Below are 72,089 nucleotides of genomic sequence, written 5' to 3'. Positions count from 1 at the left end.
AGACAATCAACTCCATCACATGACCTGAATCCAAGTGACTGGGTAGTGATAAAAGAACATACTCGAGAATCTTGCCTAGCACCAAGGGGGGGGAGCCACATCAGGTGATACTGGTTACCACCACAGCTGTAAAGTGCAGGGGAATTCCAAATTGGATCCATGCAAGGCACACCTAAAAGGGTGACAGAACCTGATGAAGTTGGAGCTGAAGGTTGAGCCGCTGAGGGGTCTCAAGAAGGTGATCCCGAAGTAGCTGATGAGGAACAACCGAGCACATGTCTGGATGAATGGATTCCAGTAGTCGACATACCTGCAGAATTTATAAGAACCAGAAGTCAAACCTATCTAGATAGACAGAGTGATAGTGAGGATGAGTCCGGAATAGAAGAACGTACTCAGAATACAGAAATTCAAGCCAATAGTAATTCTGAGGAGGACCAGATAAGGAGAGATCAATTTACTCAGACATTTGAAACTCCAGCCAAAACTCCTGAGTCTGAGGAGGGACAGATAGGTATTAGGGCGAGAGTTCAGGCTGAAGATAATCAAGAAATTCAAAGACCTGAGCAGGACCAGATATTTGTAGAAAAACGTGTTCAGGTAGAAGAAGGCGAACAAAGTCAAAGTCAAAGTCAAACTCAGCACGTACCTGAACAAGGCCAAAAATATCAAGTCAAGCTGGATGATCCACAGAGCAACCAAAAAGGAGAAGTCCACGTTTGAAAAGACTAAATAACAAGTTCAAGGGACCTGAGTGGACCTACGTCATACTCGAAGATTTTCAAAATCTAGAACTGAGTAATGACGAACTGATTGTTGATCAGACTGACGAAGAAGTGAGACCAACTTGAGAAAATTCACAGGTTAAAGTCTGTGGAAAAGTCACAAAGAGGGGATAAGTGTCAGAAGTCGTACCTGTGATTTCCAGATTCCGTGGGGGCAACCGCTAAACTTCACTGAAGAGATTTTCCCAATTCCCAAACACCCCTAGCCTCGGAGGACTCCAAGCCCAGGAATGAGGGGGAAAGGGGAAGTGGATAACAAACAGAGAGACTGCCACACAAAGGTCTTCTTCTAGTCTTCGTCTTTTTCTTTAGAAGTAACCTGAAACATTTATCACAGGATTAATACATTCTCTAACACCACTAGCTAAACTTTCAATACTTTTCTTTGCCCACTCTTCAATATACCTGAATATGTGTGGAATGTGCCTCTCTCTGAAAATGACTGTGTTCTACGTTGAAGTGAAAAGTCTTTGAATGGAAGCTGAAGAACGAAGCCATTTGGAGAGGATTGAGGATCCGATGAAATGGCGGTAAATAAGAGTATCCTACATATGCATATATAATAATACCCCTATATACTTGTAGCTTTGTAGTAGACTCAACTTCTGATTACGCAGAACAGGAATTTACTCTTGACGAGGACAGTCTTTCACAAGAATAAACCCATGCTGGACCAGACTGAGACGACTGGACTGCTGTCTTCTCAAATAGTTCGTAATTGCACGCTTTAGAAGGTCTTGCGACAGCTCGTAAAAACAAAGGAAGATTATACAGCTTACCCGCACTCCCGATGAAGATTCAAATAGCGGGACACCTACGAGTTCAGCTGTCAACTTGGACCAAGGGGAGGCAACAGACCAACGTGAATTCTTCCTCAGCTTCCAAGGCTCGAGTTCAAACTGGACAGGGCTGCTGAGGGAACTTAAGAGGTATTACGAGTCCTGCCTCAAAGGGTTCATAAATCAGAAACAGACTGATTACGGGAGAAAACAGAACGCTCCGAGAACCCCAAACCGGAATTAAAACGAAGGTTTGCGGGAAACTCGGGAGCACAGGAAAATACGTCTAACTGCCGAGATTTCACAGTTGAAGTGCGCAGTGGAATGTCCGCGAGCACACAAAATGGCAGATCATTAAATAAACTAGAATGCTGACCGCCTCAAAGATCGGGACCGTCAGTGGATTGAACAGCGATCTCTCTCTGTAACCAGAAACGGGCCAATCTCTCCCTCCAACTTCCACGAAAAGACAGTCGCTCAGAAACCTGACGGGGCTTGCCCAAAGCGGCAGTGGAGGTGATCAGACCTGAAAATGAAAGGGACCTGACAGTACCCCCCACCAAAGCCCCCTCTCTGGGCTTCTGTGGATAAGTCTTGTGGAATTCTGATACCAATCTTGGTGCATGAACATTACTGCTAGGCTCCCAAGACCTGTCCTCAGGACTCAAACCCTTCCAATCTACAAGATAGAATAGTTTTCTCTTTTTCCATTTTGAGTCCAATATTCTTTTGACCTCAAACTCTTCCGTGGATTGGACATGAATTGGAGCTGGTGGAAGTTCCTGTCTAAGATTTGGAGGATTCCGTTTAATCAGAGAGACATGAAAAGTAGGATGGATTTTCAAAGATTGTGGAAGAGCTACTCTGACACTGACTGGGTTCACCATCCGAATTACTGGATATGGACCCACAAATCTTGGCTGGAACTTACGATTTCCTTTCAACCTCATGTGACGTGTGGAAATCCAAACTTGGTCTCCAGGCTCAAAAATTGGACTCTCTCTACGTTTCCTGTCTGCCTGCTTTTTATAATCCAACTTTGCCTTAGTGAGATTTGAAGAAGCTAACTGATATGCCTTTTGCAGATTTTGAACCACTTCTTCTGCAGCTGGAACTTCTAACTCTTCTTTTCCCACTAGCATATTTGGGTGACGACCTGAATTTAGAAAGAATGGTGAGAAACCAGTGGCTGAATGAACTGAATTATTATAAGCAAACTCCGCAGTACTTAATAAAGAAGGCCACTCTCCTTCTTGATCCATCAAATACATGCGAAGATACTGCTCCAGATCCTGATTCACTCTCTCAGTCTGTCCATCCATCTCTGGATGGAAACTGGTGGGCAAACGAGAGTCTACACCAAGTCCCTTTAAGAATGATTTCCAAAATCGAGACACAAATTGTGGACCTCGATCGGAAATGATCACCTTAGGAATTCCATGCAATCTTACAATGTGCTGAATAAATAGTGTAGCTAATTGGGAAGCATTTGGTAAAGTCTTTAATGGAATGAAATGACTCATCTTAGTAAACTGATCTACCACCACCCAAATCACTGAATAACCCTGACTAGATGGCAACTCTACAATGAAATCCATGGAAAGGGTGTGCCAAGGAGAAGGGGCCACAGGCAAGGGCATGAGAAGACCTTGCGGGGACTGTCTTGCACTTTTGCCCTTAACACACTGTTCACAAGTGGCGACGTGCTGCCTCACCTGAGCGTCCATGCCAGACCAAAAAAAGGTTCTTTTAATCAACTCCAATGTCTTGATCGCTCCCTTGTGTCCAGCCAATTGGTTATCATGAAACTGATGAATAATCTCCACCCGAAGATCTTCACTAGGAACAAACATCTTCCCTTGTAAGAATGGTTTACCATCTATGACTTCTCGATCTGGGCCTTCCATTTTCCAATCCTTGAACTCTTCTCCAGCAAATTCTTCTCTGATTCTGTTACCCAAATCATCCTCAACGACAGTGGCAACAATCTTCTCTTGCGAAATGATATGACCTTCCTTCTTGACTTCAGATTCTCCGCTCAAACCTAAGCGCGAAAGCGCATCTGCCTTTCCATTGGCCGACCCAGGTTTATAAGTCAGTACAAAATCATAGTCTGCAAAGAAGAGTGACCACCTCAATTGCCGAGGAGAAAGAGTTCTGGCTGATTTAAGAAATTGCAAATTACGATGATCCGTGAAAACTGTGATCACATGTCTTGCTCCAAACAAATAGTGTCTCCAAATCTTGAAAGCCTCCTTAACAGCTAAGAGCTCCTTGTCTGCAATGGAATAGTTTACTTCTGCTGGTGACAGTTTCCGAGAATGATAAGCCACCGGATGTAGCTGTCCTGTATTTTTCTGACGTTGGGAAAGGATTCCCCCAATAGCCAAACTCGACGCATCTGCTTTAATGAAAAATGGTTCTCTCAAATCTGGATGCTGCAACACTGGAGCTGAAGTAAAAGCTTCCTTTAACAACTGGAAGGCCTCTTCTGTTTCTTTTCCCCAGACAAATCGCACATCTTTCTTGAGCAACCGAGTGATTGGGCTCACCTTCTCAGAAAAATTCTGGATAAATCGCCTATAAAAATTAGCGAATCCCAAAAAACTTTGTATCTCTTTGACTGATCTTGGGGCTGGCCAAGACTTAATTGCCTGTAACTTTGAATTGTCCATTGAAACTCCTTCCGGGGAGAGGATGAAACCCAAAAATTCCACCCTAGAAGAATGGAAAACACATTTCTCCAATTTCACAAAAAGTTGATGCTCCAACAAACGCTCCAAAATGGCCCGCACATGAATCACATGTTCCTCAAGGCTGTTGGAAAAAATGAGTATGTCGTCGATGTACACAACTGCAAATCGATCTAAAAATTCTCGAAGTACATCGTTTACAAAATGCTGAAAGGCAGCTGGGGCATTACACAATCCAAACGGCATCACTTGGTATTCAAATAACCCCAGCCGCGTCCGAAAAGCCGTCTTCCATTCCTCCCCTTCAGCCATATGCACCAGATGGTATGCCCCTCTTAGATCCAATTTGCTATAGATGCAAGCATCCTTGACTTGATCTAAAAGTTCAGATATGAGGGGTAGCGGGTAGCGATTCTTCTTAGTGACCTGATTAATTGCTCGATAGTCTATGCACGTCCTCAAGGATTCGTCTTTCTTAGGGATAAAAAATAGAGGAGAGGACACCGGAGACTGGGATGGCCGAATGAATCCGCTGGCAAGATTTTGATCTATATACTGCTTCAAATGGAGATTCTCTGGTTCGGATAAGGCATAAATGCGACTACAAGGTAAAGAAGCCCCTGGCTCTAATTCGATCCTACAATCATACTCCAGATGAGGAGGAAGTTTCTGTGCTTCTTTTTCATTGAACACTTCCTTCAAATCTTGATACCCTTCTGGAATGTCGGGAACTTCCACTGTACATATCATCTGAGTTTGATTGGCCAAACTTGAAGACATGGTAGTTCTCTGAGTCATTGGCAAAGATTGAAAACAATGTTCTTGACAGAAAGTTGAATTCATCTCCACAGTACGACTTGCCCAATCAATTTTGGGGTTGTGCTCGGTGAGCCAGGGCAAACCTAAGATCAGTTGAAACTGTGGAGCATCTATGAGATTAAAATTTATATAACTCCGATGTTCTCCTGGACCCAGCACCTGAATGACTTCAGTATCAAAGACTATTGGGCCAGAGGATAAATTGGTGCCATCCACCGCTCGCACCGGCTCAGGTCTTAATTTTCTCTTAAACTGAATTCCCAAAGTTTTGGCAAACTGGAGGTCACAAAAGTTCCCAGTAGCACCTGAGTCCACCATGACTGAGACTTCATCAATTCTGGAATCTCCGAAGGAGATTTTACAAGAGAGAATCAAATGCGGAGCAGCAGATTGTAGGGTATTGGCCAAAAGTTGAGGATTGGGAGTTGTCTCTTCGTTCGCTTCCACCAGAGCAACTCCGTCTACTGGTGAAGCTTGCCTTTTACCCATGGATTGGTCTTCGGTTTCTTTGGACATTCCTTCACAAAATGACCTGAGAGGCCACAATACATACAAAGCTTTCCCAAACGCCTCTTTTCTCTCTCTTCTTGAGTGAGTGGACCACGAACCGTTCCGATCTGCATGGGTTCTTCACTAGGATTTCCCTCTTGATTCTTCACTGGTTCTGACCTAACTCGATCAAATCGTGGTGGAAGTACCCTAGTATCTCTCCGTTGCTCACTTCGTCTTTCCGATTGCCGCTGATCAATTTGAAGTACTAAATCAATGAGCTCTGAAACATCAGTTGGCCTTTTTGGAATTTGGGCTAAACCATCTTTTAACTCATCTGTCAGTCCTCTGTAAAAAAATGCTGCCCTTTTTGCCTCTGGCCAACTGGTTTCTACAATCAATTTATTGAACTGCGCCAGATATGCCACTAGTTCCTTATTTCCCTGTTTCAAATCCAATAACTCATTATCAGTAGTCTGAGATATAGTTCTTCGATCGAAGATGCGTAAAAATTCCACCTTGAAATCCTCAAACTTATACAATACTGGATCATTTGATGCAACCAAAGGCAAGGACCACGCTGCAGCATCGCCACTCAGGTATGACAGCACGAACGCCACTTTGGACTGATCCTCCTTGAACAAGATGGGCTTACAAAGAAAATGCAAAGAACACTGTGTGAGAAAGATTTGTGCTTTATGGGGATCTCCCTGAAATCTTTCGGGGGGGGCCAAAGGAATTGTAGGGGACATGGCATGTACAACTTGAGTAGTCAATGCTGAGGAGGAAGAGGGTGAAGGGGCAAAGGTTGGGGACTTAATTCCCCCAAAGTTGGGACTAGGGCTCACAGTAAGTTCATCAAGTCTCTGGCGCAAATTATGAGCTTCTTGATTGGACTTCCTAACTTCCTCCCTAGTCTCACTCAACTGCTTTTGTAACCCCTCTAAAATGGAAGCTAAAGTCTTGACATCTAAGCCCTCAGCCATCTTGCCCAGACGGAAGGCAATTACGGCACTTCAATCTGTCAGAAGTCGTACCTGTAATTTCCAGATTCCATGGGGGCAACCGCTAAACTTCACTGAAGAGATTTTCCCAATTCCCAAACACCCCTAGCCTCGGAGGACTCCAAGCCCAGGAATGAGGGGGAAAGTGGAAGTGGATAACAAACAGAGAGACTGCCACACAAAGGTCTTCTTCTAGTCTTCGTCTTTTTCTTTAGAAGTAACCTGAAACATTTATCACAGGATTAATACATTCTCTAACACCACTAGCTAAACTTTCAATACTTTTCTTTGCCCACTCTTCAATATACCTGAATATGTGTGGAATGTGCCTCTCTCTGAAAATGACTGCGTTCTACGTTGAAGTGAAAAGTCTTTGAATGGAAGCTGAAGAACGAAGCCATTTGGAGAGGATTGAGGATCCGATGAAATGGCGGTAAATAAGAGTATCCTACATATGCATATATAATAATACCCCTATATACTTGTAGCTTTGTAGTAGACTCAACTTCTGATTACGCAGAACAGGAATTTACTCTTGACGAGGACAGTCTTTCACAAGAATAAACCCATGCTGGACCAGACTGAGATGACTGGACTGCTGTCTTCTCAAATAGTTCGTAATTGCACGCTTTAGAAGGTCTTGCGACAGCTCGTAAAAGCAAAGGAAAATTAGACAGCTTACCCGCACTCCCGATGAAGATTCAAATAGCGGGACACCTACGAGTTCAGCTGTCAACTTGGACCAAGGGGAGGCAACGGACCAACGTGAATTCTTCCTCAGCTTCCAAGGCTCGAGTTCAAACTGGACAGGGCTGCTGAGGGAACTTAAGAGGTATTACGAGTCTTGCCTCAAAGGGTTCATAAATCAGAAACAGACTGATTACGGGAGAAAACAGAACGCTCCGAGAACCCCAAACCGGAATTAAAACGAAGGTTTGCGGGAAACTCAGGAGCACAGGAAAATACGTCTAACTGCTGAGATTTCACAGTTGAAGTGCGCAGTGGAATGTCCGCGAGCACACGAAATGGCGGATCAGTAAATAAACTAGAACGCTGACCGCCTCAAAGATCGGGACCGTCAGTGGATTGAACAGCGATCTCTCTCTGTAACCAGAAACGGGCCAATCTCTCCCTCCAACTTCCACGAAAAGACAGTTGCTCAGAAACCTGACGGGGCTTGCCCAAAGCGGCAGTGGAGGTGATCGGACCTGAAAATGAAAGGGACCTGACAGTTAAGTCTCCTTAGTCGGAAATGGCTGATTATAATGTTAACGGAAGACCGAAAAGAAATTGTCTAAAAACATGTTGTAGGATCTGCACATGTAGTATAGTGATAGTAGTCATAGTATCGTTTGGATTGACATTAGCTATACCTTACTTAATGAGCAAAGAAATGCAAAATAACACTAAAATACCTGAGCAAGTAGATTCACCTAAGAAAATAAATACACATACACATGAGAAAGCAGTTAGTCTTAAGCAACCTGGAGTAGGTTTAGAAGCACCAGATGAGGGAGATTTACAATTTAGAAGAGCTAAAAATAGAACTAACTTAAATGTATTTGCCAATTTCTTAGTACACTATGTAGAAGCCATGGAGATCAGTGATTGTTATGTGTGCATGAAGTTACCCACATCAGTAGCTGAAGGGGTCACCTACCACCATTTACCCCTGACCTATGGTATTTCATGTAGCATTTTAGCTAGTTTGTTTTATAGAACTGGAAAGTTACAGTATTATTATTCCAATTTTGATGTAGAATTTTCAGAAGTTCCTTTATGTAGAAATTTAAATCATATTCCTAGTACTAGTGATTCCACACACTTCATGGATGATTATTTTCTAACAGTAGGATCAATAGACATAGCTGAAGCACACAAAGAAAAGCTAACATGTACATTAAATGAGAAAGAAAAGATTTTTCTAGATTTAGTAGAGAAAAGGAAACAGTATTTCCATAGAAAAGCCTATGATCAGAAATGCAAGATTCCTAAAAGGGCTGAAACTAAAGAGTTTACCCCTAATGGCAAGACTCAAGCTGCTATGTTGCTGGATTTCGAAAAGAAAGGGAAACTCTGTCTCCATAGAGAGAAAACAGATTATAATAACAATATATTCATTGGTTCCAGTGAGTGTGAACATAATTTCAAAGTAATTGGGGTTTGAGGTTTCAAAGATGGAACTGAACCAGTTTATCCTGGAATCTATTACATTTGTGGGAACAAGGCCTATATTCAATTGCCTGATCATTGGTATGGGAGTTGCTATTTTGGAATAGTATTCCCAAAGGTATACCATGTAAAGAAAACCACAGGAAGTGATGAAGAAACTAATGGACTAACACGTAGTAAAAGAGCAACATTTGCTGAAATTGTAGGTGATATATTTAGTGCAATAATACCTTCAGTGGAAGTGGTTCTTAACCCCTTCGCTGGGGCGGAAATTCCGCCGCAGCGCTAGGGGGGGGGGGGGGCACACGGCGCTCCAATGCTCGTCACAGAACCGCTCCGTCACGAGCCTCGGGTGCGCTGTGCTGATGACGGAGCGGTTCCATCGCGGCCCGCCCGCTCAACAGAACGTCCAGTGCAGGCGCGGAATCCGCGCCATGCAGGTGCGCCGAGCGGGCCGTGAAAAGAATTTGCAAATTATCAACAGTGGTGGATCGTTTATCGACTGACACTGCTAGTGGATTTTTGATGATCAATACCGAATTAGTATGAGTGTAGAAGGGGTAGGCCCTTAAAACTCAGGACCTGAGTCCGTAGGTCAGTACAAAAAAGTCGGTCTGAGTTGCAAGTATATCATGCAATTCTGTAAATTCTAGTTAAACACACGATCACCATTAATTTTGGAACAGTTTAGACAAAATAATAACATATTTTTCATTTCATTCTTATTGGCATTTATTCATGCAAAGTCAAGGTACGATCCAATTGCAGCCAAAGGTTATTTGAAATATACACATGTAATTGTAAAGTCATTACATTCGGTATTCGAATTAGGTGCTCTCAGTGAAAAAAAAAAAAAAAAAAAAAAGGGGGGGGGTAAGTGAGTAAGTGATGGGGACAGGGTAAAGGTGTTGTGACATAATTGTTACATCAGGTTTAAAAATAGTAAAACCTCTACAAACAAATTAATGAGCAAAGGTTCCCAAAGTTACATCACACATAGACAACGAGAATTAATCTCATATTTGAATCCTATGGTGTGTGGAAAGGAAGCGTAGTTCTACGTTTCGACCCCGGTTACGCTAAAGGGTGGTTCGCAGCCTCATGTTGGGGTCTTCATCAGGAAGAAATAGAGAGCCTAAGGGGTAATGTAAATATAAATATTCAGTATATGGACGGTGAAATGGCGTGATAATATAAAATGGGGGATGTGGAAGGTTACCTACATCATGAGACGGTCATCACTTGTTCCGTCTGAGAAGGGGCTCACATCAAGCTCCAAAGAATACTGGAAAAGAATAAGTGTGCCATCAGGGCCCTGAAACATATTGAATTCAAAATGCCCGGGAGTGGAAGGAAAGGGACTTACTTTTTTATGTGCTGGTAATCACTCAGCCATAGCGCGCAGGCAGTTCAATCCTCTCAATGGGGGTCCGGAAGGAATGCTTACTGTAAAAGAAGGGTGGATGCTTCATTTAAACTACATTATTAAATGTCTGGACGCACTGAAGAAAGTTACTATGTCAGATTGCGTCTAGGAGGCGACCGGGTGGGCTGTCTCTACAGCGGGGCGGCTGCCAGAGGGTTCGGTACGTATTTACCTATTAATAGGGAACTCCCAGCCGTGATACTGCTCCGTCGGCGTCCTGCATCCGAGTGTGCTCGCGGTGCAGGCGCTCGATGCCTGTGAGTACAGAAAGGGCTCGGCTCGCGGGTCCAATCGGATCCGAGGCATGACTCATGCGCTCCTAGACTGAAGGGAGCGTCTCTAAAGGTTCTCCCCGCACAATGGAGAAGGAATGAGGGGTTGTATGTCCCTGGCGCTGGTGAGGGATCGCAAAGTTAACCCTGAAAGATCAAGGATGGAAAACCTAACTATGGATTCTGAATGTATATGAGTAAATGCATAAATATCAACAAACCTCAGTTTATACATGTAGTAAACCAGAACAGGATGAAACGAACTTGCAATGACCAAGAATTTTTTCATCTTTCAGAATAACTTTTTTGAACAGAGCAAAGGAGTGGCGATGGGCGCTGCCTTCGCTCCAGACTTGGCAATTCTCTATATGTCAGAATTGGAACGGGATGGTATCCTTTCACACAACAATCCATACAGAACGATGATCACATCATGGCATCGATACATCGATGACGTCCTTATGGTATGGACTGGTCAAGAGGAATCCCTTCATGCATTCCTAACCTGGCTAAATAATCAGTCGCAAGACATCAAATTTACCATGCAATTAAACAGAGAATCGATCGATTTCCTGGACATTAGTATTAAGGAGATGGATGGACACCTCTACACCACCCTCTACCGTAAGCCATCGGAAAGAAACTCCCTGTTACGGTACACAAGTCACCACACCAGAGGTTTAAGGGACAATCTGCCCTTTGGTCAGTTCCTCCGCCTCCGGAGAAACTGCTCCCTCAAAGAGGATTTCTTCAAGGAATCAGATGACCTCATCATTCGACTAATAGATAGAGGTTATCCCAAATGCCTGGTAAAAAGATCAAGAAAGAGAGCATGGTTCCAGGACAGATCCACCCTACTCGAACCGAGGATAAGAACCGCAGCACAAGAACGAATGATATGTGTGACCACCTTCTGCACTGAAAGCAATGCTATACGCAAAATTGTAAATAAACACTGGGGTTTGATAGCGGACATTCTTAAAGTCCCCGACCCTCCCATGCACGCCTTCAAGAGATCCAGGAATGTCAGAGACTCTGTGGTGCGTTCTTTGTTAGAAACCCCCCGGCACCGACAATTCGGAATCTATGGAATCTACCGGAACTGGTGGGCCACTTCAAATGCACCAAATGTAAAGCATGCCCGATGTGTTTGGAGACCAAGCAAATACGGTACAACAACCTCACAGTAGACCTCAAGTCTCTGACCAACTGCAATTCAAGTGGGGTGATTTATGCGATTCTGTGTCCGTGTGACCTCATGTACATTGGACAGACACAGCAAAAAGCAAAAAGCCGCATATTTCAACATTGCAGCAGGATCCGCTGCACCACACCAGGGGCCCCTCTGGTAGATCATTTTACCGAAAAAAACCATACACCAGAGTCCATCCGTTGGCTTATAATTGAAAAAATCTCCCTCGGCCCTCGGGGGGCAATTTGAACTCTGTTCTCAACACAAGAGAATGCAAATGGATGCAGAAATTTCAAACAATAAGTAAGGGGCTGAATGAACTTGATGCCAGTTTTTCACAGATGGCGGGACTCAATCCTGAATAGACTATGTGCAACTGCAACTCTCCCCTTGCTTTATTTCTGATAAAACCATTCCCTGTGTAACTGTACCTGAGTGAAGTAACATGTTCTTTCATCTGGTGGTTGCGTGTATCCTCCCAAACATGCCCCTTGGACAAATGCAGGGACCTCATGGAACTTTACTTTATACTTGTCACATGTATTGAATGAATTACACCTCTGCCATTGGTGTTCGTTTCATCCTGTTCTGGTTTACTACATGTATAAACTGAGGTTTGTTGATATTTATGCATTTACTCATATACATTCAGAATCCATAGTTAGGTTTTCCATCCTTGATCTTTCAGGGTTAACTTTGCGATCCCTCACCAGCGCCAGGGACATACAACCCCTCATTCCTTCTCCATTGTGCGGGGAGAACCTTTAGAGACGCTCCCTTCAGTCTAGGAGCGCATGAGTCATGCCTCGGATCCGATTGGACCCGCGAGCCGAGCCCTTTCTGTACTCACAGGCATCGAGCGCCTGCACCGCGAGCACACTCGGATGCAGGACGCCGACGGAGCAGTATCACGGCTGGGAGTTCCCCATTAATAGGTAAATACGTACCGAACCCTCTGGCAGCCGCCCCGCTGTAGAGACAGCCCACCCGGTCGCCTCCTAGACGCAATCTGACATAGTAACTTTCTTCAGTGCGTCCAGACGTTTAATAATGTAGTTTAAATGAAGCATCCACCCTTCTTTTACAGTAAGCATTCCTTCCGGACCCCCATTAAGAGGATTGAACTGCCTGCGCGCTATGGCTGAGTGATTACCAGCACATAAAAAAGTAAGTCCCTTTCCTTCCACTCCCGGGCATTTTGAATTCATTATGTTTCAGGGCCCTGATGGCACACTTATTCTTTTCCAGTATTCTTTGGAGCTTGATGTGAGCCCCTTCTCAGACGGAACAAGTGATGACCGTCTCATGATGTAGGTAACCTTCCACATCCCCCATTTTATATTATCACGCCATTTCACCGTCCATATACTGAATATTTATATTTACATTACCCCTTAGGCTCTCTATTTCTTCCTGATGAAGACCCCAACATGAGGCTGCGAACCACCCTTTAGCGTAACCGGGGTCGAAACGTAGAACTACGCTTCCTTTCCACACACCATAGGATTCAAATATGAGATTAATTCTCGTTGTCTATGTGTGATGTAACTTTGGGAACCTTTGCTCATTAATTTGTTTGTAGAGGTTTTACTATTTTTAAACCTGATGTAACAATTATGTCACAACACCTTTACCCTGTCCCCATCACTTACTCACTTACCCCCCCCCTTTTTTTTTTTTATTTTTTTTTTCACTGAGAGCACCTAATTCGAATACCGAATGTAATGACTTTACAATTACATGTGTATATTTCAAATAACCTTTGGCTGCAATTGGATCGTACCTTGACTTTGCATGAATAAATTCCAATAAGAATGAAATGAAAAATATGTTATTATTTTGTCTAAACTGTTCCAAAATTAATGGTGATCATGTGTTTAACTAGAATTTACAGAATTGCATGATATACTTGCAACTCAATACCGAATTAGTGGCAGTAAGATCTATGGTTTTACAAAATCGACTTGCTCTTGATATATTATTGGCAAAAGAGGGCGGAGTCTGTAGAATGCTGAAGAAGCAACATTGTTGCACTTATATTCCAGACAAAAGGGTGGAAATTAAGAAATACGACAGAAATATTACACATTTGAGAGAAGAATTGAAACCACTGGAGGATGACAGTGCATGGAAGAGGCTAATTAATGATCTCTCTTCTATAAGTAGTTGGTTTTCTAACGTAGGGAAAAGTTTTGTAGGAAGAATATTGATGCCAACGGTGGGAGTAGCCCTACTGATTTTAGGGATAACAATTTGTTGCAAATGTCGTAAGCATAAAAAGACATATCCAGTAAATCAGAAAGGAAAGAAGAGAAATATTGATGAAATTGAGTTAGAAGAGTTGAATGGGAATCTCTACAAAAAGATGAAAAATCTCCAAATTAATAATGAAAAAATCCCAAATAAAATGTTTGAAGAAATTGAGATGAGTAAATTTTGAAAAGTTGGCATCTGTTTCTGTAATATGTGATGATATAAAACATCATCAAAGAGGGGATTGATGGAGCAAGGTTTTGCACGTAAAGAGACTTGCTTGTACTCAACCCTCTCGAAATAAACCGTAATGCACTAATAAACCTGTTGCGTCTTACTAACAATGCAGCACACAACATTTCTAGCTTCTAGGGGAAGCTTGCGTATGTGTTTTCACTAACATTAACTTGAATGTCCTAAAATGGCCGTCGCAATGTGGGAACTTTTCTGCGCATTAGTCTGTCACACTCACGTGACATGACGTACTTTCTGCTTTGGTGTGAAAACGTTGCTTCTGCACACTAACATTAAAGATGGCTGCTCCATGTTTTCACATGCTAACGCTTCCATTGCCGCATTCATTTATTCTTTGTTCTAAAATTGTTTCTCTTTGACTTTGCTATTAGCTCGTATTTGGGCCTGATGTCTCATTGCTGAACTCCATCTTGAGACTCTATTCGCGCATGTGCTGAATTCCCTCGAGTCCACAAGTCATTACATTGAATCCATGCCAACGACAGTCTTGCCTGCAATGCGCCTGGGAAAATGAACTTTTACCCTCAAAAAGAAAGACAACTTACCAATCTTCGTATACATTGTATTTGTTATTGAAACATCCATTGTCGGGTGGAATAAAAGTGCATGGGAAAATAAAACAATGGGAGGGAACATTAATTTCAATATATGAATGTAGTAACCTCATAACTGGTATGGTGTGATGACCTCTCCTCGCATTTTGACCAATCAAATTGAGGGAATACATGAACTTGCAACATTGGGGGGTGGTACACTGCCCTGGAAAATGTTATATCTAAGGTAGGCTTAGCTAGTTAGATTGTCCGCCTTGTCCGAATAGCTGACCTGTCACTGACCCAACGCACTCAATAGGCGATCGAGAGCAGAGGTGCTGGCGGAGCACTCTGTCAGAAGAATCGATAACCCAATTGGGGTTCTGAGGAAGAGGAATTCGATAACCCAATCGGGGTCCAACTGTTAGCTGCAGAGAGGGTTGCAACGCTGGTGTTCACTTCAGCTGTGGGTGCCGGTCCTGACCTGCGGTTGTCCTGTCCTGATCCAATTTGGTCTGTACCTGTCCAGATTCTGGTCTGTACCTGTTCTATCCTGCTGGCACCTGAACTATCGGGGTTCTGTCCTTTATACCAGCCTGTGGCCAGAGTTGGTCTTCACATCATTCTAGGTAAATATAAAATCAGTGTGGGTATGTCATTTTACTGTTTCCCTTTTCTACCCTTCTAATGTTTCAATGCTTAAAGAAAGTTTCACAATATTTTCACATCATCTTGCTTTGATTACATTCTTTCTAATTGAATACGCTTTAATTGAATTGGTATTGTATTGTATTGTATTATAATTGCATTTATATATGCCTTACTACCCCTGACGAGGCGTCGAAGCGCTTTTTCGGCGGGTAGCACGCTACTCCGGGACCAACAGAGGATTAGTGTTGAATTAGTATAGTGAAACATGCAAGTACATTTTAAGTGGTGGAGAGGTTAGTCAGTTATTTGGATTTGGAATGATAGCTGAAGGATAGAGTAGGACAATGGTTAGTATTTATTTATCGCTCGCTTGTTGACGCACGCTATTCAGGGAGCCTATAAAGGATTAGTGGTGAATTAATATGGTGAAATATGAGGTAATTTCAGTGGTGGATATTAGTCTGTTACTTGGAGTGAGAAGGATAGCGGATGGATAAAAGGGGAAGAAAGATTTGCATTCATATAGCACTTGTTACCCCTGATGGGTGTTGAAGCGCTTTTTTGGCGAGTAGCACGCCACTCCGGAACCCATAAAGGATTAGTGTTGAAAATTAGTATAGTATAAATATGAAGTAATTTAAGTAGTAGATATGTTATTCAGTTATGTGGGCAGTATATTAGTATAGTTGAATATGGAACATGGAATTTGAGAAGTGAACATGTTAGTCTGTTAATTTTGATAGAAAAAAGGAAAGTGGAGAAGATATGAGAAAAAGGGCAGCATTTCTGGCCCTAGTCCCGAACAGGCCCAAACAGGCAACTACCCTTGTCCTCTACACCCTTAGCTGAGACGCCCTAAGCCTGGCTTTTTGTAGCCCTAGTAATCAGGTGACCCCTTCAGCTAAAGGGAACCCTAGCCCTAACACTATCCAATCACAACACTAGCCCTAGCATCTAGAACTAATAGGAGACCAGGACCTTGCAGCCAATCTTAACCCTAGTCCAAGCACCCAATCAGTTCAAAAAACCTTATCTCTACGTCCAATAAAGGCCTTAGTCCTACCACTAGTCCCAACCCAAGTCAAAGCAGCCACTGGTACAGGTAGTCCTAGTCCCTACTTCCAATAGAAAGCCTAACCCTACTCTTAGTCCCACAACTGGTCCAACAACCAATCACACCAGAGGCCCTAATCACTAATTCCAATTAAAGCTCTAACCCTAGCCCTAGTCCCAACCTACTCCCAACAACCAATAACATAGGAAGCCCTAGTCCCTACTTGCAATAGAAATCCTAACCCTATCCCTAGTCCCAACCCTGCAATGATTGATTCACAGACCGAGAAACCAATCAGAACCCTCAAATACCCAACCAATGAGGACATTAACCCTAACCCAATAGAAACACCAGATACAATCACCAATCCGTGTACACATGTGCCAACCACTAGCAGACCATATAAGGTCCCAGCAACCTCAGACAAGGTTTGCTGGCCAGGGAGTTGGAAGCTGCTTGCTCCTGTTCAGAATCTCCTAGGAGACAGACAGGCTCAATCCACAACTTTGGACTTCAGCAGGTAAAGGCTTCACTAACTCGAAATCTAACAATACCAATTGAGTAAAGCTTTACTCCCCCTGCTGGCCAAAAAACAAAGTGCACAGGCCCCAGTAAATACAGTTTCAACAGCTCACAGAAGCACCCTCTGATGTAGAAAATTCCTGTTGCTGGGGGGGGGGAGGGGAGGCAGGGGGGTTGGCCTCACTGGCTTGTGACACAAAATGGAGGCTGGGGGTGCACTGTTTGAGCACACAGGCCTAAGCACAGAGCAAAGGAGAAATTTGGAGGGAAAACAGATTTGTCACCAGGAGAGAGGAACTGAGTGTGTACTCTCAAACTTGCTAAAGAAAATCTCCAACGGTTGGAAGAGTGCCAGCCTCCTGTTGAAGTCACAGGGCCAAAGGACTTCATTTATTTGCTGAAAGTGCTTGTTCCTGGAACCTGAAAATCCAGCACCTCTGAAGAATCCAGCAATCTCGACGCCGACGGACGCCGCCGAATCCAGCTCGACATCGTGAGTAACGGCTCCAGTGTCCCGCACCTTCGACGCCGGCCGCCGGGCCCGATCGATGCCAGTAGCGACGCCAGTGAGTAGCGAGTTCGGCTCCAGCTCCAAGTGACCCTGTGTCGACGCCGCTGCTGATCGCATCGACGCCGAGCCCTCTCGACGCCGTGAGCGCTGCTCACTCTTGCAACATCGACATCGACGACGACGCCGTATCCTGCTTCATCTCGTGAGCGCTGCTCCTGCCTGACTTCGGTCGACGCCGCTGCAGATCGCCCCAACTCCGAGGCCCGATCGACGCCGAAGACGAGACGCCGGACATCTCGACGCCGCTGATCATCGAGTGCTTCACTTTTCCAAGGTACTGTGTTGTGGGGGCCTGTGCGACTCCGGGCTCGACGTAGCGCTCCTCGCGGTCGACGCCGAACCTTTGGATTAACTTTGCCTCGACGTCGTGTAACTCCCGTGTGGGTTACATTGTTGCCAAGAACTGTGTTTTAAAGAAGAAGAGTTGCTTTTGTTACTAAAGACTTTGTGCTAAGAAGAAACCGTGCTTGAACTATTATTTTTCCTTCCAAGAGTATTTATTAAGATTGTGGTATATTTTTGTCGTTATTTGGTCTTGTGCTAAGCCTTATATAAACATCCTTATTTTTATAATACTACTGTGTCGTGTCCATTTGTAGTGTATTCACTTTATTACTGTATGTGGTCATAAATGCTTAACACACTGCCTCTGAGATAAGCCTGTCTGCTTTGCCAAGCTACCAAGGGGGTGAGCAGGGGTTATCTAAGTGTGTGATCCCCTTGCCCTGACTAGAAAAGGTGTGTCCCTGTTTGTCAGAAGTGTATACCTCTGCCAACTAGAGACAGCCGCTTCTAACATATGGACTCTGACATATAAGAATTTACATAGATAAAGCGTTTAGACCTTTACCGAGTTTGTAATTATTTTATGAATGCAAATGTTTGAAGAGCCGGTTAAACCCACTTACTGGGTCTCGGCAGCGGGGGATCTACCCAAGTCTTCCATACCTTCCATACTTAGTAAAAGGGGACACAGGAGTCTTCGTCTGCAGGAGTAACCCAGATTTAGTCAATAGTCCCGGCTATGAAACAGAGTCCCAAGCTAGTCAGAGACAAGACAGAGGAGGCTGCTGCTTTACTCCGCAGCTTACAAGCCTTTTATACTTTTTCAGTCCAGTCTTTTGGCTGTTAGTTCATTGTTCAATCAGGGTAGTGTTTGCAGATCCAGACGACGTTTGTAGATGGTGACCTGGTCAAGGCTTGGTACACAAATCATTGTTCACTTGGCTTGATCAAGGCTCAGTCTTTCAGGTCATTGTTCAATCACCTTGTTCAAAGCCCAGTCTTTCAAGTCATTGTTTAATTACCCTGATCAAGGCCCAGCAGTCAGACCATTGTCCAGATAACCTGATCACGGTGTCAAGGATGATTACCAGGCTGGGAGCAGGAGATGGAAAACAAATCATTTACTCAGGGTGTGAGTGTCTTGTGGCTTTCAGTTGAACTGCAAAGAACAGGGGGGTTGGGTGTGCGACGGTTCCTGGGCAGAAATGCAGGCTGCAAGATGGCTGTTGTCGTGTTAGTTAGTTTTTCCTCAGGCATCAGCAGAAACGACCAGGTGAGTCGTGTGGAAGTGTTTGACACAAGATTGCAATGAAAAAGCAATTGAGTCCCGGTACAAATGATGCCGATCAGAAGAACACTTTTCCTCATGTTTATTTACTGCCTATTATTCTAAAACCCTTGATCCATTAGGACTTTAGGTACCGATGACAAGGATTGGTAAGTCAATGGTATAGGTCCTAAAAGGTTAAATCAATCTGATTAGCATAGGTTTACCTGTTCAAAGTGTGTATGTTGTTATGGGCCCAGGTGAGTATGGTAAACGAGCATGTGAGTCCGCGCTCTATCATAGTGGGCCAGAAGATGGTGTGAAAGGTAGCTGAGACATTGAGCAATTTGAGTGGGTAGGGCTTATCTGTCTCTGACATCTACAGAACGTTTCTGATATGTAACCTAGCTGTCTCTGTGCTGCAGCGTTATCTGGAGCAAGACTGGTAGCTGTGAAGAAAGTAGGTGGTGATATGATCACTGAGTTTAACATAGACTGCCTTTGCAATGATTTTGATGATGAAGGGTAGTTTAGTATTAGGCCATAAGCTGACGAGGTCTTCAGGGTATAGCATGAATCTCCTTAAAAGAAGGAGGGTCTGGTATGTCTGGAGACCTGGGAAGATGCCTTGTGTGAAGGCGGTATCAACGATTGTGAGTAGAAATTAAAGAGTTTCACCAGCCGGGTCGGAATTATGACCAGTGGAGAGATCTCACCTGATACCAATGCTTTACCATACAGCCCTGAAAAAGTCGCAGGATACTTCCCATTTTGATGAAACACGTGTTGGCTGGTTGTATCCATAAAGATTAAACAAATTGAAGATACTGTGAATAACTTACGTGGACCTTGTATGATAACATTGTTGATGCAAGAGACTTTGCTAATCAGTGCATTTACCCAATAACGTGAGCCCGGGACTTTGTTTTACTATCCAATCCCTATCCTGTCTCAATTGTTCATCACTCATACTCCACTAAACCTGTAAGCTGTAGTGGAGCATAACTAACCCTTCATCTCACAGGTTACCCTTCTCCCTCCACAGCATTTATGACAACCCTTCTTCCAACCCCTAGCATCTTTTAGCTAGCTTAGCTAGTGCATCTTTGTGTTGATTGAACTGCCACAACACCAGGGATCCTCCACACTCCTATTCTGACACAACTTAAAGGAAAACAGTAAGAAATGTGGAACAGTGGAGGAAGAGGCACATGATGGGCTTTGAGACAGTGGAATATGGAGGTTCTGTATATCCCAGTGGCAGTGGAGGGTGCAGGACTGTATTGTACTATGAACGAGCCAATCATCTTTTTCTATGTTCTGCAACAGGGTTAACCTCTTTCTGCTGCATTCAACACATGGATGAAAACCTTTTTACTGTGTCCAGACCCAACAAAAGCACCTTCTTCAATCTATTTACAATGGCCCTTTGCTTACCTTAATGGCAGGCTGGTGATGTCTGCTCCATTTCCGATCTCTATTTATCCAGTGTCAATGCCACAGAAACTGCCCGGGCTGTCAGGCGACAGAAACTTGCCAATGTTCTCTGATTCACGCAAATTGATAGCAATCTCAGCACAAGCACCATGGCTGAGATGGAGGTGCAGAAGGGGAGGACATTTGCAAATGTTTCAGAGTGGTAAACATCTCTGTTGACTCAATATCAGGACATTTTTATGGCGTGCCTGGGTTCAAAATCAGATCCCCAGTGCGAAGTGGCTTGGATACTCCATGGCCACTAATAATTCCCTTGTTCTGAAGCTTGAGTTAATTACAATTTGGGTGGAAACTTTCGAAGGCAATTTTTTCAGGCTAATCAGGGTTCATGTAGGGACCAAAATCAGACAAAAAATTACAAATAGGTGTTCAGAGGGGTGAGAATGTGCCAATGCATCCGCTTTTTTCACTGAGCAGGAACCATCTTCATTAAACAATGAGCTATTTGGCATACATGTGGCTTGTCAGGAATCAAAAAAGTAAAATTAGTGATTACAATTTCTGTCACATCATGAGTACAAATAAAACTATAGACATATGTTGTTTGTTTACTAATTGAGTGCTTAGTGCCCGTGGCTCTAACAAATGTCTAACCCGAGGGATACTGTTATGTTTTAACCCTGAAATTGTATGCTCTTCGTAACTGCATTTTTTCATCTTTCCCCTTTCAAGTAGATTAATATTCATATTAGCACCCACTGGAAAGTCCTAAGCAAATCAGATGCCTGGCATTTAATCCTGTTGTTTGCCTGACATCTGCATAAAGAGGAAGTCTTAAACAAAGACATGAAGCATCCTTAAACAAAGATACGAAGCATGTATGTCAGCAGTGGGGGTTACTGGGGATCACTTGAACAAGTCGCCCCCTACTGCCAGATGTCACCACCAAACAACTGTTATTCCCCCTGATCACACCCTTGAATCCAGCACATAATTGTATCATCAACAATTACCACCTTATAACTTAATTTTACACCTTCAATAGAGAGCAATAGCACTTAACTATGTGATTGATGATGTTCAAGGGGTAGGCAGGGTAGATTAAACAAGCATTTGAAATGCAATCGGTCTCGCCTTTTGGACATTATATATATTTAGCTATGAAGCATATTAGCCTGGGTGTTGAGACATCTACTGTTCTTTAATATGGAGGAAAAGCAAGCAACAAACTGCGCGACATGCCAGATATGAGAACACATGGAGAGAAATATTGCCTTTCAGCAGGAAATTGTATAATCCGAAGCTCTGTTTTTAATATAAAATCAAGGCATTTGATGGCCATATCACTGAAAATAAAAGATTTGAAAAATATATTTTCTATGGGTGCTCGTGAAAGACAATTTCTATGGACTGGAATCTAGAGAATATTCAAGTGATTCTGGTATTTTACTGACTTCTGCTGGTCGTTTTCTATTAAGAAAGTTAAATAGAGGCAGTTGCCAGAAAAATTAAAAAAAGAAAGTCCCTCAGCAGAAAGCAATTCTGGTATTTTACTGACCTCTACTGGTCGTTTTCTATTAAGACAGTTAAATAGGGGCAGTTGAACAAGCAGAAAGCAATTCTGGTATTTTACTGACCTCTACTGGTCATTTTCCATTAAGACAGTTAAATAGAGGCAGTTGAACAGAAAAAAAATCCCCAAGCAGAAGCAGACAAGTCCTAGGGCTGATCTTCAGGGCCCACAAAGTACATACACATATAGGTATATACTAAAGTATATACAAGAGGTCTCAAATGCTTGACCTAAAAATGGTGTATGAGGTTGCATGATCCTACAAGATGCTTAGCGCGAATACACTTTGTTCCAGAAGTAGCTGTTTGCATGCGCTGACTATAAATGCCATATCATTCATTAATCCTTCATATATTATAGGAATTGTCAAACCCAGATTATGTTAACAATTTGTGTTTTGGTCTCTGCCTTTGGGATATCATGCAGTGAAAGGCACTGACTGGGTCCAATATTTTTTTCTCCCACAGAGAAATATTCCATTAACGCTCTTTTATTAATACCTGGAAAATGCATTGATTGTTAGTCTATTTATTTTTGTAGGTGTGAAGTAAAATGCATATTTTGGCTCATATTTTTCTTTCTTTTAACATTTTCTCCCCCCTCCAGTTCCCTTTAACTCATATACATCCCTCAGTGGCTCCATACAATTGGATCAGGTATTTGCCTCCCCTCCCCATCTATTTCAAAGTTCACCACCTGCCAGTGCACCAAGCAATTGAATCCTTCTTCTTAACACCCACTCTCATTCTCACAATCACATACACATACTTAAAGGCAAAAAGAATGCTGCACACAGATTGCGGAAAAGAAATGCATCACCACAACGCTGACAAGTCCAGCTGACTGTTCCCAAGGAGTGAGAGATGTAAAACATGTTCTCCCTGACTCTCTTTTCATTGCAGTACCATGTCTTTGAAGGAGCGGCTGGAGAAGCTTCAGTGTCACTTCACCTGGAGTCTTGAGGAGCAAGACAAAATTGATATAGGACACGTGAAGCAAGGTCTCAACCTCAGACTTCAACACACGCTTTACAACAACAATTCTAGCATTTACGCTCTACAGGCCTATATACAACAATGGGAAGGAAGATACCAGGAGGCCCTTGAAAGTCCTAGGACAGCTGATGAGTTTTCGGTAGAAGGTCAACAAACCAACTTGGTATGATCTAAGTTGGTCATCTTTGGTAACTATACGTGGATCTACTATCATTTGTGCAACTATGAAATGGTAGAGCAATATCTTGACAAATTTGACACAATTAGTCAGTTTCCTTCTCATCCCTCTCAATCTACACCAACTATTCCTGAGATTAGTGGAATGATTGGTTGGTCCCTAATGGCGATTGGTTTTCGATATGGAGAACGGGCAGCAACCTGTTTCCAGGCGGCATTGTCAGAAAACCCCAAAAACGTGGAATTCTGTGCTGGGCTGGCTATTGCACTGTATGCAGTGGCCACACGCTAGGGTGCAGGTGCAGAACAAAGAGAAGAAGATATTTCCACACTTAAGGAAATCACCCACCAAGAGCCAATCAATTATGAGTGTAGGGCCTACCTGGCTCTGCTGCTTAAATATTCAGACTTTGATCAAGCACAAGAACTTTCTGAGAATGTGGTGCAGAACAGGCGTGATCCTGAGGTCCTGAGGAATGTGGCACACGTCTTCATACCACAAAGGTTGAAAGAATCTGTGACATTCTAGAGCAAACCATTTCCATGGATGGAGATTATTCTCTTCTTCTTAGAGACATGGGCTACTTCTATCAGAGACAATTTAGATTTTTCACAGCCTGCTGGGCAGAAAATCTGGATTTTATTAAGGACACGGAGGCTAATATTATGCAAATCTCCTTTATTACCACTGCTCAGTAGCAACAATTGAAGAACATGGAACTTCAATGAATATTCTAAATAACTATAAAGTCCCTTGGAGACCATCCATCATCCTTCTTGTTGGACTGCGAAGAAAGATCCTCGTGAAGAAAAACAGGCATGAGAAAAAACTGAAGAGAAACTTCCACAATGTACTCCGGAAGAGAAACACAATGTTATTCTGAAAGAAAAGAATAATATGTCGTAAAATTTTGAATTATAAAGGGAGGGCAAAGAGGAGGGATAATATTAGCCTCTGTGTCCTTAATAAAATCCAGATGTTCTGCCCAGCAGGCTGTGAAAAATAAAAAATTTATGGCACGACACGGAGGCCATATTATGCAAGTTTAGAGTGCATTAAGACATTATCAATCACATTAGGGATTGGTCTGAAATACGAAGATTTAAACATACTATCATTAGACCAATCTGCAGCTTTAAGGATATCTTGTAATCCCCCTCCCATGCAGAATGCCTTTGATGCCAAAGCACCCCTGATGGAATGAGCACCAAAAATAGATACATCCACACCACTTTCATGCATGACATTCTTTACCCATCTAGCTAAAGTTGGAGAAGAGACACCTCTATGAGGGGATCTATATGAGATTAGTAGTTGGGACTCATTTGATCTTAAGTATTTGGTTCTTTTTTTGTATTCTTTCAAACACTTGACCACACAGAGTCTTTCATTTCCGGGAAAGAAGGGGTAAAAGATAGAGGAGGATAAAGTCTTTGTTCTTTTTTTTGAGATAAAAGCAAACCCCTTCGGGTTGAAAAGCCCTACTTGAAATATCTAAAGCTGTGACTTCCGAAGTTCTCCTAAAGGATATTAGACACAATAACACAGTAAGTTTAAACGAAATGTGTTTATGAGAAAGGGAAGAATTGTCTCCCCAAGATGATAAAGTCCGAAGAACGAGGGTAATGTCCCACAGGGTGGTATATTTGGGACAAGGAGGGTTTAAAACCCTCATGCTTCTCATAATTTTTTAGTTAGAAGGCTCTGGCCAACTGAGATTCCGTTGATCAGAGAATGACCAGCTGAGATCGCAGATCTGTAAACGTTAACAGTTCTGTAAGACAAACCTGAAGTAAAAAGATCTGAAAGGTAATTGATAACATTGACTAGATCAATTGAAATGGGATCGTAACATCGTTGAATGCAGCAGCGAACCAATTTGTTCCATGCCAGTCTATAAGCTTTTCTTGTGCCAGATGCCCATGACTCAGAGATGAGTCTGAGAGCATTTGACGAAAGCCCAGGGATTCTCCATTGTCTCCTGAAATCTTCCATGCCGGCAGAGTTAGAAGGCCCTGCTCTACAAGGGGATGTATGTGACCCTCTGGATCCAGAAGAATCACTTTGAAAGAGGGTATCAAAATTGGAAAATCCACGCTCATCTCTAAGATGATTAGAAACCAAGCCTGGGATCGCCAAAGTGGGGTTATCACTACCATGCTCTGCTTGTAACGTCGAGCATGAAGAAGGAGGCGAGGTAGCATTACAAAAGGAGGGAAAGCGTAAGGTGCTAGTCCCCTCCAGTCCTGAAGAAAGGCCTCTACCTTCAGAGCTTGAGGGTCCGGTCTCCAACTGAAGAAATTCTTCAGGTGAGTATTCAAGCGGTCTGCAAACAAGTCTGTTTTGAAGGGTTCCCATCTGGATTGGATGGCTAGGAATACATCTCTGTTCAGTCTCCAGTTGCTGGAGTCTCTGAAATTCCTCGAGTACCAGTGTGCTACTTCGTTCTTCAACCCAGGAATGTGTTCCGCAACGACTGAAATACCTTTGTTCAAGCAATAGCCCCACAGGCCCTTCGCTAAGTCTGTTAGATCTTTGGATTGAGGACCTCCCAGTTTACTGACATAACGAACTGCGGAGACATTGTCCATCCGTAAAGTTACACAGCATTTCATTGAAATCTGAGTGAAACAACGAATCGCAAATGAACCTGCTAGTAATTCCAAGCAGTTGACATGCAATTCCTTCTCTTGAGGAGTCCAACGACCCCCTGTTGACGAGTCTCCACATCTCACTCCCCATCCTTCTAAACTCGCATCTGATTCTATTATCAGATCCGGTTCCTCTCTATAAATGGCTCTCCCATTCCATGCCTCCACATTCTTCAGCCACCAAAGGATTTCGACTCTCGACTCTTGGTCTAGTGAGATCGATTGGGAGTAGGAGTGGTTGGATCTCAAGAATCTTGCCTTTAGTCTTTGGTGTGCGCGGTAATGTAACGGGCCCAGGAAGATCGCTTGAATCGTGGATGAAAGAAGACCCAGGACTTGGGCTAGGGACCCCAGTGGAAAGTTCCCCCGAATCAGTAATTTTCTGAGTTCCTTCCTCACTTTCCTTACTTTGTCGCTCGGGAGACGAAGTTCTGCCTTTACAGTGTCTACCAAGAAACCCAGAAATGGTGTCTGTTGAGATGGAACTATGCACGATTTTTCAAATTTATAATGAAGCCTAAGTGCTGTAAGAGGTGTATCGTAAGATCCGTGTGAAGTAAAACGGTCTCTCTCGACTGACCCATTATGAGGATATCGTCGAGATATATGATCAGTCTCAATCCCCTTTGTCTTAGCCAAGCGGTGACGGGTCGGAGTACCTTGGTGAAGCACCAGGGGGCGGAAGACAGGCCGAAAGGGAGGCTGCAAAACTGGTACAGATGGCCTTCCCATGTGAATTGAAGGAACTTCTGATGGGGTTCCCAGATTTGTATTGTTAGATAAGCATCTTTTAGGTCCAACCTTGTCAACCAGTCCCCTTTCCTCAAAACGTCTCTTAATAGATGTATTCCTTCCATTGTGAAATGTTGGTAGACCACCCATTGATTTAGTCCTTTTAGGTTTATGACTGGTCTTTGTTCCTTGTTTTTCTTTTCTACAAGGAATATATTGCCGAGGAAGCCTACACGAGTACTCTTGATAATTGCACCTTTTTTAGAAGTTCTCGAACCTCTACAGATACCAATGCTTTGTCTTTGAGGGAAAAGATGATCTCTCGAGGGGGTCTTGTCTGGAGAGGGGTATCGATAAAATCTATCTGGTAACCCGTCACTGTACTGAGAATCCAGGGGTCTTTGGTCACCAGATTCCAATTCCCAGCGAATTGGAGTAATCTCCCCCCCACCTTTGGAGGGATATCTGAAGGGTCTGACGACGTTCTTACCTGTAGCGAAAGAGCGTTGTCTCCGTTCACCTCGGAAGGGACGACCACGGTTCCTCTGTCTTTGGGAGTAGAATTGGCTGAAGCCACCTGAGTTGTTGTTGAATCTCCCGCCTCCACGGGACATGAAGGGTCTGGTATTTGAGTTTCCATGGCCGGGGAAACGACCCCGTATTCTCCCGGCCCGTGTAAAAACACAATCTTGGAACACTTTTTTAATATCCTTCTGGGATTTCTGTATAGAACTGAAAGCGCCGACATACCTGGCCATATCTTTTATAAACTCCTCACCGAAGAGGAATCCCTGAGTGTTTTGACCACCATCATTCTTTGCCAGTTCGATCAACTTGGGATCAATCTTAAATAGGACCCCTTTCCTTCTTTCTATGGATAAGTCTGTTTTAGCATTGCCGATAATGCATATGGCCCTTTGGACCCACTCCCTGAGTTCCTTTGGGTCGACCTGGCAGTCCTCCAGATAGGCTGAATCTTCCATCTCAAAAATCTTTGTTATGGGACCCACCGTGTCGAGTAGGCGGTCCTGACAGGACCTCAAGCCTTTGTCTATCCCCTTTCTTGGGTCCCGTGAAGTCTTGGATATGAAGGCTACTACTTTGGGGTCAAGCTCAGGCGTCGCAGCTACCTTGTTAGGGAGGGATGGTCTGGGACACTCAGAGCGAAGCCTAGCCCTGACCTCTTGGGTTTTTTCCCTTCGTAACCAGAAGGAAAGGTAATATCCTACATGTTGGGAGGGTGTCCATTCTGGGGACAAGGGTTGTCTAATCATCATGGGGTCAAACATGAGGTTACCAAAGGGGTCCAACATACCCATACTTTTGTCTGGGGCCTTGGATGCCCCTTCTGAGCTACCCGTTCCCCTTCCTTGCGCCTCTTCATCAGTATTAAAGTCGGAGGAGTATGATAGGTAATCTCCGCCTCTGAGCTAGTATCACTAGGACTATCAATAGGGGGCTCTGGGCCTTCATCTTGCCCACATGTGGTGCCCGAGTGTAGGAGAGTAGGGTCTGCAATCCTATGATCACCCAGATTTTTGCTTTTTGCTGCACTGGTTTACGACTTTCCCTGGCTGTGGGCCTGCTAATCAGACCCACAGCCTAGCTGTTCTCTCTATCCAAATTGTACTCAGGTACTGAATTGGCACTGGGCCCTCTCCAAGTCCCTGTACCCAGGGCTGAGGTGCACCCAGAAGTCTCCCAGGGGCTGAAGCATGTATTATGCCACCCCTGGATTGACTAACTAAAACTGACACAACTGGCTGCACGACAGCTGGGGCAAGGTGGTGTACTCACCCTTTGCTTTAGATATAGTATACCTATATCTAACCCTAAAATGGACACACAGATCTCCTATCAGTCACTCCTATGGCAGGCCTTAACAATCCTGAAGGCAGAGTGCTTGGAATCGTGTGAGATGGTGCTCTGGCATGAGCTGAGCCTGTCTGCGGCTTTCGGGACCCATCCCTTAGCCGTTTCCATGATATCGCATACCATATACTCTTAAGTGCATTATAATCCTCGCGGTTAAATGCCAACTCTGGTATCGCTTTATCAAAACATGTCGAGTAAGGTGTCATACGAATTGGAATACTAACCCCTCGCCAATTCTGGCGACGGGGTTAGCATTCCACCCTTCTAGAGGGACACGACATGCATGTAACCTATAACCCCGGTTAAAGTCAAACAGAGCCTCAGCTCCACAAAATGGATGCTGCCACCGAGACACAAGTCTGCCCTCCTGCTGCTGGGAGTCCTCCCAGAGCAGGAGATAAGGACAAAGGGTTTCCTGCCAGGGGCGGTGCCAGCACCGTCCCAGACAGGGTTTTGTGTATTGTAGGTAGGCAGGGCTTTAGAGGAAGGTGACTGCACGTGGCACCCCGGTGCTCACTGTGCATAGGCTGGCTGGAACCAGTTCCAGGGTCACTCCAGACCCTGTGCTGGGGAAAAGCCTGCCAAGGAAGTGGGTGTAACCACCCCCCTCCTAGTCCCACCCATAGGGCAGGACTTAGTCGCGTGCCAGCCCCTTTTTACAGGATAAAGGTAGGAACTGGCCCCCTTCCAAATCAGATCATCTTTGAATCCTGAAACTACTTTCCACGAAAGGAACTCAAGACTTCTTCCTAAGATTTCTCCCTTGTGACTAAGGAGTAGTCACCCTGCATCCGCAGGCACCATCTAAGAACACTGCGGTCTGCTGCAAGTCCTTCCTCCGGAATCCGACTGCCCAGCTCGACGAGAACCGGCTTCCCTGGCACCTCTGACCTCTACCCACCTCTACAGCCCAGCTGAGAACCGTGGGTGCGACGAGACCTCAAGGGACCGGCCATCTGCAAGACTGCACGACTTCTTTCCAGCAAGCCCGCCGAGTGAATTCCTGGTGAGTGCTTTGGGGTCCGAGAAGCCCCGACCCTGAGCAGCTCCAGCACCGAAGTGCAGCCCCCCAGCATCTCCACGATCTGCGTGGGGCCCTTCTGCTTTTGGCTGCTCACCGCGTTGTTTGGCTACTAGCCCGCTGGCTTGTGGCCTTCCCGACGACGCCCGACGACATTTCTGCTGCTAGTCTGGTTGCTCCAGACTGGCCCTTGCTTCCCTCCATCGGAGAAGTACCCTGGACCCTCCTGGTCCGCCCAAGACGCCATTTTAGGTCCACCGCGTGGGCCTTGCATTTGCCAAGACTTGTTGCCCAATCCTGGGTCCAGCGACGTCGACAGCAAGAACCTTCGTGGGACAGCTCGCACCTCCATCCTGGTCGCCGACAACGCCTCCTGGTCCGAGAGACTGCAGAGCCCAGCAGCGCCCACTCACCTGACTGCGGTGACTTCGCCCGGTGCCATCCTGGTGCCCACTTAATCACTGGCTAGTGATTCAAGAACTTGGTCCCCTCTGCTTTCAGGTTTTCTTCTTCCTCGATCCAGGCTTGGATCCAACGAACTTTCCTTCACTGGTCGCCTGCCAGCAACTTCCTTCTTCCAGGCTCCTGGTCCGGCAACGAGATCCCCGACGTCTTTTCAGACCTATGCAGCTGCAGCCCCTGGGCTAGGTAACTTCGGCACTTCGGTGTCCCAGCATAGCCTCACTATCCTAGGGTCAGGATCCACTGTCGTTTTCTTCCTACCAGGTCGGGTTCGCCCGTGAACACTAACTTTGCCTTTACTAGCTCCCATAGACTTTGTCCCGCATCCCGCATGAGAGTGCACACTCTGCACCCGAGTCCCCTAGGTCTCCTAGAAGTAATCTAACGATTCTATAGTCAAGTCCTAGCGATTCCAAAGCCTATTAGTACTGTACTTACCTGCTAGTAATTTCGCATTCCACTTTTAAAGTATATGGTTTTTCGTGCCCCTCGGGCATTTGTGTATAACGTGCTAACTTAAGTATTTTCGTAAGAGTTTTGTTGTGTGCCTAGCACCCTGTCCTCATAAAGAGTACAGGGTTGTTGTGATTCTAATAAATACACTGTTTATTTTCATAACACTTGTGTGGTGTCCTTTCACTGGGTGTTCAAGGGGTAATGTGATGGTAAAACAGCTGGCTTAACACGCCCTCTAGAGTCTTAGCCTTAGACTGCTCGTATCCATGCTACTAGGATAGCTGGTCTATAAGGTTGACTTACAACCAATCATCAATAAGGGTTGTTTGGACTGATATATAGTGATCACTAGAATAGTGAACACTGCACATCAGGCCAACTTCTCACATTGGTGAGCAGCGGTTGGGATTTGAGCTTGCTGTTGTTTTACCACACATGCCCTAAGAATATCTTGTGAAAGATCACATAAGTACTAAAGGTACATATAACTTAGCTTAGAATACTCTGAGTTCTACTGAACCAGCTGTTGTAGCTCCTAGGGCTTAGCACACCCTAAACTACAACTCTAGCAAGGGATCAGTAGGCAAACATATAGTGTAGGTAAGTGCACCACTTACACCTCACTAGAAAAGCATGTCTACCCAGGGAGATTCTACTGAGACTCCCCTGGTCAGTGTTGACCCTCCACAGGTCACTTCAAGATATGCAGCTCTCAGTTTCCAGGAGATGAGACAGATCTGTGTCTCCAGAAAACTGAAGCAGGGGTCTAACCCCACCATTCCCTTTCTGATAGGTCTCTTAGAGACGTATGATGCCAGAAAGCTTTCTCAGTTACATGAGAACATGCCAGCCTTAGAGGGAACCTCTGGGGATCCAGACCTCCCCAACACTGATTCAGCAGTTGAGGAGGGGGATCAGGAGGAACTCTCTGGGGATGAGGTAGACAAAGGTCTTGAGGTAGTCAGAAGGCTAACTAGGACCAACTTAGACTTACTTGGGCTAGGATCTGGGGGACCCCCAGTACTAACCCGAAGTGGGCCTAACCTTGGAGTTAGGAGAGATAGATCTCTTTCTAGGGACTCCAATAGATCTCTGCACTCTAATGCCTCTTCTCAGGGGAGAAGGAATCCTCCACAGAGGAGATTTACTTCCCCTCAGAGAAGGGAGCATGAAGCTAGGATGAGACAAGCTGAACTGAGGATTGAAAGGGAAGAACTTGCCCTGGCCAAAGAGAAGCTTGCCTTTGCTAGAGAGCAGCAGATGAGTGGGTTAGCACCCACTGGTGGCAGCAATCTCCCAAGAGATAGAGAGAAGGGTTTAGATACTAAACACCTGACTAAAATAGTGCCCCCCTTTAAGCAAGGGGATGATATCCAGAAATGGATGGCTGCTCTGGAGAGGGCCTGCACTGTGCAGTGCATTCCCCAGAGTCAGTGGGCAGCTATACTGTGGCTCTCCTTTGATGGTAAAGGTAGAGATAAGCTCCTCACTACAAGAGTGGAGGATGCTAACAATTACCAGGTCCTGAAGAATACACTGGTTGATGGGTTTGGTTTAACCACTGAGCAGTACAGGTTGCTGTTCAGAGACACCCAGAAAACTCAGTCTCAGGACTGGTCTGACTTTGTGGATTGTGCCACTAAGGCTTTGGAGGGCTGGTTGCTGGGTAGCAAGGTTACAGATTACACAGGATTGTATAATCTAATGATGAGAGAACAAATTTTAAACAATTGTCAGAACCAGTTGCTGCACCAGCACCTTGTTGATTCAGATCTGACCTCTCCCCAAGAATTGGAAAAGAAGGCAGACAAATGGGTCAGGACAAGGATCAAGCAGAACCAGAACCAGAACCAGGGTGGTCAGAAGAAAGCAGACCAGAAGGGTAATGTTAAGAATGAGCAAAATGACCAGAAGTCTTCACCAGGTCCCCAACAAACCAAAGAGGGTGGGGGTCAGGCTTCCCAGAAGAAGAAGACTCAAGAAGGCCAGTCAAAAAGGTGGTGCCAGTACTGTAAAAGTAAATCTCACTGGTTTAGTGAGTGCACCAAAAGAGGAGGACAAACTCCTGCCACTACAGCCCCTAAGGCAACTGCACCCCCTAGTACAGTCAGTAGTGGTAGTGTACCTCCCAAGGCATTAGTGGAGTTCTGGACTTTTTGGTTCCGTCCAGAGGTGTCAGGGACAACACCCGAAGACCCCGGAGTTCAACCTGTCTCGGTGCACAAACAAACAGAAACACGGGCTTCTCGATGGTGGCGTCAAAGACCAAAGGTTTATTACTGCAGGGACACAGAAGTCACAGAAACTACACATGGGCAGTATCTAGGAGCCTGTTCAATTTGTACAAAGAGGGTTACTCCTTAAATACTAAATATTCTGCTCGGGGCAAATTCTTTACATGTTACCACAGTTCTAAACATTCGTGTCTTGAACAATAAATATTTGGCGTTGCACAGGAATCGTCAACAGTATCTGATGTCAAAACATTACGAATGAGGGGTTCCCACTATTCCATCATAATCCCATGTCAATTTCCCATTCAAGACCCGGACCGCCTCATTGTAAATTTCGTTACCTCCCCCTAATAAAGGCCCAGAAGGAAAGGAGCAGAGCCAGGTGTAGAAGATAGAAAGACAGGATAAGAGATGTTTGTGGGTCGTAAATGGGCACGGTTACCAGCTTCGGCCGCCTAATCATGATCAGGCCAACGAACACAAGAACCAGTATAGCAGGACTGGCCTCAGGCTGGGGAGGCAGTTCTTGCCGAGTCATGCTGCCACAGCGTTGCTGGCCTAAGGTGCACGTGTCCCTTGCAAGGTGAATCGCCGGCTAAAGCCTACGTGTCCTTAAATGGAAAAGAGGTCATTGCGCGTCCATTGACTATGTGAGGGCAAGGAATACAAAATGGCTTCCGTGTTCTAAGATGGATGCCACGGGTAGAACAGAAATGTGTTTGTAACTGGAGTGCTCTTGCTCGTAGCATAGCGAAAACACCAGGATATACTAAATGGATCATTTGCGGTTCACTGATACCAAAATTATGTATTTACGACAATGTTACAAACACGAGTAAAATCGTCACGGAACCTCAGACCCTCCTTTTGCCCTTACATAGGCAATTACTCAGTCTATGTCAGAGTCAGAGTCTAATTCTATGCTCATTAGGTCAGTGACATGTTGTTGCACCATCATCTTGTCTCGTACCTTTTCTCCAAATGCAGGTGGTTTTCTGAAACAGGTTGCAGCACAGAGACTACACAAAGCGGGACCACATTGGATGATAAGGCAGCACGAGAACAGAAATACTAGGATGGCACCAATGACCATCAGAACCTTCCATCCCCATGCTGATACCAGAGTCCAAAACCACTCCATGAAGGACCAGTTTCCCTTATCTACGTGTATAGAGTCGGAAATCTTGTGTAGCTTAGAGATCGCTTCATAGACTGTTGGAGCATTATTTGGAATAAAGACACAGCAGCTCGATTGGATCATTCTGCATACCCCACCTCGATCTGCAAGTATTACGTCTAGAACCATTCGGTTCTGCAACGTCATGAGACGATCCGCCTGAAGCTCAGCTGTTAAGTTACTAAGGGCACCAACAGTTTCTGTAATAGTAGATTCAACTACCCGTGTTAGTTGACGTAGATTTCTACTATTGGCCATAGGCCCCCAAAACGGAAGGAAACCTTTGAAGAAGTCTCCAGCTTCCTGACCAGCGGTATCTTCCTTGCTGAAGACACCTCTTGCTACTCTGGTCTTGTGATAATCTGAAGAAGCAGTGTATGTCGGAGGTAACAATCGAGCAATATAACATGAACCTGAAAAGTCAGCAGGCAGCCATGTATATGCTCTGTCCTGACAGATGAAGTAGGTACCCCTAGCAGTCAGGAAGGCAGGGGAGGAGTTAGACGGAAATACGTAAGTCTCAACGCACTCACTCCTCCCTAGCTGAGCTCTCAGATTTCTCCCATTTCCTTGTAAACAGACCTGACCTCGGTGAGGCACGACCCAAACTGAAGTGGAGCTTTTACGCTTGCTTTCTCCCAAACTAAGGCGATACTCGGTAGAGTTCCAACTCAAATACACCCGTAATTCATCTCTAGGGTAAAATGGAGTATTATTGACGTCTTTAATCATGTCAATAATTCCCTGGACTAAAGCTTTGTTGGCTGAGTTGTATTTAGTGGACCGTGGTGGACGCGGAGGATAGGTCTCAAGGGCATATGAAAAAATGGTCTGAAAGGCCTGAAATGATCCATTGTAGCTAAAAGGCAAGACTAGATAGGGAATGCCTTTATCCATAGTGTGAGGTATCAAGCCGCACACCCAGCAGTCTGTAGTATTAACTACCAGTTGGTGTTGATGCAAGAGCTGTACAAATGTATTGTTAATGAATTCTGAGCGTCGAGCTTGTTCGTGTTCAGGAAATGAGTGAAAAGAATGCATAGAAGAAACCGTAGAAGTAGTAGGATCAAGGGGAGGTACTGTAGTTACTGGCATAAAAATCAAATGTACACCAAAGACGATTCCACCCACCAACGTTATCAAAACAATTGAAAATGTAACTGCACATTGCATTAGAAAGCATTTGCTGTGAAGTATTCTGTACAGTCTATTTCTGCGAACATAAATTACATTTTCTCGTTGCAGCTCAGGAAGCTCCATCTTCTACGACCGTTCGCGACCACTGATGATGTGTACGTAGATGAAAATGCCTCTATCAGCCCTGGGAGTTCCCAGAACTAACAGAAAGATCGACCTTGTGTCTGACCCCCGCAGATTCAACTAGGCACACAGCCACGACCCTACGGCTACCCAGACGGCAAGGCAATTTTAAAACAAAAAGAAACAATACAAAGTATTAGCAAACTTCCTGGCTGGAGGCAATGTATAGAAAATTCAAATCTGAAAATAGGCAGTTTCCTGCTTTATTTGTCCATATTGCGAGGTCGCAAGTTGTATCTCAGTTTTGCAGGGGCTGTCTGGTCTGGAAACAATGTATTTTCAGCCGACGTTGCAATGTTCACGTTTTCAGATGACAAATGTTCTTTTGGTGCAGATGGCAAATGTTCGTTGGGTGTGGATGACAAATGTTCAGGGTTCAAAAGAGCAGTTTCAGGAGGAGAGTCAGAATTTGGTGAATCCGTGATCAGTTCTGCATCGCTGAAAGGTATGAACCTGGGGACTTGTTCCGTTTCAGAGGCACCGATTCCTTTCTTTACCCAGTTGTCGTAAGGAAGTGGCAGAGGCACACGTTTGACATGTGTCGTATGGATCCAGTTCTTCCTTCCGGCCACACGAATAGCAGTTCTCGTTGCTAGTAGGACTTGAAAAGGGCCAATGAATCTGGGCTGAAGATTTTTCGTTCTTGCAAAATTTCTAATGACCACCTGGTCACCTGGTTTCAGCTGATGGCCTGGACTCTCCGGTGGCTTTGGCAATGCATCGAAAACCTGTTGGTGAATAAGACTCAATTTAGCAGTCAAGTCGAAAAGGTAATCAATTAACATTGGGTATTCCAGCTGTTTGAATTCTTTTGGTCTAGGTACCCCCAAACATTTGCAGGACGACCAAAAACTATTTCATATGGACTAAGCCCTACTCTAGAATGTACAGTTGCTCTTGTTGATAGCAAAGCCAAAGGCAATGCGTCTGGCCAGGACAAACCCGTGGATGCTTGTATCTTAGCAAGTTTCAGTTTAAGGGTGCCATTGTAACCCTCGACTAAACCCGCGGACTGGGGATGATTCGCACTATGAAACTTCTGTCTAATCCCTAGGCCGGCACACACACTCTGCATAACTTTCCCTACGAACTCACTTCCGTTATCTGACCATACAATCCGTGGCATTCCGTATCTGGGGAAGTATTCTTTAAGAAGAATTTTGGCAGTGGATAAGGCAGTATTGTCCTTTAGCGGGTATGCTTCGATCCATCTGGAGAAAGCACAAACTACCACTAGGACGTATTTCAGATTATTACAACGATCCATGTGAATGAAGTCTAGCTGGATCACTTCGAAGGGGCAGGAGGGAGGAGTGAAATGACCTGCAGGTGTGGGGATTCCCTTGCCAGGATTATGCATCAAGCATACCATACAATTTCTCACCACTCTCTCTGCACACTTACTAATCCCATCATTCTTCCAGACCGGAGCCAACATCTTACAAATCCCTTTTGAACTGATGTGTGCTGTTCCATGTGCCATCGTTACTACTGCAAGCACATACGCATCAGGCAACATCCAACGCTGTTGTTCCGAAAAGTCAATCCAACACCCACTCGAGTCCAATTTACCCGTGCTCTCTTTCCATGCAAGCTTTTCCTCCTCAGTCGCCTCTTTCTGAATTTCTTTCACGCTTTCCACTGTGTCTTCACACATTCCAGACTCAGAAATCCATCTTGCAGTCGTTGCAACATACATTCTACTCATCATATTTCTAGCTGTCTGTTTTGCAGTCTCATCGGCAAAAGCATTCCCACGACCAACATCATCCGTGATTGCTTTATGAGCACTGCATTTCACAATCGCAACTTCAGTCGGCAAGGTTAGAGATTCCAACAAGTCATTAACTAGCTGGCCATGTTGAATCTTAGTCCCATGGGACGTAATGAAACCTCTCTCTTTCCACAAACGGCCAAAACCATGGGCCACGCCGAACGCGTACTGACTATCTGTGAACACATTCACTCTCTTTCCCTTAGCTAAAACGCACGCTCTTGTCAGCGCGATCAATTCTGCAGCCTGGGCAGAATTCTGACTCACTCTTGCAGTCTCCACAATCGTACTCAAAGTCGTTACTGCATAAGCAGCAGTCACATCACCATTCTCTAATTTGAAGCAAGACCCGTCAACATACAACGTTCCATCTGGATCTGATAACGGAGTGTCTTTTAGATCAATTCGTCCTTTTGTTTCTTCCTCAGTTTTAAAATAACAGTCGTGTGGTTCGGAATCACTCGACTCTTGGCTAGTCGGCAACAATGTTGCTGGATTCAATACATTGCATCTTTTGATCTGAATGTGACTAGCTAACAGTGTCAGTTCATAACCTGATAATCTAGCACTGGTAAGGTGCTGCGTCTTGGTTCGGTTCATGAGTGTATCCACAGCATGAGGAACCATAACCACTAGCATGTTGTTCATTACTAAACCAGCAGATTGTCGAATGGAGGCTGCAGCTGCGGCTGCAGCTCTCAAGCAACTAGGCAATGCTCTGGCTACCGGATCTAACGTTGATGAAAAATACGCACAAGGGCGTTGTTTATCGCCAAATTTCTGTGTCAAAACACTCAATGCACAACCTTCTCTCTCGTGGACATAGAGCGTGAATGGCTTACTGTAGTCGGGTGTACCCAATACAGGAGCTGAACACAGTGCATTTCGTAACTCAGAAAAACTCTGCTGACATTCAGCAGACCATGGTACTGGACTCGGAACATTTTTCCCAGTCAAAGCTACCAATGGTTTTGCTAAAAGAGAAAAATTTGGGATCCATTGCCTACAATATGAGGTAATACCTAAAAAGGCACGTACTTCTCTCTGCGTGCTAGGAACATTCATCTGTGTAATTGCCTTTATTCTCTCTGGGGTCAACTTCCTTCCCTCCTTTGACAAGAGATGACCTAGGTAGGTCACTTCTTGGCAGCAGTATTGCATTTTTGAAGGTGACACCTTGTGATTCAAATCTGACAAGTGATGCAATAAAGAAATTGTAGCTGTTTTGCAAGTTTCCTTGTCATCGGCAGCCACTAGAAGATCATCAACATATTGTATTAAAGCAGAACCAAGAGGAAGTACGAAGGAATCTAACTGGCTTTTTAATGCTTGACTGTAAATGGATGGGCTTTCACAATAGCCTTGTGGAGCGCGTTTAAACCTGAAGCTTCGTCCTCCTAGAGAGAAACCGAAGATATCTCTGCTTTCTTCGGCTATCGGAATGCTGAAAAAGGCATTTTTCAAGTCGACAACCGAAAACCATGCTGCTGTAGCAGGAATCAACGTTAACAATGCAGTAATGTCTGGAACCACAGGAAACTGTGGAATCACAATTTTATTAACCTCTCTGAGATCAATTACAAACCTATATACTGGAGGTTTTGTAGGGTCAGTTCGTTTCAAAATAGGCAGTACAGGACTATTACAGACATTACCTCTAGTTTCTTCTATAACGTCTTTCTCAATCAGATCTTGCACTATCAGTAGGAGCGCACGCTCACCTTCACTAGAGATCGTGTATTGTGGAATTCGTGGAAGTTTGACATTTGCTTTCAAAGTTACTACATAGGGTGGAATTTCCAATAGACCTACATCATTAGGACCAGTCGCCCAAAGAGTATCAGGGAGTGAACGCAGCTCTGGTGGGAGCGCATCCATCGACAAGTACATCGGAGAGATTATTCTTTTACCCAACGTAAGCTGTACTCCTGCTGGAGAACAGTACAATGTCGCGTACAGGCGTTTTAACAAGTCTAAACCAAGCAGATTTTCGTTACAACCTGTCGTCAAAATCAGGGGTGCTTTCAATTGACAGGGTCCAACAGAAATAGACAAAGGACCAGAAACAGGGTTATGAACAGGGGCGCCCGAAAAACCTACTGAAACGTTTGTTGAGCCAGACAAAGGTGCGCCAGGGAGTTTCGCATGTATGATAGAACTTTTTGCTGCACCAGTATCCAACAGAAACGGTCCGACTATACCTGATGTTGCTACTGCGACATAAGGCCCACTCTGATCTACTGGAACTGATACTACTCCCTCTCTTTGTCCATGGCTGTCCTAGTATTCACTTTGCTGAACTTCCTCACTAGCTTCATAATAGTCTTCAACATGATACTGTGGAGACCTATTCTGTTGGGCAGATTGTCCATTTCGCTGGTCGAAATAATTAGAAGGGCGATCACTCGTCTGCGGAGGCATAGCACCTCTTCCTCGACCTCTAGAATTTTGCATAGAACTACCACGACCTCTCTGAGCTGGCGCAGCATTATTTTGTGCCCGAACTGGACACTCATTTTTGTAATGACCTTCCACTTTGCAATAAGCACATTGATTCCATTGGTATTGTGGCCTTTGAAAATTATAATCCGTTCTTTGATATGGCCCTTGCTGTATATTAGTCTGATTCGTGCGAGGCGGATAAGCTTGCTGTAAAAGTACTTTAGTTTTTAAATCTTTCGTCTTTTTATCTGATTTTTCTTTCTCCTCTTTGTCCCTATTTTCATAGTACTGGGCAGTAGCAAGTATTTGCGCAGTCGTAGAGACAGCCCACGCACTTTCAGAATTCTTTAATTTACCACTAAGTTCTGGCAACAGATTGTGCACAAATTTATCAACAAATAATCTCTGGCCTCCTTCTGTGCTCATATCCTGACCACTATGATCCACGAAAGTCTCCTCGAATCTTGTGAAAAAGTCGGAGACGCTTTCGTCTTTCTTTTGTTTGCACGCGGACAATTTGTCCCAGTTAACGCGCAATGCTGGCATCAAGGTTTTCATTAAATCGATTATTCTACCAGGCAAATTAGCAATTAGGGGTTCTGGTTTGGAACCACCTATTTGTTGACCATCCGCTGCAATTATAGCTGCCCAGTCACCACCTAGGGCAACTGGATGATTCTCTTTACGAATTTTAGCCCAAATTGGTTGTGGTACTACATTACCAAATAGCAGATCTATGTCAGCCAGATTCAATACACAAGCGTCAACTGTCTGAGCCAACTCTTTGTAGTATCCTGCAGGATTTTTACGCGGATCTGGCAAAGCCTGTTTCACTGCTAATACTTCAGCTCGCTTCCATGGAATATGTATCCATACTCTCTGGAATTGGGCCGGAGCGGCTGCAATACCAAGGTTTACGTTAGCTTGCACAGCTTCACGCCAAATTGGTGGAACCTCTCTCATTGGGTATTGACGATTTTGTTTCGTACTACGTTTCCCTAACTCTCTCGGGGAACGAAGGGATGAGTCGGTCCTATAACTTAGAACCAGTTCCATCGCTTCCTTTATATTGTGTCCAACTATCATACCTGCAGCAAACTCTTTCTGAACATTAATTAATTCTTCTAGATTTGATTCAGGGTCATCCTCTTCCAATTCCTCACGTAGAAGGAAACACATTTCATCGAACACATATCGTTGTGTCGGTTCATTCCATTGCATAAATGTATCTAATACATCTTGTACATTATATCTTCCAACTTTCGAAACCCATCTAAGAGCAGTGGAATCTAATATTCCTCTTTCTTCAGTACTGGGAAGCTGACTACGTCTCTGCACAGAGTCAGAGGTAGGAGTCTTAATCAGAGTTTTATAGAAGGGAGATAGAATATTAGAGACAGAATCAGTGATTCTCCGACGAACAGAAAGTGGAGTCATAATATTAGCAGAGGCAGTAAATAGAGTAGCAGTTGGAACAGATAGATTAGGAACAGTAGGAGTAGTAGGCAAAATAGCTTGTGAACTAGCAGGTGTGAGCGACATAGGCATAGGCAAAGAAGCCGGCAACCCTGGAAGAGGGTTTGTCAAAGGAACATTAATATTGACCACAGGAGGTACAGGAACTTGATTCAGGGGAGCGGGAACAGGGACACCAGGTTGTCCAGCAACCGGTAATTGAACATTCGGTATAGGTGGAGCCGTAGCACCCTGTGCATACGGTGGGGGTGATCGTAACAAGTAAGACAACAGGGGATCCTTTTCAGGGTCCTCTACTATCTTAGCTGTACTCGATGGCAAAGCAGGATAGCACTTGTCTATCGCTAAATTACGCTCTCTATTGGCCACCTCCATCGCTTTCTCAGACTCGTTGAGTTGCAGCTGCTTAGCAGACTGTTCTAAAGTCAACTCTTGCTCTTTCTGTTCTTTCTTCAACTTTTTAATTTCTCTCTGTTTAGATTCTTTTCGCCAATAACGGAAAGAATCAAACATTGCCGGCCGGGCTTTCTTCTTGAACAACCTTCTTTCTAGATTATCGAGAACTTCAGGTTCAAAACTACCATGTAGTGGCCAACTAAGGACACCATCTTTCTCTGTATAGTGGATCCATACCTCGTTATAAGAGATAGGGCCCACACCAAACTTGCAATATAGGTCATAAAGGGGAGTTCCAATCGGAGGAACCAAACACGAGTCCTCCAACTGGGAATCACTGTTGCAACTAAAACAAGACAACATACAATTTTTCCGACTTACCATTTTATAATCCGGAACACAAAACAAACAAGACACAAACAGAAAAGATGCGCACTCGAACCAAGAACTTAGGCCTACCAGAACTGATAAATGTATCGATACCTGAACTGAACAGAATGATTATCGTAACCAGAATAACCAGTGATAATCTTACAGAACTGAACTGAACTGAGAACTAAAAGGATTATCCAAACAGGAGCAACCCTCACAAAATACTTAACTGAGGCACTGAAGACGTCACCAAGGAGAAACCCGTCACGTCTCGCCGTACTAAGGACTGCACCTCGGGTCCAAGACAGGGCGACGGTCAAGGCAACGGACCACTGCAGCCGTCTGAACGGGAACCCTCGCGGAAGAGAACGTCGGGGCCACTTTTGCGATATGCCGGGATCGATGAAGTGGGGCGCCTCCCTCTGAAATCTTCACACGAAGCTCCTCGAACTCTTCAGGCTTTTGGACCGGTACCGAATGACGTCGCCCCACGTTGGGCGCCAATTGGAGTTCTGGACTTTTTGGTTCCGTCCAGAGGTGTCAGGGACAACACCCGAAGACCCCGGAGTTCAACCTGTCTCGGTGCACAAACAAACAGAAACACGGGCTTCTCGATGGTGGCGTCAAAGACCAAAGGTTTATTACTGCAGGGACACAGAAGTCACAGAAACTACACATGGGCAGTATCTAGGAGCCTGTTCAATTTGTACAAAGAGGGTTACTCCTTAAATACTAAAATTCTGCTCGGGGCAAATTCTTTACATGTTACCACAGTTCTAAACATTCGTGTCTTGAACAATAAATATTTGGCGTTGCACAGGAATCGTCAACAGTATCTGATGTCAAAACATTACGAATGAGGGGTTCCCACTATTCCATCATAATCCCATGTCAATTTCCCATTCAAGACCCGGACCGCCTCATTGTAAATTTCGTTACCTCCCCCTAATAAAGGCCCAGAAGGAAAGGAGCAGAGCCAGGTGTAGAAGATAGAAAGACAGGATAAGAGATGTTTGTGGGTCGTAAATGGGCACGGTTACCAGCTTCGGCCGCCTAATCATGATCAGGCCAACGAACACAAGAACCAGTATAGCAGGACTGGCCTCAGGCTGGGGAGGCAGTTCTTGCCGAGTCATGCTGCCACAGCGTTGCTGGCCTAAGGTGCACGTGTCCCTTGCAAGGTGAATCGCCGGCTAAAGCCTACGTGTCCTTAAATGGAAAAGAGGTCATTGCGCGTCCATTGACTATGTGAGGGCAAGGAATACAAAATGGCTTCCGTGTTCTAAGATGGATGCCACGGGTAGAACAGAAATGTGTTTGTAACTGGAGTGCTCTTGCTCGTAGCATAGCGAAAACACCAGGATATACTAAATGGATCATTTGCGGTTCACTGATACCAAAATTATGTATTTACGACAATGTTACAAACACAAGTAAAATCGTCACGGAACCTCATTAGTTGGGTTAACCTTGGGTACTGAGGGGTCTGACAACTTAGTTGGCACACTCACTCAGGCTGTCCTTGTCTGTACAGGGGATATGGATATGTCCCCTGAAATAAGTCCCAATACATTGGGCAAATACAGGCAGACACCTTTGATAAATGGCAAAATGGCTCAGGCCTATAGGGACACTTGTGCCAGTGTCACCATGGTGACACCTAACTTTGTGGACCCTGGACAGATCATGCCAGGTACTGATTTCCTGGTGACCAATGCCAGCAATGTCACTACTAGTCATAGTGTGGCAATTGTGGCTTTCTCCTGGGGTGGAGTGAAGGGACAAAAGAAAGTTGTAGTCAGTTCAGACCTCCCAGTTGATTGTTTGTTGGGCAATGATTTGGAGTCATCACAGTGGTCAGAAGTGGAGCAGAGGACTCACATGGAAATGTTAGGCTTGCCAGCACATGTGCTTGCTGTGACTAGGTCACAGGCCAGAAAATGCCCCACTGAACAGGTGCTGGATCCTGAAATTATGGACCAGACACCTTCCAAGAAGAAGAGCAGTAAGGGTAAGGCTTTGCCTTCCCCCTTGCCCCAGGTTGAGGATCAAGTCTCTGAGGAGGCTGATCTGGAAGAGCTGAGGGAAACTGAGCCTAAAGAGCTTGAACTTGATCAAGTTGAGTTTCTGGGCTCAGGGGGACCCTCCAGAGCAGACCTGGGGAAGGAACAGTTGAGCTGCCCTTCCCTTGAACCCCTCAGACAGCAGGCTGCTGCTGAGGCTGCAGGGAATGCCATAGGTGCCCACAGGGTATACTGGGAAGATGGACTCCTGTACTCTGAGTCAAGAGACCCCAAGCCTGGTGCAACCAGGAGGCTGGTCATCCCCTTGTCTCTGAGAGGTTTCCTTCTCACCTTGGCCCATGAGATTCCCCTTGCAGGTCACTTAGGTCAGACAAAGACTTGGGACAGGCTTGTCTCACACTTTCACTGGCCCCATATGAATGAGAATACCAAGGAGTTTTGTCGCTCCTGTGTCACTTGCCAAGCCAGTGGTAAGTCAGGTGGCACAACAAAGGCCCCCCTCATACCACTACCTGTGGTGGGGGTCCCCTTTGAAAGAGTGGGGATTGACATTGTTGGTCCAATGGAACCCCAGACAGCATCAGGGCACAAGTTTATACTGGTGGTGGTGGACCATGCCACCAGGTATCCTGAAGCTATTCCCCTGAGGACCACCACAGCCCCTGTGGTGGCAAGAGCCCTAGTTGGAGTGTTCTCCAGAGTGGGTTTTCCAAAGGAGGTCGTTTCTGACAGAGGTACAAACTTCATGTCAGGATATCTGACTGCCATGTGGAAAGAGTGTGGTGTGAACTACAAGTTCACCACACCCTATCATCCACAATGCAATGGGCTTGTTGAGAGATTCAACAGGACCCTCAAAGGGATGATTCATGGACTACCTGAAACTCTTAGGAGAAGATGGGATGTCCTGATCCCCTGCCTCTTGTTTGCTTACAGAGAGGTCCCACAGAAGGGGGTTGGCTACAGCCCTTTTGAGCTTCTGTATGGGCATCCTGTAAGAGGACCCCTGTGTTTGGTGAAGGAAGGATGGGAGAGACCTCTCAAAAAGCCTGCAACCAACATAGTGGACTATGTACTTGGTCTCCGCTCCAGGATGGCTGAGTACATGGAAAAGGCATCCAAAAACCTTGAGGCCAGCCAAGAACTTCAAAAAGCTTGGCATGACCAAAAGGCTGTTCTGACTGTGTACCAGCCAGGACAGAAGGTGTGGGTGCTGGAGCCAGTGGCCCCAGCAGCTCTGAAAGACAAATGGTCTGGGCGCCACACCATCATTGAGCAAAAGGGAGAGGTTACCTACTTGGCCCTCTCAGAGTGCTCCATGTTAACAGGCTCAAGGCATATGTTGACAGGAAGGACATGAGCTTGCTCATGGCCACAGATGAGGGACAGGAGGAAGAGAGTGACCCTCTCCCAGACATGCTCACTCAGAATCCTGATGATGGATCAGTTGATGGTGTTGTCTTTTGTGGCAGCCTCACTGAACATCAGCAACAGGATTGCAGGCAAGTTCTGCAATCCTACAGACATATGTTCTCTCTGACCCCCAGCCAAACTGATTGGTGTACCCATGATGTTGACACTGGAGACAGTCTGCCTGTCAAGAGTAAAATCTACAGACAGCCTGATCATGTTAGAGACTGCATCAAAACTGAAGTGCAGAAAATGTTGGAGCTGGGAGTCATTGAGCCCTCAGATAGCCCTTGGGCTAGCCCAGTAGTTCTAGTGCCAAAGCCTCACACCCAGGGTGGTAAGAGAGAGATGAGGTTTTGCGTAGACTACAGAGGCCTCAATGCAGTCACTAAGACTGATGCCCACCCAATACCAAGAGCAGATGAACTTATAGATAAATTGGCTTCTGCCAACTTCTTAAGTACATTTGATTTGACAGCTGGGTATTGGCAAATCAGGTTAGCTGAGGAGGCCAAACCCAAGACAGCATTTTCTACCCCTGGAGGGCATTATCAATTTGTGGTAATGCCCTTTGGACTGAAAAATGCACCTGCCACCTTCCAAAGGTTGGTGAATCAAGTCCTCACTGGGCTGGATGACTTCTGTGCAGCATATCTAGACGATATTGCTGTCTTTAGCTCCACCTGGGAGGATCACCTGGTCCACCTGAGGAAAGTGTTAGAGGCCCTGCAAAAGGCAGGCCTCACTATCAAGGCCACAAAGTGCCAGATAGGGCAGACACAGGTTGTATACCTGGGCCACCTTGTAGGTGGAGGCCAGGTTCAGCCACTGGAGAGTAAGATACAGGCCATCAAGGACTGGACTCCTCCAATCACCCAGACTCAGGTTCGAGCTTTCTTGGGCCTGACTGGGTACTATAGGAAGTTTGTCAGAAATTATGGGTCCATAGTGACCCCTCTTAATGACCTGACAAGCAAAAAGATGCCAAAGAAAGTTCAGTGGACAGCAAGCTGTCAGAAAGCATTCAATGACCTAAAGCAGGCCATGTGCACAGCACCTATCCTAAAGAGTCCAGATTACTCCAAGCCATTCATTGTCCAAACAGATGCTTCTGAGTTGGGTGTGGGGGCTGTTCTGTCTCAACTGAATTTTGATGGTAATGATCAGCCTATTGCTTTCATTAGTAGGAGGTTGACACCCAGAGAGAAAAATTGGTCAGCTATTGAGAGGGAGGCCTTTGCTGTGGTCTGGGCCCTGAAGAAGCTGAGGGCCTACTTGTTTGGCACTCACTTCACCATTCAGACAGACCATAAGCCCCTCTTGTGGCTAAATCAGATGAAGGGTGAAAACCCCAAACTGCTTAGGTGGTCCATTTCCCTACAGGGGATGGATTTTACAGTGGAGCATAGACCTGGTACTGATCACAGCAATGCTGATGGGCTCTCCAGGTATTTCCACTTAGAGCAAGAAGACTCACCTGGTCAAGGTTAGTTTATTGTCCCAAAGTTTGGGGGGGGGTCATGTAGGAGAGTAGGGTCTGCAATCCTATGATCACCCAGATTTTTGCTTTTTGCTGCACTGGTTTACGACTTTCCCTGGCTGTGGGCCTGCTAATCAGACCCACAGCCTAGCTGTTCTCTCTATCCAAATTGTACTCAGGTACTGAATTGGCACTGGGCCCTCTCCAAGTCCCTGTACCCAGGGCTGAGGTGCACCCAGAAGTCTCCCAGGGGCTGAAGCATGTATTATGCCACCCCTGGATTGACTAACTAAAACTGACACAACTGGCTGCACGACAGCTGGGGCAAGGTGGTGTACTCACCCTTTGCTTTAGATATAGTATACCTATATCTAACCCTAAAATGGACACACAGATCTCCTATCAGTCACTCCTATGGCAGGCCTTAACAATCCTGAAGGCAGAGTGCTTGGAATCGTGTGAGATGGTGCTCTGGCATGAGCTGAGCCTGTCTGCGGCTTTCGGGACCCATCCCTTAGCCGTTTCCATGATATCGCATACCATATACTCTTAAGTGCATTATAATCCTCGCGGTTAAATGCCAACTCTGGTATCGCTTTATCAAAACATGTCGAGTAAGGTGTCATACGAATTGGAATACTAACCCCTCGCCAATTCTGGCGACGGGGTTAGCATTCCACCCTTCTAGAGGGACACGACATGCATGTAACCTATAACCCCGGTTAAAGTCAAACAGAGCCTCAGCTCCACAAAATGGATGCTGCCACCGAGACACAAGTCTGCCCTCCTGCTGCTGGGAGTCCTCCCAGAGCAGGAGATAAGGACAAAGGGTTTCCTGCCAGGGGCGGTGCCAGCACCGTCCCAGACAGGGTTTTGTGTATTGTAGGTAGGCAGGGCTTTAGAGGAAGGTGACTGCACGTGGCACCCCGGTGCTCACTGTGCATAGGCTGGCTGGAACCAGTTCCAGGGTCACTCCAGACCCTGTGCTGGGGAAAAGCCCGCCAAGGAAGTGGGTGTAACCACCCCCCTCCTAGTCCCACCCATAGGGCAGGACTTAGTCGCGTGCCAGCCCCTTTTTACAGGATAAAGGTAGGAACTGGCCCCCTTCCAAATCAGATCATCTTTGAATCCTGAAACTACTTTCCACGAAAGGAACTCAAGACTTCTTCCTAAGATTTCTCCCTTATGACTAAGGAGTAGTCACCCTGCATCCGCAGGCACCATCTAAGAACACTGCGGTCTGCTGCAAGTCCTTCCTCCGGAATCCGACTGCCCAGCTCGACGAGAACCGGCTTCCCTGGCACCTCTGACCTCTACCCACCTCTACAGCCCAGCTGAGAACCGTGGGTGCGACGAGACCTCAAGGGACCGGCCATCTGCAAGACTGCACGACTTCTTTCCAGCAAGCCCGCCGAGTGAATTCCTGGTGAGTGCTTTGGGGTCCGAGAAGCCCCGACCCTGAGCAGCTCCAGCACCGAAGTGCAGCCCCCCAGCATCTCCACGATCTGCGTGGGGCCCTTCTGCTTTTGGCTGCTCACCGCGTTGTTTGGCTACTAGCCCGCTGGCTTGTGGCCTTCCCGACGACGCCCGACGACATTTCTGCTGCTAGTCTGGTTGCTCCAGACTGGCCCTTGCTTCCCTCCATCGGAGAAGTACCCTGGACCCTCCTGGTCCGCCCAAGACGCCATTTTAGGTCCACCGCGTGGGCCTTGCATTTGCCAAGACTTGTTGCCCAATCCTGGGTCCAGCGACGTCGACAGCAAGAACCTTCGTGGGACAGCTCGCACCTCCATCCTGGTCGCCGACAACGCCTCCTGGTCCGAGAGACTGCAGAGCCCAGCAGCGCCCACTCACCTGACTGCGGTGACTTCGCCCGGTGCCATCCTGGTGCCCACTTAATCACTGGCTAGTGATTCAAGAACTTGGTCCCCTCTGCTTTCAGGTTTTCTTCTTCCTCGATCCAGGCTTGGATCCAACGAACTTTCCTTCACTGGTCGCCTGCCAGCAACTTCCTTCTTCCAGGCTCCTGGTCCGGCAACGAGATCCCCGACGTCTTTTCAGACCTATGCAGCTGCAGCCCCTGGGCTAGGTAACTTCGGCACTTTGGTGTCCCAGCATAGCCTCACTATCCTAGGGTCAGGATCCACTGTCGTTTTCTTCCTACCAGGTCGGGTTCGCCCGTGAACACTAACTTTGCCTTTACTAGCTCCCATAGACTTTGTCCCGCATCCCGCGTGAGAGTGCACACTCTGCACCCGAGTCCCCTAGGTCTCCTAGAAGTAATCTAACGATTCTATAGTCAAGTCCTAGCGATTCCAAAGCCTATTAGTACTGTACTTACCTGCTAGTAATTTCGCATTCCACTTTTAAAGTATATGGTTTTTCGTGCCCCTCGGGCATTTGTGTATAACGTGCTAACTTAAGTATTTTCGTAAGAGTTTTGTTGTGTGCCTAGCACCCTGTCCTCATAAAGAGTACAGGGTTGTTGTGATTCTAATAAATACACTGTTTATTTTCATAACACTTGTGTGGTGTCCTTTCACTGGGTGTTCAAGGGGTAATGTGATGGTAAAACAGCTGGCTTAACACGCCCTCTAGAGTCTTAGCCTTAGACTGCTCGTATCCATGCTACTAGGATAGCTGGTCTATAAGGTTGACTTACAACCAATCATCAATAAGGGTTGTTTGGACTGATATATAGTGATCACTAGAATAGTGAACACTTCACATCAGGCCAACTTCTCACGAGGCACCATTTTTGTCACCGCCAAGAGGGCGAGAAGGGGCGGAGGAGGGTTTGCTCTTTTTACAGTCTTTGCGCCCCTTACCTCCAGGTGCCCATTTCTTTGGAGCCTTAACTGCTCCCGCTTGATAGCTGCTTGTAGAAGTGCGCGGGGATATCAATAATTCCAGTTTTTTATTGATTGTGTCATCAATTGATCCCAGGACTTTTTGAAATGCCTTACTGACCAGTTCCTCTAGGTGTCCCTCAATGTTAGCCTGAGGTTCAGACATCCTAAATAATAGTATTCCAGTTATGGTGCTTTAATAAAGAATCCCAAGCACCAGGGTGGTGTCTGTTATAAAATATTGCCAGGATCGAGTTTTAAACTAATATTGAATTTAAATATTGCCTGGATCGATTAATATTCTTTTAATGAAGAAATAATATTTTTATGAAATATTAATCGTAAATACTGTCCAGGATCGTCTTTTATGGAGTCAAGAGTAAGCGTTGCAGGTTCGCAGTATCCTCGAGGAGAGACAAGCCAACTGTCATCTCCCTCGTGGAATTACAGCGACCCCAATGAGGTAAAATGGCCGTCCAATAGAGCATTAATGGGAAGTGCCCAATTCCCTAAAATGTCCGTCACACACGCAGACGACGTGCGTCGGACGTTGCTAAGGCAATTCCTCTAACCCGGCCCTCCTTGGATGCTGTGTACGCGTCGAGGGGGGTGGGGAAGTCATCCTAAGTCGGAAGGCAGTCACGGGGGGTTCCGTGAAGCGGTCCCCAACTCATTCGGAGGTGAGTCCTACACAAACGCGGTATGCGTGTTTGAATGTGCAAACTTAAATAATGCTGCTCGCGCGTAAGATCGAAAACTTAAATCAAAACATGAATTCCGGTCTGAAATAGAACCGGAAGCTAAATGGCTGACAATGCGATGAAAAAATGCGACCAGGGAATACGTGATTAGGGAATATGAATTATAAATAAAGGCCAATAAGGACCAGGGGTATATTAAATAAAGAGACAATATGGCATTAATAAAAGGCCATTATCAAAACACATATCAAGCCAATTAGTTATTATACCAAGCTCCCTTTAAGGAAAAGGCATACATACAAGCATCACATCAAAAGTATATCGAAGGAGTTGGAGAGATACTTATCTTTCTGAGCAGCAGCAACAAAGAAGGATGATGGATGGTCTTTATAGTTATTTAGAATATTCATTGAAGTTCCATGTTCTTCAATTGTTGTGAATGAAAAGATAGTGGCATCAGAAAATGCTATAGCAGCAGGGATCCAGGCTTACAAACGAGCCATTCAATTGGCTCCACTTTGTATCTTTGCAAAACTTTTCTTTGCATAAATAGAGAGCGAGCTCCCTAATGCCAGTGAGAAACGTAAAGAATCTTTTACTGTCCGCTTCGGGCGATTTCTACTCTATAAGAAACATTTGCTAAAGGATGCAGTCAACATATTTGTAGAGGGCTTCAAATTGTTTATTGAAACAAAGAGTGGAAATCAATGTAAATCTGAGTTCTCAAAAATAATTTATATGTTTGAGCGAGATGGCAGAAGAGAAGGGGCCAGGCATCTCTCACAACTCCTCCAAGGGATCTAGAAAGGAAGAGATATTTTGTAGGAACGAAGTAGAGAAGATGCGACCATTATAGTTAGTTATGGCCACAGCAGATCAGAGTGCGTAGAATCGAATTCTAAATAGAAAGTTGCTAGGAAAGGAAAAACAAAAGCTTGGATAAATAGAGGAGAAGAAATGTTTTCTGAAATACTAGACAAATGAGAATCGGCTTAACTGAGAAGGTGATCTAGTGTGAGCTAATAACACAGGACCCAATACACAATGGGGCAAATTTACAAGCCCCTTGCGCCACTTTTGCGTCAATTTTAACATTCGAAAAGTGACACAAAAGTGGCGCAAGGGCCTTGTAAATAAGCCCCCACGTATTTTTGCACATAAGTTGTACTTTGGTGCACTAACAGATTACTGAATGAGTGAAAATCAGGTCAAGGCCGGCTTTAGGCCAGTGCGACAGGTACGACCGCACTGGTCGCTGACCTCTGGAGGGGGCACCGATCTCAGGGGGGGGCTGTATTTAGCAATAACTTATGATATGAGAGATGAGGGGCACTTTTGCCCGGTGGTACTGAGAGGATCCGAGGAGGAGGTCATGGTGGTGGGGGCGCCAAAAATTATTGCCGCACCGGGCGCCACCAGCCCTAAAGCCGCCCTGTTACAGGCTCACAGTATGAGATTTCACACTATTAAATAGATTTGTGAATGCAGAAAGTTCTGCCAGGAAGCCAGTGTGCTAGAAATTCCGTGTCAACAAATCGTTTACAAGGGCTTGTTGGTGGGCAAGTCTGAGGACACTCTAAACACCCACAAAGGTATGGGTTTCTGCTATTCACAACCCTTTTGAAAGTGCCCCCTGGTAGTTTCCCTCCCTGAATATTGAAGGCTGGAGTGAATAGGTTTTCAGGGTGGAAAGTGGAGGAAACATCCTAAAATTAGTGCGGGTGTACAAGAAATCCTATTTCATCTCCACAGGAAAATGACTTTCCCTGTGGAGTAACATAAATAAATAAAAGGAGAAATTATCAGAATAACGTGTCTATATGTAAGAAGGTTTACTCATGTGAAAACTTGCACGAATCTGGGACAGCCGCAGGTTACCAGAAATACTCTTGGAATTCTTTGAAAATTGCATAAAAAGTCAGAAATGCAATCACCATATGAGCTTAATCCAATGTGAGTACGTTTCCAAATTATTTTATGAATGGGACCCACAGCTACAACATAAAACATACAGAAATTATATCATATTTAAAATGTTAATTGGTTGTAGTAGAAAGATAATACTTGCAATTGAAACATCTGCAGCAGAAATTATATTATTATACACACCACGATGGGATGACGGTGGCGATCCCACCAGCATCATAATCAGTGGCGTAGCTAGTGCTTTTGCTGCCAGGGCGATTCCAGAGTTTGCAGCCCATGGACAGCCCGTATGAGTGGGGGGAACAACAGATGACGACGATCGGGGGGAGGCGACAGACAACGACAAGGGAGAGAAAACGTACCTTGCGCTCGCCACTTCCCCCAAAAACGTGCCGCCCAGGGCGAACCGCCCCTCTAGCTATGCCATTGCATATTATAAATACAGCTCATTTCCCTTGATTGTGCCAGGCGCATCTTTGAAAATACGCACTCGGCGTAATCAAGTAAAATGCACCATATTAGAGTGAAAGCGCTGCACCGAGGACAGCCGTAAATTTGCGCTGACTTGGGGTGCAGTTCATTCATGTAAAAAATGGTGTAGCTTCTTTGGCTCTGCGCCCGTGTCTGTAATACAACACGGGTGCAGAGTCAAAGGGATTCCCTCAATTGCAAGGGCCACACCCCCGTGCAAAGGATGGAACTCCCTCTAGAGGAAGCGCTGGCTCTGTATGTGCGCCAGCATTTTGAATAATATAGTAAGGGACGCACAAGAATCTGCAGCCCCTTCTATAATGCCAAAGTGCCACGTGGCCATACAAAGTGGTAGCAAATGCCCATGGCTCCCCTGAGACACTTTTGTAATATGGCCCATGGGCCATATTGTAGAAGTGGCACATTTTTCTGGATTGCACTGGGCTCACCTTTTAAAATGTGCACCCAGCACAATCCAGTAAAATGCACCACATTATGGTGAATGCGCTGCCCCCAGGGCTGCCGCAAACTCGCGCTACCCACAGGGCAGTGCATTCATGTGAAAAATGAAGCAGATGTTTTAAAGCTGCTCCGTGTTTTCACCGTGCAAGTGGTAACCCGCCTGCACTTAATGCAGGGATTAGAGATCCCCTTGTAGGCAGGTGCAGTCAGTGACTGCACCCGCCTGCAAGGGGATGTCTGGGGTGTCCATGGGACTCCCTTTCCCCCTGCCAGAGGGCTTCAATAATGAGGCGCACTGACAGTGCACCAACTTTTAGGAAGTGCACTGTCATTCTGTCTCCTGAGAGCTTCTTTGCCTTTGTGCCTGCGTCTGTGATGTGGCCCAGGCACCGAGCGACAAGGATTCCTAAATTTGCATGGGGCCATGCCTTCATGCAAATGAGGAAACACCCTCTTGAGGAAACGCTGGCACTGTCTGTGCACCAGCACTTTCAGTATTACAGAAGGGGACGCACAAGCACCTGCGTCCCCTTCTATAATACCAAAGCTCCTCCAGGGCACTTCCATAACACGGCCCCTGAGGGGGAGGGAAAGGAGGAAGAATAAATGTTCAGCACATAGATTAAGTATATGGTGTGGGCAGTAAGGATTATGAGAAGGAAAATGGATGAAATTTGGGTATTACCATCATAAGCAATATTTTGAAAGGGAAGAGGAGAGGCACAGGTCACCAAGGCAAGAACACAGGGGAAGTAGAGGGCATAAAGAAGGGAGTTAATAAAGTACAGTTTAAGTAGTTAGAGGTGGCCTGTGCAATAAGCATGGGACAGAATAATGAAAGGTGAATTGGATAGGAATATTGAGGCTTTAATCTATTGTTATGTTATGTTATTTAGATTTAAAAGGCGCAGCTTATCACCCATGAGGGTATTCAGGTGCTGGGGCGAGGCCTGGCTGCGCTCTTAGTTGAACAGCCAGGTCTTCAGTTTCTTTTGGAAATTGAGAAGTGCAGTAGTCATTCCAGTTTTTGGAGGCGATGAAACAGAAAGCATGCCTCCTGTCTTGCTTCTCAGATGCAGGGGATGTCTGTGAGGGAGAGATAGGTGGATCGTAGCTGTCTGGAGGGTTTGTAGAGTTGGAGTCGGCCATTAAGGTATGATAGTCCTGGTTTGTGGTGGGCTTTGTAGGTGTGGATGAGCAGCTTTAATTTAGATGGGTAGCCAGTGTAGTTCAGCCTGGTGGGAAGTGATGTGTGTGCTTCTGGGGAAATATAAGAGGAGTCTGGCTGTGGTGTTTTGGATGGTCCAGAGTCTTACCATGAGTTGGTTTTAGATACCGACGTAGAGTGCGTTGCAGTAGTCTAGTCTGCTGGTGATGAGGGCCTGGATGACTGTGCATCTTGTGTGCATGGGGAACCATTTGAAAATCTTGCAAAGCATTGTGAGGATGTGGCAGCAGGGTGTGATTAGAACATTGACCTGTTTGTTCATCATGGGTTTCTCGTCAAGGATGATGCTGAGGTTTCTGGCATAGTCTGTGGGGGTGGAGGTGGATGTGCCATGCAGGTCAGGTGGCCATCAGAAGGAGTCCGAGGAGAATCTCTTACTTCTGAAGATCAGGATCTCCATTATTTCCATGTTGATTATGAGGCAGTTTCTCTGGTATCCAGTTAGCTATGGTGAACATGCTGGCGGTGAAGTTGGACCTGGTGGTTTTGTTCATGTTGGTGAGAGAGAGGAGGAACTATGTTGTTGGCGTAGGTTGCAATGTTGATGTTATGGATTCTGATGATGCGGGCGAGAGGTGCCATGTACATATTGAACAAGGTTGAGCTGAGGAAGGATCCCTGGAGGATGCTGCAGACAAGCATCTTGCATTCAAAGGTGAAAGCAAAAGTCTGACTCATTGTGTCCTGTTAGAGAGGAAGGAGGCGATGCAGCTCAGATCTGTTCCTAAGCCAAGGGATCTGGCGATGAGGGTGTCATGGGAGATGGCATTGAACAGCAGTGAGAGGTGGAGCAGGATGAGGGCGGTAGTTTCTCCTATGTCCATAATGGGCCGGATGTCCTCTGTTGGTGCCAGGAGGGCGGTTTCCATGCTGTGATTGCTGTGGCACCCTGACTGGGTGGAGTGCAGGAGGTGGTGCTGTTCAAGATGGGCAGAGAGCTGCTTGCTGATCTTTCTCCATGAGTTTGGCCTGGAAGGCCAGCAGCGAGATGGGCCTATAGTTCCTGAGATCCTTTGAGATGGCCAAGGGTTTCTTCAGGAGGTTTCCAGCTGTTCAAGAAGTTTCCACTCATGAAGGAGTAGCTAATGATGGTGATGAGGTTGGTGGTGATCAATGTGCTTCTCAGGTTGTACATGTGGTGGGGCAGAGGTCTGTGGGGGACCCTGAGTCAAAGGTCTGCATGATTCTGCTGTGTCATCTGTGATGAGGGGGCTCCAGTTTGTAAGGAGGTGGATTCTCCTGGTGGTGGTGGGAGATTGCATAGTGATGTCTTCTATGGTGGGTTTGGGTGCAAAGTTGATGTAGATCATGATTATTTCATTGTGAAAAAGTCAGAAAGTTCATTGCAGACAATCTGTGAGGGGATGATGGTGTTAGAGGCTGCTTTTGGGTTGGTGAATTATTTGACGATGTTGAAGAGTACGGGCGTTAGAGCAGGATTGGAGTCTGAGCACAAGATCAACTTTACTGGCTTCTATGATCTGTGCATGCCACCTTTTAAATGCATATTTTTGTAAGTGTCTCTAGAGGTGTTGTCTCGGCTGGTTCTCCATTTTCTTTCCAGTTGTTTGCAATAGATCTTGGAATCTCTTATGTCTTCCTTCTGCTAGCATACATGAGCACAAGTTCTTGTATGTCTGATCTTCTTTATGGGGCCAGGGTGTTGGCGTAGTCTGAGATCCAATTGTTGAATGTGAATAGATCATTCTGGAGGTCGCCTGTTATGTTAGGATAGGTTGGTTGGATCCGAGGGTGTGGGTCCAGTCTGCTTCTGTTATGTGCTGCCAGTTGTGGCTAAAGTTGATGGTTGGTTTGCTAGGGTGAGGTGCATTGATGTAGTAGTGTACAAAGGAGTGATATGTTGTTGGCTGTGAAGTCTGGGTCGACTGTGTGTCCGGTGATGTGAGTCAGGCCTTGTACGAGCTGCATGAGTCTGATGTTGAAGCTTTCTAGGTCAGTGGTGTTGTGGTCTGTTTGGTCATCAAGATGAATGTTGAGGCCGCGAAGCAGGAGGAAGTCATTGGATCTTATGGTGATGGGAATGAGGAAGTTGCTGAAGGTGGTGCGTAGTCCTGGCAGTTTGTAAGCGAGGGTGCCTGAGATGGTTGTGGAGTGGCTGATATGCAGTTCGAAGTGCAAGTATTCAATGAGTATGGTTGGTTTGTGCAGGTGATGGTGCCTTTGTGGATGATTGTGAGGCCTTCTCTAGGTTTGTGGATCCTCTTGCAGTTGTTGATCTTGTAGCCAAGGGGGGATGGCCTGTTGCAACAGACAACCTTGTAGCCGGAGGGATGTCCGCTGCAATGGCGGGGATGGATGACAAGCTGAGTCTTTTTTCGTGAGAAAGTGGATGTCCTGGGAGTCTGTGCTGATAAAGTCTGATACCTCAGTGGCATGTTTGCAGAGAGGTCTGATGTTGAGGAGCATGCAGGCGATGCATGGTGAGGGGTGTGCAGAGCATAGCGTGGGGAGATGCTTGAAGGGAAATAGCAGTGATCATATAAGAAAGGTTGTGCGATGAGGCAAGGAGCAGGGACAGCAGTTGTGACAGCATCCGGTGATGGGTGCTAGCAAGTCATTGAGTCATTGGAAGTGTACCAGTGAGGGTTGGATGGACCAGGGTCCGTGGCCTTTGCTGCGGCTTTGTAATAGGGGGAAAAGTACAAGGACTAGAGAGAGACGGGAAATCACAGCAGAAAAAGGCACAAGACAGACCAGTTATGGAGAGGGGGAGAGTGAACTGAGAAAAGTGTGGGTGGGAGGCAGGGAAGCCCTGCCGCGAGGGGAGAAGAGGGGGAGACAGGAGGAGCAAAAGCAGAAGGAGCAGAAAGACAACAGAACGGGCACAAAATACTGGAAAAGAGCATAAAAATGGACACAGAAGACTGAGCACTGAAACGGCAGAAGAGACAACCGGGCACAAAAGAAATGCAAAAGAAAAACGGGCACTAAAGCAAAAAAAAGCACAAACGAGAACAAGAGCCAAAAAGACAGAAACTGGCACAGAAGACAAGTGAGCATGAAAGGCAAAAAGACACTAAGGGCTCAAAGAGCACAAGAGCTAGAGAAGGTAAACTGGCAAAAAAGACAAAATGGGCACAGATGCCAATCACAAAAGAACACAGAAGGCAGAGTGCAGAAGTGAGAGTGAGAGTTAGAGCAGAAGGAGAGGGGTAGAGGAGGAGGGCAGGAAGGCAGGGCCTTGTGGTAGACAACATGAAATGAAATGAAAAATTGCACTTATATAGCGCGTAACTACCCGGAGGCCTCGCAGCGCTTAACATGGTCCAAAAAGGCCATAGATTGGTAGAAGGACAAGTCCAACGTAAGTGGGAGCTCGGCCTTGGGCACAAAGCAAGATACAAAGTTAAGAATGGGTGGCCACAAGAAAAGAAGAGATAAGGAAGTTGAACTGGAAATTATGAAGTGTGGGAATATAATGTAACTCCTGTCATTGATGGAGGACAAATTGCTTGAACAAAGAGGAGAGGGTTTGGCTAAGACAGTGCATGCACAGAAAGGGTTATGGGAGAAGTCTTTAAACCTACAATACGCTCCGATGTTTGCAATATTGCCAGAGTAAGATCTTGATTAAATGGAAGAGGGAATAGGGTACACATGGGTGGACCCAGAGAAGAAACCACAGAGGAAAGATTTGGAGGTCTACTCCGGTAACAACGACTCACATCTTGTGGCCACATTTGGCATAAGGGCTTCAGAAATATGAGGAAGATGACCAGAAATGGTACTATGATGGAGATATTTTTTAACTTGTTTTAAAAAAACAAAACTAAATAACATCGTTCAAGTGGCAAAGTAAGTAGCACAGATTTCTTTTCACATGCTGCCGGGTCTATATCCATGTCCAACTAGGTCCAATCAGTACCGGACAGATCCATTCGGATCCATCAGCTCTTCTAACAGATCTGTCAGCGTGCAAGCCTGAGTCTCATTTACTTACAAAATGCACCGATTGCTTGGCCCATGGGTGGTATAGTATCTAATGGACTTAGGTTCTCCCAATTGGGCCAGTCTCTTTTTTCGTAAAATGTATGCATTTGGATTAGCTGTAAACATTCACATTAAGAATGAGCGACCAGGACTAAAGTTTAAAGTTTTAATTCAAGAATATTAATAAAGAAATGCATAGACTGAACCATCAATTCATTAATATAAAAGCAAATATCATAAGGTACAGGAAGAACTCAGGAAAGTTATACTGATAATCCAGCAAGGATTCACCTTTTTTAAGAAAGTGAAAAGGTGAACCCCAAACAGAGGAAAAGCGTCACCTTTTATAGGACTTTAGACATAGGATTTCATATATCGACTACCCAAATACATGGTTCCCAGGGCATGCCTCAAATGAAAACAAGCAAGAAGAAACATTTTACTACAGAATACATTTGCAGATTCTCTCCCATTTTACTACGGTTGCTTGATCTGAGGCAATTACATTGTCCTTGAAGAGGTACATCTTGCTCCATGGGTCTGGGAAAGTTTACTCTTTTCATTCCAAAGGGAAGAATTCTTTATTACAATGAAAATAATAAAAGCGACAGTGATCATCTGGTATGCTGTGATGTCACATCCAAGATGAAAGAAATGCAAAAACTTGTCGTATAAGCTTGATGAATGTTAAACTCTATACATTAGGAAAAACAGATCCCACTAAGTGATTTCATATAATCAAATATTTCTTTGAGTTACTGCTTTATTTGCAGCCAGTAGAGCTCAGGAATTAATTCACCTGTGGCAGATACGGGAACCTTGGTTTCATATGCTGATAACTTTTAGTTTCTCAGGAATAGAAACCATGAACGGAGTTAAGGAACATGACTGTGTGATTTCCACTACCATGGAGACAATTCTATGCAGGTGTCAACGGTCAGCCAAGGGGAGGTGTCTGAGCCATTGCCTATACATCCAGCAAACAATTATAGGAGGTCACAAGTGATATACCCGCCTTCTGTAAAGAATACAGCAGGTGTAAAAACAGATAAGCCTCAATAGTTCTTTTTTTAGATAATGATATTTAGATTTTCCTTGCTTGCTTTAGGCCTATTTCAATGATACTGCTCCAATTTCGGGACTCCAAAACAACAGAAGTAGGCGGGAACATTAGAATCTGATGGCACCTGAGAAAGCAAGCAAGGGCTTCAGGGAACCGATCAAAACGCAACCAAGTGAAGCTTGTACTTTAAGCACTGCCTGTCACCTGGTAAACGCCAGGCAGTGTGAACTAAAAACTTTCCACATAACAAGGTTTTTCTTGATACAAGGTCCATGGTACACAGCACTGTTGAATAAATGACTGTCCTACGTCTCTTGTGGTAAATATTTTAGTAATTTTCCTTGATCATAATTTCTATATCAATAAGTTTAAGTATGAAGAGCAGAGTCCGTGGTTGTTCGAATTCAGGGTCTTTATTCAGTAACTCGAGTTAAGGGAGAGCTCCGTCACCTGAAAAGGATCGGAAGAATCTCTAACTTTATTATCAGAACACGTTGTATTTATACATAGAATAGAGGAAGGAGCTTCCCTTTAATGCAGGCCCGGATCGTATGTTGCAATAAAACAGAAGTCATGACTAGGAAAAGAGGCTGCGTCATGAAAAGAGGAAACATGGCAGAGGAGATGAGGCTGTGTCATGATTAGAATGAGGAAGCACAAGAGTTGCAGAAATGTGGAGAAGTAGCACTAGGTTGGTTCCTTAGATAAGGGAGAGGTGGTCGTGACAGGATGTCTGTTTGTCGTGTTTCAGCATTCGGGGGCTCTTCTTCTCTGAATTGGTTGTCGTGGTTTTAGTAGAACGGGGCCTATTTCTCGGAATCGGCCTGATTATAGGGAAATGGTTACAAATGGGGGGGTCTTGTTCTCGGCATCGGCTTGACCACAGGAATGTACGGTTTGAGTGAGGAAGCTGGTTCTCAGAATCGCCCTGACCATAAGGATGTACTTTAGAATTTTTGGGGAAGGAGAGTGCGTGTGCAACTTTGTGAGCGCGTGATCGGTTCGTGCTTGTGTGCTTGTGTGCTCGTGCTCCGGCACGATGGGTTCGGGGACGTGACTGAAGAGGGTGTATGATGGGACATAACCTACGAGAAATAATCATTTTCCACTTTCCCTCCTTGTCCCATAATATACCCTTCTAAAATTCTTTTCCTTTTCTAATCCACTTCTATACTCATTAGGCCGTTTACTTGTTCCTGTAACATGATTCTTTCCTTCTTTTTCTTTCTGTACTGGGTTTTGGGAATGCAGGTGGTGATACAGAAACTACAGAGTGATGTACATAGCCAGGCTCTCGCAACTACATTTATGAATGTTCCAACAAGGTACAATGACCAAAGTCAAAAGGAAGCGCAGAAGCAGGTTCTTTGATGTAAGTCCTCTTGTCACAGCAAGATGTTTATTTTCTCCAGACTTGAAATAATACAAACGCCGACACGTGTTTCGTCGTGTGCGGTTGAGTCACACGACTCATCAGGGCTTCCACTCCGATACCAATATGTGGATGGAGTAAGTCTGGACCTCTGAAAGCTCTGTATCGAGCAATGGGTTTACTAGGAGATTATGCAACAGTAGATGCTGTGTGGCATAATGTTCGGTTGCAGTATAAGGATAATAGTTGTCTTATCCCACTGGTAATTTTCTTATGTAGAAATAACACTATGTCTGTTATTTGCTTTGTAGTAAAACGTAAAGCCGGGAGGGGATTCTTTATGGCGCCAGAAAAGGAAGGAAACGGGTACGTGTCCTTCGCAGTGGTTTGCTACTGCAGGCAATCCCTCCTCTGTAGTTTCCCGGCGGTCGTCTCTCGTGTACGGCCATAAAGAATCCCCTCCCGGCTTTACGTTTTACTACAAAGCAAATAACAGACATAGTGTTATTTCTACATAAGAAAATTACCAGTGGGATAAGACAACTATTATCCTTATACTGCAACCGAACATTATGCCACACAGCATCTACTGTTGCATAATCTCCTAGTAAACCCATTGCTCGATACAGAGCTTTCAGAGGTCCAGACTTACTCCATCCACATATTGGTATCGGAGTGGAAGCCCTGATGAGTCGTGTGACTCAACCGCACACGACGAAACACGTGTCGGCGTTTGTATTATTTCAAGTCTGGAGAAAATAAACATCTTGCTGTGACAAGAGGACTTACATCAAAGAACCTGCTTCTGCGCTTCCTTTTGACTTTGGTCATTGTACCTTGTTGGAACATTCATAAATGTAGTTGCGAGAGCCTGGCTATGTACAAATGTTTTGTCTTTTGACTTGTTTGGACGGTTAAGGGTGTTTGCCGTCTGCTCTTCACGCACTACATGAACTACTGTTTTGCTTCTCATACACTTTGTAACGTATAAACCCAGGCAGCGCGCCCTTTTAGTCCTATTTTCTAAAAAACCCCCGTGTCACTGGAACTACAGAGTGATGGACTGCACTGAATACAGAGGCAGCAGGTGAAGAGGAAAGCTAGAGTAAGACCTATAACTGTAAGCGCCTTCCATCCCCATGAGGACAGGAGGCCCCAGAGCCAACCCGTCAGGGGCCAGGCACCAGTGTCTGCATCTAGTTTTCTGGAAAGTATATGAAGGCGGGAAATAGCGGAATACACCGAGGGTGCATTATCTGGAATAAATATACAGCAGCTGGACCCGATCAGTTCACATACACCACCACGGTCAGCCAATATGATATCTAAGACCATACGGTTCTGTAACGTCATGAGTCTGTCGGCAGCCATCTCAGCGGTGATGTTACTTAATGCACCAGCTGTTTCGTTTATGGCTCCCTGGACTACACGAGTCAGTTGTCTTATGTGGCGGCTGTTGATCATAGGCCCCCAGAATGGGATGACTCCTTTAAAGAAATTGCCGGCCTCTTGGTCCGCTGTATCTTCAGCATCTATGGCCCCCCTTCGCTGTCTATTAATTACGGTCGGAGGGTCACTGAGATGGTAATCTGCTGGGGCGGTGTAGGTAGGGGGAAGGAGAAATGCAATATAGCATTTTCTGGACCAGCCTTGAGGTAGCCAAGTGCGTGCGTGAGGTCCACAGAGAAAGTATGTGTTGGGGCAGTGGCCATCGTTGGGAAATTTGGATCAGGTAGGGTGTATGTCTTGTTACATTCACTATCACCCATTTTCTGACCCTTGCCCTTTCCTCTTACGCAGAATAGGCCCTTATGGGGCACGGCCCATCCTCCCTGTTCTGCCTGTCTCTTCGGACTGAGAATGTCTCCCTAAAGGAGGTAGTGTCATTAAAGAGGGAATAACTGGTGTTTTCACTATTGTCTGCTCGTCCCCATGTTGCTGTGAAAATTACCATCCTTTCGACGGCTCGTACTGTTTTTGTTTTTATCTCGTTCCAGGTATTAGCGTTCTTGATCTGGGTCTCAGGAATGTTTCTAACAGAAGCGAAAAATATCATAGAGAGTGCATAGGTAGATCCAGCATAGCCAAAAGGGAGAGGAATAAAAGGCATTCCTCCATGCACGGAGTGTGGCATTAAGCCACAGACCCAACAATTGGTCTTGTTAATTACCAATTGATGTTAGTGGAGTGTGAAGATGAACGTGTTATTGAAGAACTCTTTTCTCCTGCTCTTGAGATGTGGAGGAAGATCTACGTGTGAATGCATAGCGGTGTTGTTCATAGACGTGGGGGAAGATAGTGGGAAAGCTAGATGAAGGCACCAACCTAGACAAGTCATGATGCAGAAAATGAGAATCATGATAAATGAGAATCATGATAGAAAGGGAAAAGGAAACTTTGTTCTGTAACAATTTTGCACAATGAGTCCTTATCTTCATGATTTCGGCTGCTTAGTCTGAGTAAAGTATGCACCAGTGACCGGACTCTTCCCACCAACCGCTTCACCAAGCGTCCGTCTTGGGCTTAAATAGCCACTGGCAGGCCGAGGTCAGATGCAATGTCTCAAGTCTGTTTTGGATAAGATCGCAGCCGCGATTTGTACTCTTCTTTGGGCAAAAGTTCTGGAAGGGGTGAAATAAAGTCTGTTGTTTCAGTGTCGTTAAAGTCTGATGTTTTAGTGTCTCTGGTCTCGGGTTCAGCAATAGCGTCCGAAGGAGTTGGTCCGTAGAAGGGTTTACAATGGCTCACGTGGAGCCATCCTTTCCGTCCCTCGACTTTGACAGCGATCCTCGTCGTGAGCATCACCAGCTTGGGAGACGTCCACCTTCTTTCCAGAGGGCTGGTTCGGTCAAGGTTTCTGACGAGCACCCATTGGCCAGGCTAAAGGGAGTGCTCATCGGGCGTGGTCTTGTCTGGAAAAGCTGCAGCCACCTGTGAACGGCAAGAACGTAGTGCAGACATCAAAGAAGCCAAGTAATCTGTCAGTACATTTGCATCAATGTCAGTTTGCTTTTTAGGAGATGGGACACCCCAGATATTCGGAGGCCTCCCAAATGTGATCTCATAAGGGAACAGACCCGTTCGGGAATGTGCCACCATTCTCATGTAGAAGAGGGTAACCGGAAGGGCTGTAACCCAGTCTATTTGCTTGTCAGCACATATTTTTGCCAACTTCGTTTTTAATGTCTGGTTATGTCGTTCGACTAGGCCTGCTGCTTGGGGATGCCTGACACAGTGAAATTTCCAGGTGTATCCTAACAGTAAGGAGACAGCCTCCATCAATTTAGAGGAGAATGGTTGTCCGTTGTCAGAGTATATGACCCTTGGCAACCCATATCGAGGGAAAAATTCCCTTACCAATTGCTTGGCAGTCATCTGGGCACCATAGTCTGGGATGGGATATGCTTCAGTCCATCGGGTTAAGGTACAGACTACTACGAGGACATACTTATGTCCCCGACATCTCTCCATCTGTATATAGTCCATTTGTAGGACTTCGAAGGGGTGATCTGGAGGATGGAACCCTCCTTGTTCAACCGAGACACTTTTCCCTGGATTGAACTGACAGCAAATCATACAGGTTCGTACTTTTTGTTTAGCTGCTGCACGCAGATACTTGTTGTACCATATCAAATTCAAACTGTCTAACATTCCTTTTTCTCCTAGATGTGCGGGACCATGGGCAGTTTCTATCATTACGGGAACCATTAGGTCAGGGAGAAACCATTTGGACTTGTCCTTTGTTACCCAACCTTGATCTGTGCGTGATCCTCCGCTCCTCCCATTTTCTCTTTTCAGTCTCTGTGGCTTGGTTTTGGATGTCTACTACATCTTTGGTGGGATCAATAACTGGACAGATAGTTCTAATGGTGGTTTCGGTGTTTAGTGTCTCTGTCTGAGCAGCATGTTTAGCTGTGGCGTCTGCCAGAGCATTACCTCTAGTGATAGAGTCTATGACCTTGGTGTGTGCTTTACATTTCAGTATCGCTACTTCTGTGGGTTTGTGTATTGATTCTAGTAGCTGGAGGATAAGATCTCCATGTTGGATCTTGGTTCCATGAGAGGTTAGGAAACCTCTCTCTCTCCAAAGGATGCCAAAATTGTGGACTACCCCGAATGCGTACTGCGAATCGGTGTAGATGTTGACTCGTTTTCCTTTGGACCATACACATGCTTGGGTAAGAGCTATTAGTTTTGCTGCTTGTGCTGAATGTACGGATATTCTGGCTGCTAAAAGGACTGTGTTTTCTGTAGTGACAGCATAGGCTGCTGAAAGTTCGCCTGATTGGAGGGGCATACAGGAACCGTCTACAAACAGTGTGTGTTCTGGTGTACTTAGAGGGACATCTGTAAGATCAGACCGGGGTTTTGTGACTAGTTCGACTACCTCTAAGCAGTCATGAATCTGATTGTCAACTGGAACAGTGGGCAGTAGCGTAGCTGGGTTGAGGATATTGCATCTTTTGATGATGATGTGGGGTTGGAACAGAGTGACTTCATAACCTGTGAGGCGAGCTATGGTCAAGTGTTGTGTCTGTGTCCTATTCAAGAGTAGTTCTACTGCATGTGGAACTTGTACTTCAAGAGAGTGTCCTAGTACTAAGGAATCACTTTGTCGTATTGCTAGAGCTGTAGCTGCGACAGATTTCAAACAGGCAGGCAAACCTTGTGCAACAGGGTCAAGAGTGCTAGAAAAATAAGCACAGGGACGATGTTTGTTGGCTTGTGTTTGTGTGAGTACTGACAAGGCTGTACCTTCCCGTTCTGTGACAAAGAGGACAAAAGGTTTGGCATAGTCAGGTGTAGCTAGGACAGGTGCAGAGCATAATGATCGGGTGTCCATGGCAATGGGGAAGAGGTTGTGGTCGTTAGCTGTATCAGGGGTTTGGCCAAGTATGCAAACTGGGGAATTCATTGTCAGCAGCGGTGCGTCCATTAGGGCGTAGGGGCGGAGCCCCACCAGCCCTGCTGGACCCGCGGCTGCAGTAAAATAATTAAAATAAATATTTTGACTCACTGTGTATTTGAAATAAATTGTCACGATATTTTATCTTAGCGCCGCCGGGCAGCACCCGACTGAAACGGGAGTGCGCATGGGGGGCGGGCTGGTGTGATGATTGACAGTCGACGACGAGGCTCCAAGAAGTATTGTTTTCTTTTCTCGAATCTCGCATGTATGCTTCGGGCAGCAACTAGCCCGAGCATGCGCACGAAAGTCCCCAGGGCCCTCACATAATCCCATTAGCTAGTAGGGGGGGTGCAGGTTTATTCGTGCGGAGGGCCCTGGCGTTAAAATGGCGACAGGGCGAGCTGAAGTGTGCCCTCCAAGCCAATCCTGGCGCTGCTGCCGGGATTGGCTGTTCACCGCGCAGCACAGCAGGGGCAATCCATATTGGATGCCGAGCGTGGGTGGCGCAGCCGCCCTGCACAATGGCCAATCACTACTCTGACTTAATGTAGTCATGCAGTGTGATTGGCCATTTTGCGGCGCTGCTGTCGTTGGATCCGGTGGACCGTTCACTCGCCTCGTGGACTTGTGGTGTGTGGAGTAGACAGTGACTGCCTTTGCAAATTGCTTGCCTGACGCCTGTTGCCTTTCTTTCTGGACCCGTCGTCGTGACAGTCACCAACTTCAAGTTCTTCTTCTAGTGTGTGGTGAGTACGTAGTACTAGAGTATCACTATTCAACCACTACATTACAACTAACTAACTAATGGTTCCATTTAATCTGAAGCCGAGAGCGCTCAGGCAGGTGTCTCCTGCTTGCTTGTTATTTCATTAGAAACCCTGCGTGCTAGCGGCAGTCGGCAGAGCTAGTGACACGTCTCACCTGTTCCTGGAATATACATCATTAAAGAACACATTTCAGGAAAAAAACTGATGCTCCCGGTCCTGTCCCGCGATTCTCCGTTTATTTCAGTAGATTTCTCGGTCTTTTTTTAAGTTGTGGCCTGCACCCCACGTGCCCAGTTTTGCATATTTGCGCGTGCACGCCCTGGGTCGCGCAGTTGTGCACACAAGGCTAGTTCTTTCTGAGTGTACACTGGTGACCCTTGCACCAGCAGCTCATTGACTCAGCTGCGCGGCCTTCGAGGCGCACACACTGAGTCAGAAAACAATCCCAACAGAACTTCAAATGCACCGCAACTGAGTGTCATGAAGGTCGCAGCAGCAAAACATCGGAGAAGGTTCAACCTCGACAAACAGACTCAAACCAAACATAAAGGGGCTTATGTACAAGGCCCTTGCGCCCTCCGTACCTCGCTTTCAATGTGGGAGGAAAGTGATCTACCGGCGGCGCAAGGCGCTTCTGAAGAATCCCCCAAAATGAAAAGGGGGGGCCCTCGGCCCCCCCGCACGCATGGCTGCGCGGCGACCGTCGCCCCCACTCTCTCCTTTGTCGCCATTCGACGGTGGGGGCGTGCCCTGGGGGGCGCGGCCCACCGCCGATTGGCTGGCGGCCTCCCTGACCCGGATCCTGGGAAGTGGGTCCGGGTCAGGGGGGGCGGGCTATAGGAGGGGCCACCTGGCCCCTCGAGAATAAAGAGATAGGGAGCGCCCAGGAGACCCCCTTGTCCCTGGACGCTCCCTCGCCGTAACGGTGTGCCCCGCGCTCGGGGCTTCTTTGTTTTAGGAGTTCACGGGACCAGCCTCGCGGGGAGGCTCCTTAACTCTGTTTTTGTTTTTCCAGGTTGAAGAAACGAGCAGTGAGGACCGAGCCAGCGGTGTTGTAGGCTCGCAATGGGCAGAGGGAGCATTCCGGTGGTCGAAGACTTGCAATCGCGGAGGGAGCAGCCATGACCGGCGGGGCGAGCAGGGCGGCGAGTGAGAACCTTCGGAGTCAAGCAGAGCTCCGTATCACGGGACGGATCGTGTCTCACGAGGGCATCCCTGCACACAGCGGCACTAGGACAAAAGTTAAGTGACCGAAGCAAACAAGATGTTTGGCGTGGGGAGCGTTTTTGTTGTAGCTCATCTGGTGGAGAATGAAGCGCCGATATGTATGCCGTCTGCGAAGTGCCCGAATATATGGCCTTTAAACCAAATTTGGTGAACACAAATAGACGGGTCGATTTCGCCACTTTCGCTTTTTGTCTAAATATTTCGGCCGCTTTATTCATGGCATAGAACTCTTTCAAACAAATTTTCTCCCATGTGACCTAAAATACATGGGTGTATTTCGCCAATTTCGCTTTTTGGCTAACCATTTTGTCCACGCTATTCACGATATGGTAGAATAAGTTCAGGAGGATGGAGAAATGGGTCTTGTTTTCCTAATTCTTTTGAAACACAGAGCAGCAGTAGGGTTTTCGTAAAAGGTCGCCTTGAAGGTATCACTTGCAACACTGAACTTCTGGGGCCTCGGAAAAGGTCCGATTGTTCGTACTTTTGTGATATTTAAAGAAGTGCAAAGAGCATCCAACAGAACACTTTGTAGGCAAGCTGAGTGATTCTGCAGTAAACGAACATTAAATAGCAGGTCTTTCGTTTAAGAGGCGAATCCTGTATAATACTTAACATAAGACTGCATAGCCTTAGGAGACGCACCGCGCTCGGCGCCTGTTGAATATGTAACACTCGCCAGCAGGGCCTCAGTGCTCCTGTAATGTGTTGGAGAGGGGTCAGCGCAATGCATGCTGGATTCTGTTTATGCCTTTAAATAGGTACGATGTACTGAAATGTGTTATGTGCATAAACACGGAACACGCGCTCACAAATGACATCAGAAAGATCAAATGCTTGCTTTTTAATTTTCTCCCGGCCTCACCGCTAGCTTCTAATAAAGTCTGTTTGCCTCTATAATGTTAGATCGTGGGAAGGAGGTGGACGTAGCTTTGCAAATACTCCGAGCGGCTATTTTTCACTTAAGTCTGTTGGAATTAATTTTACTCCCAAGCTGTTCATCAGAGGGTTCCTCATAAACCTGAGCGATTTGCAGGAACATAATGTGACATCTGAAAAGGGGGGGCCCTCGGCCCCCCCGCACGCATGGCGGCGGACAATAACTGCTCGCAGTTGAGTTAAACTGAAATTGACTTCATATACAGCAGCACTGGGTGGAGGCAGGCTTTCCGACGTAATGTGCGGATTGATGAACACATTTGTATGTCACAGTGCCACGAATTAAGTCGTCTAGTGCTTGTATGCTGCAAATCCCATGCGAGGACTATTTGTTTATTTTATTATCTCATGATGGAGCACTCTTAAATAAATCACAGCACTACATCCAGAGAGTCATTTCTAGGAGCTAACACGGATGCGCCATAGGAGGCAACATCACTCTCTACAGCTCGGAAGGGATTAGAAACGCCTCTGTGCGCCCTTTTATTTGTGAATCAAAAAACGACAAAACTGCGTTTGTGGCCTAGGGGTCTTCAATTTCATCTTGCTTCGTGCTTTGCGGCCGCTCTTCAGGTATCGATCTCGAAGTGCGTGTGTCTTTTCTAATTTCCAAACCAAGCTCGTCAGGTAGCAGAAAGGGCGCAGGGGTAAACAGTGACAGGTTTACAGGTTACAAGAGAGAACACGGGACAATTAGAGGTATAATACTGCAATATAGGCTTGACACACAGACGCAGGAACAAAAGCCACGTGGGCAATGGTGGCACTTATGCAGGTACCAAAGCCGACAATAGTGTGAGAGGTACAAGCCTTGGCAAAGCCAACAGTTCTGCCTTTACAGCAGTGACCCTAGCAGAAGCACACATGCCAGGAGACGATTGCACGCAATTGCGTGTTAAGGCTAGATCTTTGGGTGCTAGGAGGGTAGCATTTCAACCCCCGTAGGGTGGTAGTCTGTCGGCTGTTTCCCCAAATAGGCACATGTCCCTTCAGGCAATACGGTTTCAGCTAGCAATGCTTCAGTTTCACGCACCATTACTACCTAAATAAATAGAGGCCAATTAACGCAAAAGTGTGATTTATTTATTTATTCAAAGTTTTATATAGCGCGAACAAGATCCTTACAGATATCAGAGCGCTTCACAATGACAGGGAAGGGGCAGTAGGAAAGAACAGAGGTAATGGGAACAATGTAGTAGTCACTAACATGAAAGGATAATAATAACATACATAAAACGTATCAATGTACAGTCAGGTAAACAAGTAATATAAGACGGCACAAGTCATTGATCCCACTACAGAGTGTTGAATAAACACACACTGGTCTACTGGGGGCCTTATACTGTCGGATTTCTGTCCTTTATGCCCATTCTAGCGCACAATACTGTAGTGCAGACCGTGAGAATTGCCCATGGCACAAGAGAAATCTTACGTAGGCAATGGTGGCATTTGGGCACGTATCAAAGGCAATCAGAATGCGAGAGGTACAAGCTTTGGCAAAGCCAAAGTTCTGACTCCAAGGGAGTGACCATGGCATCCCACCTAAAGCCCAGTCCGTGGGAGCGAGGATGGTACTATGATGCGATACCCCGGGTGGTAATACCACGGGCAAGGCGCGTCATCATGGCATTGTGGTCCATGGGTTGTTTGTTAGGGAAGGCCACACCTAAATAGGGGCTTGAAGGCAGTTAGGACGATGGTATCACCACGCTGATTGGCCTCTCCTGTCCGTTGCTCATTTGGTGCTAGGCTTCCCGGATAGCAATTTGGGCAAGCACATCTTTTATTAGGGGTGTTATGATTAGTCGCTAGCATGGGTTTGTGATACTAACCCCTAACATCCTAGAGGTGAGTGGGCCTCAGCGCTGTATGTTCGATTAGGTGAACATAATTGAAATGTTACATGATAGTGTCTCATTCCTGCAATAGGCAGTAGTGTTAAACTGGGCTAGCCACAGCATTGTCAATGCCTGAAACAAACGCATGAACTGACAACGATGAGCAATATAGACTCACCTTTGCAAACGGGTCAGACAAACAGCCACGGCCTCAATTAATTTAAATTCACATGAGCATGGCACTGGGCCGTCCGTAGCCTCACCTGGCGAACTTTAGGCATGTCCATTCCTCCATTGCATGCCTGCCTGGGTCCCCATAACAGGATGGTGGTAAGTTTGGGGTTGGGGGACCACGACTGAGAGAGACCGTCCTCCCATGGTGATTCTATTGAAACACGGGCAGATTGGGGGTGCCGTCTAGGCACATAGGACTTCGAGTGCCATTCCAAATTAGGCTCTATGCGCAACGCACAGATCCTGGAACATGACCCTCGGCATAATAAGGAACTGGAACAAGTGTTTAAGCAAGGGGATGGATGCTCCCGGGGGCTAGGACAGAGCTGTACCTCACCGAGGTTTGTAATGGCAGGGAACACGGGCCAGGGGTGGTTTGAATAACGTCAGGCGAAGTTTGGACGGTAGGTAACTTCGTAGGGGCCCTGAGTGTTTTCCTTTTGTTTTTGTTTTTTAGCAAGGATAGGATTGGTTCCTTCACTGGGCTGGTAGTGTGTTTGGTATTGACAGTAGGTACCCATGGGGGGGGGGGAGCTATGGCATTTACTGGAGCCTACAGGCTTATTCTTGGCCAGGGTTATACTAATAGGCACCACACGGTAGCATGGAGTCAAATGCGCTACGGGTGTCACAAGCTGATGCTGCTGACCACTCGCAACGGCGAGTAAGGTGGGGAGTGCACCCGGTGTTCATCTCGGCTAAAGCCTAGCATCGGAGGGCATTGAATGCAGACGGGTGGGGCAGCTTTCGTTAAGAAGCCAGATACTTTACCTGAATATACAATATTATTGCACGGCATTTCACAATGTGTATTGTTCTGGAGTAACAATGGAGGGGCTATTGCATTCAGGGTGGACTACTGGTCTAAGCTGTCATGAAGGTCGTACTACCAGGCACCCTTAGGTAGCCCTAATGTAAATGTAAGCAAGTAGCATAAAGCCTAGAGTGCATGGAATGCAGGCATGTGTGGATCGACTTGGGGTATGAAGTCAGGAACATTACCTAAATATACAGTACGATTCCACGGCATTTCACACTACATGGTCCTGGAGTAACAATGGATGGGCTATTGCATTCACTATGGACCACAGGTCTAAGCTTTCATGCACCCTTAGGTAGCCCTAACGTGAATGTCCGCAAGTTGCGCAAGCTGTCGCTGTACTGTACTGCACACGAATGAGTACTCATCTGGCGCTAATGTTATCTAAAACTTAGCAAGTGATGGTAATGTAAGGCGGGCACGTGTACACCAGTTATCGGCAGAAACACTAATGCTTTGTGTTTATCTTTTCCATTTATGTATGGCCGGGTCCATGGTGGATACCTGGAGTGCTCCACATCACAACAGCTGCAACAGGTGGCCAGCCCACGGGATGCTTACGTCAGTCACGGCTGGGTCCATGACGGATATCTGAGGGGTGCCCCACACCGCAACATCAGCAGCGGGTGGACGTCAAAAGGGAAGCATACGTCGAGAAAGAGGACACCCAAGGGCCCAAGTAGTGCTGGCAGGTGTAAGTGCTACCCATTCCCTAAGGTGGAAGTGGGATTGTCACCCAGGTTTTCTTGGTCTTTTCCTGGTTCTGGGAGTTTCTCAAACCTGTGACGCAGGGGGGGAACTCATCACTGGAAGTGGAGGAGCTAC

At 45.8% G+C, this 72,089-nt stretch overlaps 1 pseudogene; it reads left to right on the top strand.

Moving 5' to 3' along the window:
- The first annotated feature begins 22,938 nt into the window (after window positions 1–22,938).
- Window positions 22,939–50,861, top strand: LOC144769333 (interferon-induced protein with tetratricopeptide repeats 5-like; annotated as a pseudogene).
- Window positions 50,862–72,089: the final 21,228 nt, after the last annotated feature.

Source organism: Lissotriton helveticus, chromosome 1_1 (genome assembly GCF_964261635.1).
Source record: "Lissotriton helveticus chromosome 1_1, aLisHel1.1, whole genome shotgun sequence".
Lineage (NCBI taxonomy): Eukaryota > Metazoa > Chordata > Amphibia > Caudata > Salamandridae > Lissotriton > Lissotriton helveticus.
The sequence above is the reverse complement of the archived record's forward strand: the minus strand, read 5'-3'. Positions and strand labels throughout refer to the sequence as shown.